The sequence below is a fragment of the Rhineura floridana genome, chromosome 1 (genome assembly GCF_030035675.1).
Source record: "Rhineura floridana isolate rRhiFlo1 chromosome 1, rRhiFlo1.hap2, whole genome shotgun sequence".
In the NCBI taxonomy this organism is placed as follows: domain Eukaryota; kingdom Metazoa; phylum Chordata; class Lepidosauria; order Squamata; family Rhineuridae; genus Rhineura; species Rhineura floridana.
Genome location: NC_084480.1, coordinates 128,875,121 through 128,937,203, shown reverse-complemented (window position 1 = coordinate 128,937,203; position 62,083 = coordinate 128,875,121). Strand labels below are relative to the sequence as shown.

General features: G+C 39.9%; 1 protein-coding gene across 3 annotated transcripts; it reads left to right on the top strand.

The window, feature by feature from the left end:
• The first annotated feature begins 11,396 nt into the window (after nucleotides 1-11,396).
• SMC2 (structural maintenance of chromosomes 2) lies at nucleotides 11,397-38,175 on the top strand. Of its 3 annotated transcripts, XM_061631748.1 has the most exons (26): nucleotides 11,397-11,531; nucleotides 13,369-13,532; nucleotides 14,841-15,052; nucleotides 16,763-16,912; nucleotides 17,114-17,236; nucleotides 18,686-18,724; nucleotides 18,829-18,939; nucleotides 19,227-19,271; nucleotides 20,232-20,465; nucleotides 21,019-21,168; nucleotides 21,623-21,856; nucleotides 23,237-23,396; nucleotides 24,374-24,491; nucleotides 24,783-24,921; nucleotides 25,363-25,482; nucleotides 26,044-26,248; nucleotides 26,624-26,759; nucleotides 27,223-27,347; nucleotides 28,244-28,437; nucleotides 29,351-29,494; nucleotides 29,951-30,145; nucleotides 31,473-31,673; nucleotides 33,038-33,154; nucleotides 33,421-33,581; nucleotides 34,361-34,508; nucleotides 37,707-38,175. In XM_061631748.1, the coding sequence occupies exons 3-26, from the start codon at nucleotides 14,885-14,887 to the stop codon at nucleotides 37,884-37,886; spliced, it is 3,597 nt and encodes a 1,198-aa protein (XP_061487732.1). In that variant the 5' UTR covers nucleotides 11,397-11,531; nucleotides 13,369-13,532; nucleotides 14,841-14,884; the 3' UTR covers nucleotides 37,887-38,175. The 3 variants fall into 3 exon arrangements, with proteins under 3 accessions (XP_061487732.1, XP_061487725.1, XP_061487741.1); XM_061631741.1 differs by lacking the exon at nucleotides 13,369-13,532; XM_061631757.1 differs by lacking the exons at nucleotides 11,397-11,531; nucleotides 13,369-13,532 and adding an exon at nucleotides 11,541-11,648.
• The last annotated feature ends 23,908 nt before the right edge of the window (nucleotides 38,176-62,083 follow it).

The following is a 62,083-nucleotide window of genomic DNA, read 5'->3' as shown; positions in this document are numbered from 1 at the left end:
TTTACTTTTTGGCCTATAAATAATCAAGGCAGATAAAGAAGGAACTGAAGGATAAAGTGCAAGATAAAAGGAAGAAATGCTGATAAATATAATGGATTGTTAAACCTACGTAATAAATTGCTAAATGTTAATTTTATTTATTTAAAATTTCTTTGCCACCTTTCTGTCCTATACAATCACACACATACATAATAAAATTGTACACAGTGAAAAACACACAAAAAAGTAAATTAAAATACATAAAATACAATTAAAATACACACATAAAATTGTTTAACAAGCTTGAGAAAGTGGCACATAAATATTAATGAAGATCATTTAGTATCTAATTTCAGTATCTAACTCCACTGGGATCAAACTTCAACAACGGATAGGTGGCTGAAAACAGGCAGCAAACTTAGGTGACATTTAGAAACCAAACACTAATTGTGCAGGAAAACCAGTGGAATTTTTGAAAGGAAACTCATAGATCAAAATAAAAGTTCCAAAGTGCTGCTGCATACAGGGGCAAGGTATGATAATTCAAATGCAGTGGAAGTCTCTTATCAAGCAGCTTTTCTGATAGCAAAGGCTGGAAAGCCACATATAATTGGAGAACAAGTCATGTTACTAGCAGCAAAGAAAATAGTGAGTACAATGTTGGGAAAAGGCTTGCAAAGAATTGAATGCTGTTGTGCTGTTTCATTGTCAAATAATACAGTTCAATGCAGAATTGGGGAGATGGCTGAGAACGTCAAGGAACAGTTGATTTAAAAAATACGTAATAGTCGCTTCTACGCTCTTCAACTTGTTGAATCCACAGACATTTCAAACCTAGCCAATGTTCTGACATTTGTTAGATATGAATGCAGTGGAAGTATGAATGAGGGCCTTCTCTTTTGCAGATCATTGCAAACACGGGCAACCTCAGATGCCATTTTTAGAATTTTGAATGACTCTATAAAGGAGAGCAATATTGACTGGTCAAAATGTGTTGGAATTAGTAGTGACGGGGCTTGTGCTATGACAGGCCGGTATAGTGGTGTTGTCCGTCATGTAAACGCTGTGTCACCACATGTAAAATTTATTCACTGCCGCATTCACAGGGAATCACTAGCAACAAAGAAAATGCCCTCTGAGCTCAAGACTGTTTTAGATGACTCCGTGAAAACTCTTAATTTTAATGGGGTAAAATTGCCCCTGAAGAATCAGGTCCGCAGCCTCGGGGTTGTTCTTGATTCCAAGCTGTCCATGGAGGCTCAGATTTCGGCAGTGAGCCGGGCAGCTTGGTATCAACTACACCTTATACGGAGGTTGAAACCCTACCTTCCTATTCATCAGCTCCCACTGGTGGTACATGCCCTGGTTACCTCTCGTTTAGACTACTGCAATGCGCTCTACGTGGGGTTACCCTTGAAAACGGTCCGGAAACTACAACTGGTGCAGAATGCGGCAGCACGCCTGGTTACAAACAGCTGCCGCCGTGATCACATCACGCCGGTGTTATTTCATCTACATTGGCTTCCAGTTGTTTTCCGGGCCCAATTCAAGGTGTTGGTCTTAACCTTTAAATCCCTATACGGTCTCGGCCCAGTCTACCTGAAGGAGCACCTCCAGTACCACCAATTAAGCCGCCCGACCAGATCAGCCACACAGGGCCTTCTCTCCGTCCCACCAACGAAAACAGCTAGGTTGGTGGGGACTAGAGAGAGGGCATTCTCAGTGGCGGCCCCCACTCTCTGGAACTCCCTCCCGTTCAATCTTTGCCATGCCCCTTCCCTAGATACATTTCGCCGAGCCTTAAAAACATGGCTCTTTGGACAGGCCTTTGGGGTCCCCGGGGTGGGCTAATTTCTTTATATTGTTTTAAAATTGTCTATTGATGGCCCTGTACTGCCGCTTTTTAAAATGGTTATTGCTGACTGCGTATTTTACTATGTATTGTATTATTATGTATTGTTAAATTTAATGTTGTACGTCGCCTAGAGTGGTTTCGGCCAGATAGGCGACTCAAAAATTAAATTTATTATTTATTATTATTAAGGCCCGCCCTCTAAATTCAAGAATTTTTGCAGCTCTGTGTGAGATGGGCAGTGATCGCTGTCAACTACTCATACAGAAATCCGTTGGCTTTCCTCGAGGGAAGGTTCTGACTCGCCTATTTTAGTTGCAAAATAAAGTAAGGTTTTTCCTGCTTGAATCAAAACCTCAGTTTTCACATCACTTCAATGACTTTTCATTGGCATATTTAGCTGATATAATTGGAACTTAAGTCTTCAAGGAAATGATGTAAATATGTTCAATCTTCAGGATAAAATAGAAGCTATGATCCCAATATTGTCAACTGAATCAATCCAAGAACGAATGATTTCCATGTCTTTCAGATTTCTTAATCACATCATAAATGCAGTGATCGCGACTTCCCAGGAGGAATCACTCCGCCTGTGCAGCCTTTGAGACGAGCTCCCGTCTCAGAGGAAGCTTTTTCAGTTATAAAACCAGTCAGAAGACTTTTTGACTGCACTTCCGGGAAGTGGTGCTGGCTGGTGGTTGTCTCTGAGGGAGCTCTGCCTCAGAGGAAGCTTTTTTCAGGTTAAAAGCCAGCCAAGAGGAATCTTGGACTGGCTTAAATGTTCTCCAAGGTATAGGAGAACCGATCAGATTTTCCACAAGACTTCGTTGAGCTGTCGGCGGCTGGAATTGATCAGGAAATTCCTGAGATAAGAAGGCAAGCCGATCGGCTGAAGACGGAGTCAGGAATTCCACGCAAGCTGAACTGGAATAAAGCGAAGCGTTTTTTCTTCTCTCAAAAAAAAACGTTCTTAACCAGCGAGCCCACTTCTGCCTAAACCTTATCATTCGGCTTAAATTACTGCAATAAAAGGGATTTGTTTATGAATCAGCAATTGAGAAACCTGGGTGAGTCATACTTTTTCTCTTTTAAATATAATTAAGGAAGAAAGAAAATATAAACAACTTATATACTTTTTTTACGACAAAAAGCTGGCTTGAATTTGGACTTTTAAAGTTTAAAAACGGATGAGAGGTGGGACGTTCCAGAAGGAGTGATTTTTACATTCAGACAACAGAAAAGCTTCAAAAGATATGGAAGAAGATAAACTCAAAGATATGGATATAGTTCCTGGGAAACAAAGTCAACAAGGATATGCAGAGGAGGGGAAGGAAGATGATGGATCAAAAGGAGCATCAGGCAAATTTTAAAATACACGCTTAATGATGGATTACAAATACCTAACTTGGAATATAAATGGAGCCAACACGGCGCAGAAGAGAAAGAAAGTGTTTCATTATTTGAAAAAATTAAAATTGGATATAATTTGTCTACAAGAAACTCATATTCAGAAGAAAGATTCCAAATATTTGATTTGTAAAAATTTGGGTGAAGAATTTATTTCAGCTGGACCAAAAAAAAAAAATGGAGTTGTTCTCTATATTAACCCACAATTGCTTCCTAAATTGGTATTATTGGACGATAGTGGTAGATTTGTGGGGGTTGAAATTACTTTACAAGGTACAAACATTTTGATAGTGGGTATTTATGCCCCCAATGAAGATAAAACAAGGTTTTATACAGGACTTATGGAAAAATTGTCAGAGTTTTCATATGAGCATTGGTGTGTCATGGGTGACTGGAATGGGGTAATCTCACCAAAAATTGATAGGCTTTCTGAAAAAAATATCAAAGAGACACAAGGTAAATTACCGAAGATTTGTTTTGAACTCATGGAACATTTAGAATTGGTGGATACCTGGAGATATATAAATGATAATGCAAAGGAATTTACTTATTTTTCAGAAAGACATAAAACATTTTCGAGGATTGATATGATTTGGATGTCAAAAATTTTAGCGAAGGATATTTTTAAAATGGATATATTACCAAAAACTTTTTCGGACCACAATCCTGTGATATTAACTTTAAAAAAAAAAAATCTTGGATTTAGATGGAGATTAAATGAATCTTTATTACAGAATGATAAAGTAGTACAAGAATGTAAGAAGAAATTAAAGGAGTTCTTTGAATATAATTTATATAAAGGAACAAGTGAAAATATTGTTTGGGATACTAGTAAGGCATTTATGAGGGGATACTTTATTAAATGTAATTCTGAATTAAAAAAAAAGAAACAACAGAAAATGCAATTAATTTTGGAAGAAATAAAACAAAAAGAGGAAGAATTGAAAAAGAATCCAGCTAAAGTTTCTATTGTAAATCAAATTAAAATGTTACAGAAGCAAGTATCAATGTTGACAGTTAGAGAAATTGAAAGGAAATTAAATTTTGCTAAACAAAGGACTTTTGAATTTGCAAATAAACCTGGGAAATGGTTAGCATATAAATTAAGAAAAGAACGTCAAAAAAATATTATTTTAAAGATACAAGAAGGAGATGAGACGCTGACAGATAATGTAAAAATCAAAAAGATTTTTCATCAATATTACTCAACATTGTATAAGTGTCAAGAAATTCCATCTGAAAAAATAGAAGAGTATTTATCTAAACAGAATTTGCCGAAAATTACAGATTTTCAGAGACAAGTTATTAATGGCCCTATTACGTCAAGAGAGATATCTGAAGCTATAAATAAAATTAAATTAGGAAAGGCGCCAGGACCAGATGGGCTATCTGCAATGTATTATAAATGTTTGGAGGAAGAACTCTTGCTACCCTTACAGTCTACAATGAATTCTATTTTGCAAGAGGGAAAGATACCGGATAGTTGGAAAAATGCTAATATAACATTAATACCTAAAGAGGACCAAGATTTAACTAAAACAAAAAATTATCGGCCAATATCTCTACTGAATAATGACTATAAAATTTTTACAATGATTTTGGCTGAAAGATTGAAAATAATATTGCAACAATTTATTCAGGAAGATCAATCAGGGTTTTTACCTAAAAGACAATTACGTGACAATGTCAGGAATGTTTTGAATGTGTTGGAATATTTAGAACAACGAAATGATAAACAAGCAGCTTTGATTTTTTTAGATGCTGAAAAAGCATTTGATAATTTGAATTGGAAATTTATGTTCCAGGTTTTAGAGCAAATGGACTTTGGAGACAACTTTATAAAATGGATCAGATCGATTTATACATCACAGAAGGCCCAGATAATTGTTAATGGAGACTTAACGGATTCATGTGAAATACAAAAGGGTACAAGACAGGGATGTCCATTATCTCCCCTTTTATTTATTCTGGTTTTAGAAGTGCTGCTTAGAGATATAAGGCAAGATAAAAGGATTTCGGGATTAAAAATAAAAAAAGAAGAATATAAATTGAGAGCATTTGCTGATGATTTGATAATTGTACTAGAAAACCCTTTGGAAGGAATTCATATATTGATGGACAAATTAAAAGAATTTGGACCGTTAGCAGGATTTAAGATCAACAATCAAAAAACAAAGATGTTGGTGAAAAATTTAACTTTAAGGGAACAGAAAGAGTTAATGGACAAGACAGATTTTACAATAGAAAAAAAGTTGAAATATCTAGGCATCATCATGACAAATAAAAACTCAAAGCTGTTTCATAATAATTACGAAAAATTATGGACAGAGATTAAGAAAGACTTGCTAAGATGGGATAAACTACAACTGTCATTAATGGGTAGAATATCTGTGATAAAAATGAATGTATTACCGAGAATGATGTTTTTGTTTCAAACAATACCTGTAATATCCTCTGATTTACCTTTTAAACAATGGCAAAAAGATATTTCTAAATTTGTATGGCAAGGAAAAAAACCAAGAGTTAAATTTAAATTACTTCAAGACGCTAAAGAAAGAGGAGGACTGGGATTACCAAATTTGAGACTTTATTTTGCTGCCTGCTGTTTAGTCTGGATAAAGGAATGGATCTTATTGAGGAATAAAAGACTATTGGATTTGGAGGGCCACAATCTGAAGTGGGGATGGCATGGATATCTATGGTATGACAAAGTAAAAGTAAACGTAGACTTTAACAATCATTTTATAAGACGTTCTCTGTTGAAAATATGGAATAGATACAAACCAAGGTTCTATTCGAAAATACCATTATGTGTCTCAAGTCAAGAAGCGTTTTATAGAAGAGAAATGTCTGGAAAAGAGAAATGGTTAACTTATCAAGAACTATTAGAAAATGTACATGGAGAATACACAATGAAAGAGAGAGAACAATTGATAAAGGAAGGATATAGTTTTCATTGGTTTGCCTATTTACAATTGTTAGAAAGATATAAAATGGACAAGAAAATGTATGGGTTTGAAATAAGTAAATCTGATTTTGAAATAGGTTTGTATACAAATGATGAAAACATAATTGCAAAAATGTATAAACTTTTATTGAAAATGGATATGGAGGAAGAACAAGTAAAAGAGTGCATGGTAAAGTGGGCAAAAAATTTTGGTCATAACATACAAATGGATCAATGGGAAAATATGTGGAAAAAAGGCTTGAAATTTACATTATGTTATAATCTTAAAGAAAATTTTTATAAAATGATGTACCGTTGGTACATGACTCCAGAAAAGCTGTCAAAAATGTATAGTAATGTCTCTAATGTTTGTTGGAAATGTAAACAACAAGAAGGATCTTTTTATCATATGTGGTGGTCATGTAAAAAGGCGAAATTATTCTGGGCACAGATAGGTAGGAAGATGCAAAAAATTTTAAAGATAAATATTCAGTCAAAACCAGAATTTTTTTTACTGGGTTTTATGGATAAACAAATAGAAAAGAAATATGGAAGAATATTATTATATATGATTACGGCAGCAAGATTATTATATGCACAAAAGTGGAAAATGGAATCAATACCAACAATGGAAGAATGGCTACTGAAATTAATGGACTTAGTAGAAATGGATAAATTGACGTGTTTACTTAGAGAAAAATCGACAGATACATTCCTTAAGGATTGGAAGCCTCTCTTAGACTTTTTGTCGAAAGATCAAAATAAAATGATGATACTGGGATTTGATGATTAATTAAGACAGCTTATGGAGAAAAGGGATTCTGTATGTACATATTAAGGGACAGGTTTGATGTATATTATATACTTATAGCTGATCTGTGACAAATCGGAAGTCAACCATTTTATTTTTATTTTTTGTTGTAGTATTGTTATGTTTTTTCTTACTTGGTTTTGTTTGTTTTTTGGAAAAATTTGAATAAAAACTATATAAAAAAAAAAAAAGAAGACTTTTTGACTGGAAAAGATTTTCTCCCAGGCAAGGGAGAAACGAAGAGATTATCCACAGAAAGCTTCGTTTTGTTTGTTGGACTGGAATTCATTGGAATTGCCCATGAAGGAAGGTAGCCAGCAGCGTCGGACCGAGCCAGGGATTACAAACAGGCGAGACTTTTTTTTTTCTTCAAAGAAAAACGGAAATTAACAGGCAAGCATCCTCCTGTCTATTATCATTATTTTGTTATCGTTACTGCAAAAGAGATTTGTCAAAGAATCAGCAACAAAGAAGCCCTGGGTGAGTTATAACTTTCTCTTTTACATACGGAACTAAGGAGGAAGAAAATCGAAATAGCTTATCTTTGTTTTTCATTGCAAAAAGCTGGCATGGAATTGAGCATTTTAAAGATATAAACGGATGAGAGGCATCTAATTTGAAGAGAAGATTTGATTTATCTGATATTTGAGTATTATATATCTGGGACTATTTTTTCTGGTCTACTTTTTTTTTTGGCGAATCTGCTTATTCCTTATGCCACTAATCATTTGGACGCTGTGAACTAAATTTGTTTTGGACATATAAGAGATAAGGCAGTTCATGCTGTCTAGAGGGTGATGTCATCTGGCTTGGAAGATTAACTCATTTGTGACTGGAAAAAGAAATAAACTGTTCTTTGCTTGAGAATAATGACTATATTGGAATTGAAGGGGTTTTGTTCTTTTGGTTTTAAGAATGACAATCAAGGAGGTGGCTGAGACCCTGGATGTTCAGGAAGGGGTTCTCTCTCTAAATATGTTTCAGAAAATAATGAATGAGATTAAGCTAACAAAACAAGAGCTGGGACAGAACAGACAAGAGACGAAAATTGGATTTGGCAAAATGAGACAGGAGCTGAAAGAAATTAAGGATTCTATAACTGGACAAGAAAAAGAAGATGAAAGAAAGATCAACGGGAAGGTTCAAGCCCTGGAGATTGGAATAGATTTATCAAATATGGACCTGGAAAAAGATTTGGATTTTATGGTTGTGATGGATCCTAAAGACAAATATTACTATTTGGAATTCAATGCTGTCCCTGAAGGAATTGGTGAAGAGATTAGAGATAAAGATATCAACGACTTGAAAAAATTCCTGGATTGGAAGGATTTGATGGAACTTGAAATAGAGAAAGTTTATAGAATAAATTCCAGATATGTGACAATGGAAAAACTCTCAAGAGATGTGTTAGTGCATTCTGTAAAAAAGAGGAACAGAGATACAACTTTACAACATTTCAGTAATACATTCAGAATTGATGGCAAGAAAATATCTGTGATGAAAGAAATCCCTATCAGACTCTTATTATATGACTATGGCAGCAAGACCAAGATTATTGGGTGTGTAAAGATGGAAGATGGAATCAATACTGAGAATGGGAGAATGGGAGAAGAGCTATTGAAATTACTGGACTTAGTAGACCTGAAGAGATGGATTAATTGACATGTCTATTTGGAGAAAAATTGATGGATATATATCTCAAGGATTAGAAACTTCTCTTTGACTTTTTGTGGAAAGAATAAAATGATGTTAATGAGATTTGATACCAATTAAGATAACCACTGGAGGAAGGTGATTGTATAATTTTATTAAGAGACAGGTTTGTTATATATTATAGACTTATAGCTAATCTACGACAAATCGGAAGTCAATAGTTTTTATTGTAATAGTTATTAATTTGTTTTGTTTGTTTTTGAAAATTTGAATAAAAATTAATGATAAAAATAAAAAATAAATGCAGTGATCGCCGTCAACTACTCATACAGAAATCTATTGGCTTTCCCCAAGGGAAGGTTCTGACTCGCCTATTTGAGTTGCAAGACGGAGTGAGGATTTTTCTGCTTGAATCAAAATCTGAGTTTTCGTATCACTTTAATGACTTTTCTTGGTTAGCAAAATTGGCAAATTTAGCTGATATATTCAGCCATTTAAATGGAACTTAAGTCTTCAAGGAAATGATGTAAATATGTTCAAAGTTCAGGATAAAATAGAAGCTATGATCCAGAGATTAAGCCTGCGGTCTTGTCAATTGAATCAATCCAATTACGAATCATTTCCATGTTTTTCAATTTCTTAATCACATCACAAATGCGATTATCTGATAAAGTAGAATGTGATATAAGCGAATGATAAGGATGATAGCTCTTCTGCTATCATGGAGAACAATGGTCTCAGGGAAGGAGAGCATTCAGCTGAGGAAGAGGGAAACGATCCCTTAGAAGGGACCCATTCCTTAGGGGATGAGCAGCTATCCTCTCGTGCCGAGGATATATCTGCAGGGGGTGGAGGGATCCTTGTAGTGGGTGATTCGATCATCAGGAACATAGACAGTGGGGTGTGTGATGGGCGTGCAGACCGCAAGGTGATTTGCCTGCCTGGTGCGAAAGTTGCGGATATTGCCTGTTTAGATAGTTTGGTAGACAGTGCTGGGGAAGAGTCAGTGGTCGTGGTGCACGTTGGCACCAATGACATGGGGAAATGCAGCCATGAGGTCCTGGAAGCCAAATTTAGGTTGCTCGGTAGGATGCTGAAAGCCAGGACCTCTAAGGTGGCTTTCTCTGAAATGCTACTGGTTCCACGTGCAGGACCAGCTAGACAGGCACAGCTTTGCAGTCTCAATGCGTGGATGAGACGATGGTGGCGGGTCAGAGGAGACATGATAGAAGTGTATAAAATTATGCATGGCATTGAGAAAGTGGATAGAGAAAAGTTTTTCTCCCTCTCTCACAATACTAGAACTCGTGGACATTCAAAGAAGCTGAATGTTGGAAGACTCAGTTCTTTACTCAGCCCATAGTTAAACTATGGAATTTGCTCCCACAAGATGCAGTAATGGCCACCAGCTTGGATGGCTTTAAAAGATTAGACAAATTCATGGAGGACAGGGCTATCAATGGCTACTAGCCATGATGGCTGTGCTCTGCCACCCTAGTCAGAGGCAGCATGCTTCTGAAAACCAGTTGCCGGAAGCCTCAGGAGGGGAGAGTGTTCTTGCACTCAGGTCCTGCTTGTGGGCTTCCCCCAGGCACCTGGTTGGCCACTGTGAGAAGAGGACACTGGACTAGATGGGCCACTGGCCTGATCCAGCAGGCTCTTCTTATGTTCCTATGTTACCTGCAAAGCCTCCAAGTACAGCTGCATGACTACTTTCCCATTCCTGAGCCAACATACAACTGGATTAGAAACCCCTTTGAGTCCTAATAATGCTATACTCTCAGACCTGACACCAAAAGAACAAAACAGCTTAATAGAACTTGCATGTGACAAATCTTTAAAGTGACTCATCACACAAGCACCTGACTTCTGGCTATTTGTTGCTGACATAAATAAAAGAAATGACATTCTTAACACTTCATTGTTTTTTTCCCCAGTTAACAGAGACTAAAATTACAACAATTAGCATGTGGGGGGGGGTCACAAATTTTTTTGAGTTTACAAAGGGGGTCCCGTACTCATAAAGATTGGGAACCACTGGTTTAGACTTTGGCAAAGCAATGTATATGCTTGCGTATTGCTGTACCTGTGTTTCCAAATGGAAGGATGATCGCTGCATTTTGCAAGGGGCAGGAGACATGATGGGGCAGACACACTGTTGCATACATTACAGCTTGGTCAGATCAGAAAGATGGCACACTGGCAGAGGCAACAACGTTTATAAAGCCAAGCATCATGCCATTTTGCAATGGCTTCCAGTGCCAGCAAGTTAACAAGCATTTAAGAGAGCTCTGCTTTCTGCAATGTCAAACAATATGACACCCCTACCCAGAGTGTGAAAACCATTTTCACAATGATTCTGACCTTGATGTTCTTTGATACCGGTTTGCACAAGTTAACCTTTGTTAGTTTTCTCATAGCCGCCCTCCACAGCCTTAGGCTTGTTATAGTCTCTTCAATATGGTCTCTAGGTTTGATAGCAGGAAAATAGCCTACGCTGAATAGTGTTTAGGGTTATGAATAATGTTTAGATCATTTAGTATCTAATTTCAGTCAAACCTACAAAGCTATTGCACTGCCTATAAGCTTCTAGCTCTTAACCACAACTCCCCTTTCCCACAAGTAAAAAACGCCTGTTTCCGAGCCACACCATTTTATAGGAAACGCGGCACGCTGATGACGTCAGAGGCCTTAGTCTCCGCCCCGTTACTCCTCTCGATCTCTTTCTTCAAACACAAAAATAATCAGGCAATGAGCAGGGCAGCTTTGAATGAAGCGTTGCGAGAGAGGAAAGGAAGGACCCCTTTGCTCGCGCCGAAATTTAAGTAAAGGACCGAGAAGAAGGAAGTTGCAAAACGGTGGCTGGTCATTCAGGAATTCGGGTAGGATTCCGCTGGATAGGCGGAGGTTTCTTTTTTCACCATGAGGGCTTTCCCCGTCCTTTCGTCCAAATCTTTGTTGCCAATAGTTTCTGTGACATCAGTGGGGCATACTTTTGAGTAAGCATATAGATGTTGGGAGGCTGCAATCTTATGCACGCTTACCTAAACCGCTTGGTTAAAATGGGGTTTGTTTCTGAATAAACAAACGCCTGGCACTGTGCTGTTATTGGGATGAACGTTTTCGTGGGCTAATCCAGTGTCATTCAAACACACTGAGTGCTCATTCTCTATCATTATCAGTTTCATCAGGGAATTGTTTGTGAGAGTACCTTATGTTGTGAAGTTAGAACAAGTTTACTTTTTAATGATTTGAAAAGTATCACTTATGCTGTGTCTGCATGCTGCTTTTCCTTTCAGGTGTACAGATAGAATTAGCCTATTTTGTTTTCACAATAATCCTGTGAGATTTCATCTGTGTGTTTTTGTTTTCTTTTTAATATTTTTTTAAAAGCATTTATATGTCATTCTTCAATTCGAAACATCACTGGAAATATATATTGGATGTTAAAAGCTTGGGAAAACAAAAAGGCCTTTGCCCAGGTGACAAGTAAGCTTCTCTGGGGAGAAGACGCTGTGAGTGCCACAACTGAAAATGACATGACCGAGTAGGGATTTGAAACTGAGTTTTTTCCCCACATTCAAAGCTATCTTGCTCCTATCCCAGTGTTGGACTCTGTGCTTTGTGCCTTAGGACAGAGGTGGTGAACCTGTGGCCGTCTGAGTGTTAAGAACATAAGAAGAGCCTGCTGGATCAGGCCAGTGGCCCATCTAGTCCAGCATCCTGTTCTCACAGTGGCTAACCAGGTGCCTGGGGGAAGCCCGCAAGCAGGACCCGAGTGCAAGAACACTCTCCCCTCCTGAGGCTTCTGGCAACTGGTTTTCAGAAGCATGCTGCCTCTGACTAGGGTGGCACAGCACAGCCATCACAGCTAATAGCCATTGATAGCCCTGTCCTCCATGAATTTGTCTAATCTTCTTTTAAAGCCGTCCAAGCTGGTGGCCATTACTGCATCTTGTGGGAGCAAATTCCATAGTTTAACTATGCGCTGAGTAAAGAAGTACTTCCTTTTGTCTGTCCTGAATCTTCCAACATTCAGCTTCTTTGAATGTCCACGAGTTCTAGTATTATGAGAGAGGGAGAAGAACTTTTCTCTCCACTTTCTCAATGCCATGCATAATTTTATACACTTCTATCATGTCTCCTCTGACCCGCCTTTTCTCTAAACTAAAAAGCCCCAAATGCTGCAACCTTTCCTCGTAAGGGAGTCGCTCCATCCCCCTGATCATTCTGGTTGCCCTCCTCTGAACATTTTCCAACTCTATAATATCCTTTTTGAGATGAGGCGACCAGAACTGTACACAGTATTCCAAATGCGGCCGCACCATAGATTTATACAACGGCATTATGATATTGGCTGTTTTATTTTCAATACCTTTCCTAATTATCGCTAGCATGGAATTTGCCTTTTTCACAGCTGCCGCACACTGGGTCGACATTTTCATCGTGCTGTCCACTACAACCCCGAGGTCTCTCTCCTGGTCGGTCACCGCCAGTTCAGACCCCATGAGCGTATATGTGAAATTCAGATTTTTTTGCTCCAATATGCATAATTTTACACTTGTTTATATTGAATTGTATTTGCCATTTTTCCGCCCATTCACTCAGTTTGGAGAGATCTTTTTGGAGCTCTTCACAATCCCTTTTTGTTTTAACAACCCTGAACAATTTAGTGTCGTCAGCAAACTTGGCCACTTCACTGCTCACTCCTAATTCTAGGTGTTGCAATCCCATTGGTGTGCAATCCCATCAACCCTGAACATTGGCTTTGCTGGTAGGAACTGATGAGAGCTGTGGTCCAACAACAGCTCAAGGGTCATAGGTTGGACATAGTATTGTTTCCTGCTTAAGGATCCAGCATTGCCAGTCACAGATGCTTAAAAGTAAGATTCTTTTCAAAGCATGCAACTTATTGTGTGTGTATGTATGTGTGTGTGTGAGTTTTTTTGCTAATGTCCCTTGGGGTGTAGTCTTACCTGGGAGTAAGTTCCAGTGAATTAAATGAGATATGCATAAGACACTGTTAATTTCTGACCTTGTTTACCTAACTGAATCCTTTTTGCATTATTTTAATAATTAAAGTTATACCACTTTAATTAAAAATACAAAATAATATGTTAGCTCCCCAGTGTGCTGATTCTTATAATGAATTATATTCATTCCAATTCTAATTTAATTACTGTCAAAATTAACATACTTCTCTTTAATAACAATGTGACAAGTACTCACTATAACAGGAATATGAAAGTTTAAATCTACTGCCTTGATCAGGTTCTCTATCAAAGTGAATTATAGTTCTAACACATATGATACCTAAAGTTAAAATGGCAGCAACATTAATAAATACTACAAAACCATTCCCAATTAACTAGCTATCTCTCAGTTGATTCTTTGATTCATCTTCAAGCTCCTGATTTCTTGGTTCATCTTCTATCAGTTTATAAAAGCCCTAAAAGTGACACAATTCTTACCTGTCTTCTAAAAACAGGAGAACAGGCATATTAATTGGCTAAAAGCTTCTAGAGGGTTATAGAATTGTCATTATTACTGTTGGGAGTATAATCCTGAGTAATTGTAATAGTGTTGCATTCTGCACGATTGTGCATTTCTTATAGCATGTCTTTGGGAAATGTATACTTTTGACTTCACATTTAATGACATATGTTCTCTCTAGTTACAATCCAGCAAATGTTAGTTGCAATTAGGATGCAGTGCAGAGGCAACATTCCCAGTCTCCTAACCATAAAATCAATGGGGACTTGAATTGTGATTGTTATAGTGACTAGATGCAAAAGAGGAAAGAGCTCCTGCACTTTTAATAGTTGTGCAGAAGAGATAAGTTCCCTCTTCTACACAACTGTTAAAAGTGCATGAGTCCTGCCCTGTTGCATCTAGCCACCGTGCTGTGATTGACAGTGCAATCCTGTGCATGACTACTCTGAAATAAGGCACATTGAGCTTGATGGTGCTTGCTTCCAGGTAAGTGCTTATAAGATTGCAACCTAAATCTCATTTTGTTGCTATCAGTCGTAGGTGTTGATCTCTCACGCAACATTATTGTCAAGTAAGTCCCAGGGACGTGATTGCAATATTTGTGAGGTCTATCATTTGCTGGATTGCGCCCAATGAGTTTTGGGAAGTATATATGCTTGTAGCCCACAGAATTATGAATCAAACATATTATTTCACAGGTTGCAAGTAGGCTTACTTGGAATTTCCAGGAACATCAATTGAAATGTATATCAAATCAATTGTCCTTGAGGGGTTTAAGTCTTATGCTCAAAGGACAGAAGTTAATGACTTTGATCCACTATTCAATGCCATTACTGGCTTAAATGGGAGTGGCAAGTCAAACATCCTGGACTCCATCTGTTTCTTATTGGGCATCACCAATCTATCACAGGTGAGTATATGCCTCAGACATGTAGTACAAGCAGCACTTCCCTCTGTTAGTAGTCAGGTCTTGTTTTATGGTTAGCCTAACGTGTTCTATAGTGAAATCGAAAACAAATGCTAGACTATCTTAGTCATTCTTCTGATTAGATACAGAATTCTCAACGCTAATATGTGATTAGTATAAAGCGATTAGTCCCATTGATAGCATTGAGGAAGGAAGGCTTCCTTATATAAATAAGGATGTTATATGTTCACATACCACATAGAAATATATAACTTACACCATGTCAGATCATTGGTCCATTTAGTTCAGTATTTTCTACACTAACTGGCAGTGGCTTGCTAGGATTTCAGGCAGGGAGTCTCTCCCAACCCTACATGGATAGGCTGGAGATTGAACCTGAGACTTGCTGCATGCAAAGCAGATGCTCTACCGTGACAGTCAGGGCTGTGGAGTTGGAGTCGGAAGCAATTTTGGGTGGAGTCGGAGACGGTAGAAATGTACCGACTCCGACTTCAAAATAAATTTTGATTGACAAAATGTTTAAAATATAAATTCACAGTGTCAAAGAAGCTTCCCATGAAGTTAGCTGTATTTGAGCATTTCACCATAACTCAAGATGGAAAACATTTTGTGTGTCAGTGTATGACACAGAACCCCGATGAAGTCAAATGCTGTGATGCCAAGATCAGCGCATATTCAGGCAGCGATAAAAATGCTCCTACAAGAGCTTCCAATTTAAAAAGACATTTACAGTGCTTTCCAGGGCTGTGGAGTTGGAAGCAATTTTGGGTGGAGTCAGAGTCGGACAGTAGAAAAATAGAGGAGTCGGAGTCGAGGGTTTGGCGTACCGACTCCACAGCCCTGGTGACAGTGCAGTCTGTTAAAAGGCGAGCAAAATGACAAGGGTGTTGTGTTCTAAAGACAGATTAAGGACCCAACTAAAAATAGATTTTTTTACTGGTTATAATTATAATTATGGCTACAAGTCTGTTCTGGCAGGTCATATGCTGCTGCAGCACCACCTATTGAACCTTGTCCTGAATGTTTGCCTATGAGCTGGCTGACAGAACCTAAAACTCAATTCTAATTTGGCCTTAGGGCAATTCAGATTGTTTATAGACCTCTCAAAACTGTACAAATATAGGCTGAATTCTTTTCTCTAGTAAAACTACGGTTGCAGCACAGGGAGAAGTAATTTCCTGCTGCATCTAATTTTTGGAATTCCGACTCATTGTGGTAGTGGAGACAAATCTTTTTATTGAAATTATGTGATTGCAGTGACTTCACAATGCTAAGCAATTTTAGCGAAGTTCTTTTGAGCTATACATTAAGCTTCCCACAAACTGCATCTTGAGAATGACCCTTTAAAAATTTAATGTTTATTGTCATCCATCTCAACTACATCTTAAAAATGTGTTTTTCTCATCATACTTGTAAATCATGGTGACTGATGGGCAAAACATTCAACTCCCAACTGAAGCTGCAATCCAGTTCATGTCTACTCAGACGTAAGCTCCACTGGGTTCAATGGTACTTACTTCCAGGTAAGCGTGTACTGTATTGAAGCCTAAATGTATGAAGAATCATAGCATGTTAATAAAGTTAAAACTGCTAGCTGAAGTTACTGTTAGACACAGCCCTAAAGCTTAAGCATGCCCATTTGTTTTCCACTGCAATAAATAGGAAATTTATTGGTCTTTTAATATCTTTCAGGTGCGAGCTTCCAACCTGCAAGATCTTGTTTACAAAAATGGCCAGGCTGGGATTACTAAGGCTACAGTATCAATCACCTTTGATAATTTTGACAAGAAGCAGAGTCCCCTAGGATTTGAGAATCATGATGAGATAACAGTCACAAGGCAGGTGAGCTACTGATGGATTCTATGAGTTTCTAAGTATTTTATATATTTTAACAGAACTGTAAATAGACCAGTATATTCTGAAATCCTTTATTTTGGCGCATCTAGCTGCACATGCCAAGTACTTTACTTGCCTAAGTACTGTAACATCAGACTACAAAAAAAGCTATGATATATAATGGGCCCTTGTTTCTTCCTTCTCAAGGTGGTGATTGGAGGCAGGAATAAGTATCTAATCAATGGTGTGAACGCAAACAATACTAGAGTACAGGATCTCTTCTGCTCTGTTGGACTGAACGTCAATAATCCTCACTTTCTTATTATGCAGGTAGGTATATATCTTTATAAATCTGATATGCTTTTTCTCTTTTTCTCCACTTATTGTATTGGTTATTTTAGACAATAAGTTTGCAGGCAGGGACATTTTTAAACTGTGTACTGCACCTATTCACCTTTTAGTTTACTATTAAAAATGCAGTGAATCTAAGCTTTGAATGCTGTCAAAGAGCAGCCTTTGTTCTGTAAGAATACTTTGCTCTTTAAGCCACGGCCTTCAGATCTTAATATATTTAGCTATTGGAATTAGCTGGACTTGCAAATAAATATGCATGAAGCTGAGCTATTTGAATAAGCAGTAGTTCTGAATGTGCACCTACTATAGTATCATAGTAGCTGTAACTGCACATAAAACTACTTATTGTCTTGAAACAAGGCTTTGTGCCGAGAGAATTGAGCATTATTGACTAGAAGATATTTGAAAAGCATGTTGTTTGTAGATGGCTGGTATTCTGTTTATTGCCAGATAAACAAGAAAAACTATCAAATGTAGCTTGGTTGACAATTTTGAGATCAAGTTTATTTCAGAAATGAATGCAAGGATTTGACAACAAAGATACTAAACTCAAATCCTTAATATTTTATTTGAGATTAAACCTCTATTTAATACAAATGCTTCTTTGCTGTTTGTCCTCTCATTCGAAACTCATTCTAGCTTTTGCCCCCATTCAATCCAGGATCCAGCCAGTCAACTGTTTCATGAGTAGTGCAGTAATTCTTGTTCATGGTTGATTCATGCTTGTTCAAAGATATGTGAATGGGGATCTAATCCCAACTCTACATTAGAAGAAAAAGAACAGATCACTCTGACCCTCTTCAAAAGCTGCAGAAGAAACACAAGAACAAAGAGTGGGTCTCTTTGAGATCATGAGGCAGCGAGAGTTAGGTCACCTCCACAAACCTTTTAGTAGAAATACCCAACCTGTTTGGGCATACAGGTATTTGCAACCCAGAGAAACTCTTGTGGGACCACTTGGATCCCCCCCCCCAATCATTCCTACATGGCAAATTAAGCTTCGGGAAAGCCTTAGCTAAGGAAAGCTTCTTTTAAGCCTAATTTCAGCAGGGCATGTGAACCTGAGGATGCCAAGGAAGGACTACATGCGCCCACAGGAACTACATAGGTGACCCGTGCATTAATGGTTCAATGGAGGTCCTCTACCAGGGATATTTGGTCCACCCAGATCTCGACTCTAGTGAGGACAGGTGACAACACTACTTGGTTCAGAATCCTATTTTTGCCTATATCTTTGCACATCCTCTCCCCCCACACCCCAGAGATCTGCCCTAGTGTTTGCTAGTTTCAAGTCAGTGGCTGTCTGACACAACTTGAGTACAATTGATAAAAGTCTGCTGTATATTTAGATGGTACTAAATAAGTAATAAAAACAATATTTAAAAGTATATCAAATATTAATGACTGGTTTTGCTTCTCCTTTAGGGACGAATTACCAAAGTTCTCAATATGAAGCCTCCAGAGGTAAATATGTTAGAAGTGTTTTTTCCCTTATTTGTTATATCCTTTATACTTTTTGGAATTGCTTCTTTATATTGGCTGAGGTTGCAATTTTTTTTTTGTTCTAGATTTTGGCTATGATTGAGGAAGCTGCTGGCACTAGGATGTATGAATGCAAGAAAATAGCTGCCCAGAAAACCATTGAGAAAAAAGAGGCGAAGCTTAAAGAAATTTGCACGGTACATGATTTTTATAATTAATCAATTTTCTTTGGTTCTGTATTAGTTATACTTTTGCTTTTCAGAACTGGATAGCTGTTGATTAAGAGGAATAAATGTACTTTAGTGCTGGTGCTTTCCACCTCACCCCTTATCTTAGTGACTTACTTGTTCCTTGTTTTATTTACCCTTCCATTTTTAATTGAATTTTTCCTCAATGTCCATCACAGTTAAGTCGTCTGCTGAAAGTAGGATGGAGACACATTTGGGAAATTCAAAATTAACTTTATTCTTTATTTTGTTTACAGATTTTAGAGGAAGAAATCACACCCACATTGCAGAAGCTGAAAGAGGTACTTCCTATTTAAACTAAAAAAAAAGTTTTACATTGCAATCCTAGGCATGTTTACTCAAAAGTAAGATCCACTTTGTTCAGTTACTCTCAGGCACATGTGTTTAGAACTGCAGCCCGAAGTTTTTTTGCTTCATTTCAGAACGTGAAGTGAAGTTAAGCTGTACTTTGCTGAGAAAACTGACTAGTTAATTTGGATGAGAATTTCACTATAGGTGTGTTAAGTTGTTTGTCAGAACATGCACAGTCTTAAGCCATAGATGGGAGCAGGGGTGTGGGCTTCTCTTTAGATTGTCACACAATTAGCGTGGAGGTCTGTGAATGGTTTCTAAGAGCATTTGGTGTCCCCATCCACAGTTTAAGAGTTTCTGTATTCAGGTGAATGCATAAGAATACCTTATGTTAAAAAAGAATTCTTCATATGTTTTAATTGCTATAGGCATGGATGTGTTGAGTGCCTTTGTGCAGAGAGCAGGGCAGTGCAGCAGATTCACTGGAGTAAAACTGCAGGTGGGCATGTGGAGATGATGTGGAAAACCTCTTTTTGCAGTGAACACTGGTTGTGATAAGAGAATGCAGAGAAAGTTGCAAAGATGTGATTTTATTGTTTTGATATTTTGTGTAAACCTCACAAGAACCAATTTTGGTGAAGAGTGGCATTCATATATATATTTTTAAAAATAGCTTGCAAATATCTTTTTAACCCAGACATTGAATCACTTATGTTTCTTCCTGTACAAAACGGTTTCTGTGTATGTGTTTCATTACTCTTGCTTTCCCCTGGAATTCTGATATACCCAACTTAGACTGGAGGAATATATTCTGAGGGTCTAGTAATTTTCATTGAAAAGTACAAATTCATTAGTTTTGTTTAAGTATTGTTGCCCATGCTTTATAGTCTTATCACATTGTTTTATCACAGCTCTGAATGATAGCCTATTTTACCGGTTATCCTGTGCAGGAGCGATCTTCATATTTGGAATACCAAAAGGTCATGCGAGAGATAGATCATCTGAGTCGCCTGTATGTTGCGTATCAATTTGTGCTAGCTGAAGAAACCAAGACACATGCTGCTGATGTGCTAAAGGAAATGGAAGGCGATATTGCAAAACTTCAGGAGGAGATGACTGAGAATGAGAAGAAAGTGAAGGAACTTGGCATAGAAATAGCCGAAATGGAAAAGAAAAGGGATAAAGTAAGACCAGTTGAACTGTGTTTTTTTGAAATGAGCCCAATACAAGAAATAAGAATCATTTTTGTCTTTCAATTAAACACAGAGTTCCTTTGTGTGAAGTACATAATATTCAGTGTTCATTCTGTATAATTTGAAAGTTGCCTTAGTTCATTAGAAGGGATAACAGTTAACCACATGGTGCAGGTTTCTTTTAACTGTATAACTCCTCTGTTATAGGTCAGTATACAGTAGTGACTGCAAAATAAAAACTTCCAGAGGGATCTTAGTTATATAGCTGGCACAGAGACAAAGGCAATGCTGCTATTAACAAATAAGACACTTCTTTTTTAATTTCATTTCCTAGGGGGATGGGCATTTGGTGACTCTTGCATAACAAAAGTTAGCTATTTTTCCCAAACTGTTATTTTCCCATTCCTTTCCACTTTCTGGCAGTATCTCTTCTCTCCACACTAGTGAAACGTTTTAGAAAGAGGTGGGCATAACACTTCTCCAGGCACACTTGCAAATAACACAAAACACTTTTATTAAAGATGGATCTTAAAAATATTTGCAGGAATTTGGTGGGGTTCTTCATTCGCTAGAAGACGCTTTTGCGGAAGCTCAGAGAAAGCATACCAAAGGGCAAAGTACCCTTGACATCAAAAAGCAAAACTTGCGAAGTGAAGAAAAAAAGCATAAAGAGCTGGTTAAATGCATGGAAGAGGTAAGCAAAGAAAACCTTTTCCCTCCTATTCCCATGTGTGTTCCTGATATGTTTATACCTGAAGAGTTATGTAATACATACAAAATACTTCTCTTGTAGAAATACAACATTTGTAAAGGGAACTTTAGGGAGCTAGGACTGCTCCACAATTACAGGTACCATGTTTTACCGAGGGAGACCACAAGGTTGGAAATCAAACAGTGCAGTCTTAGGCATGTTCAGTGGTACTTTCCTTTTAAGGCTCTTGTTCTGTGAACACTCACAATGTTGCATTTAAACTGGTGGGACTGACTTCTGAGTATACATGCGTAGGTGCTTTGAAAAAGAGGGGCAGTGCTATGGATTTGGTAGGGGAAATGCTGTTAAAAATGTTTGCTGGACTTGTTTTGCTGGAGTCAGTTTTGTGGGCTTCTGTCTGCATACAATTTGTATTTAAAAGTGTATTTTCTTGTAGGACTGTAAAGCTTTAGTCTCAAAGGAAGAGGAGGTAAAGAAGATAACTGATGCACTGAGTACTCTTCAGGAAGCAAATAAGAAAGAGACGGAGGCTTTGGCTGCTGCACAGCAGCACTTCAGTGCTGTGTCTGCTGGTCTGTCCAGTAGTGAAGATGGGGAAGATGCTACTCTTGTTGGACAAATGATTGCTTGCAAGAATGATATAAGCAAAGCAGAAACAGAAGCTAAACAAGTAAGAATCTCTTCTTTGAAGAAGATGCAAATACAAAATCCTTTGTCATTTTAAAGGCTAATATATTTCTAGCAGCATGTGCAACTTACAAAGGATTATAACTTACAAAGGCAGAGACTTGTGTATTTGTGAGAGCCAACTTTTTCTTTTTCGTTCATGCATACAGCTCCTGGCAGAGCTAATGTTCCGCAGGCCCGGCAGCTCCCAAACGGGAAATGGACGCTGCGGAGCTTTCCGCTAGGTCCTCTTCTGCTGGCACCCCTTCGGCCAGCTTCCTATGATTGCTCTGTAACAAATTTCTTGCAGCATGTGCAACTTAACAAAGGATTGCAGCTTAGGAAGGCAGAGACTTGTCCATAAAAGCACAAGAGACAATAGAGAGAAGCATTCCAGGCTGAAGAAGCAAAGGAAGAGCTCCCTTTGGAAATATATCCGCTAGTGTGTTAGTAACATATGTGGGCAATAGCTTAGTGGCAGAGCATCTGCTTTGCATGCAGAAAATCACATGTTCAACTCTTGGCATCTCCAGATAAGGCTGATAGAGAATACTGTCTGAAATCCTGGAGAGGCACTGCCAGTCAATGTAGACAATACTGAGCAAGATGGGCCAATGGTCTGATTCTATATAAGGCATTTTCCTATTCCTATGACATTTTCCTCAAAGTTTAACTCGCTTCGAAAAATACCCTTTTCCGTTTTGGAAAGCAATGTCAGTGCTGAATTTCTTCTTAAAAGAACTAGATGGGCACGCTGTTGCAGAAGGCAGAAATACTCATCAGACTTCCTTCATGTGCTGTTACAATAGTGTTAAATTTTTCAAATGTTTCATATTCCACTGTAAAGAAAGTTGCCTTATTGAACAAATATATTGTCTTATCTCTATTCTTCATTCACTCTAGGCCTATGATTGCATTTTATCATTATCCTTTGTAATAATACAATGAAACAATTGCTTGTTCAGTGGATTATAATGCCAATGGAATGCTTTTCTTCTGATGCTTACTTCTGAATAAAGTGTGTACAGTAGGGCCCCACTCATACGGCAGGTTAGGTTCCAGACTCCCCCGAAAAGCGAAAATCACTGAAAAGTAGAACACCGACAATAAAATGGCACCGGACGCCCTTCTCAGAGCATGTCATGCTGAAAAACACCAAAAAAAGTGGAACAAGTGCCGTATGAGTGGGGCCCTACTGTAATTGAAAACCTCCATATTAGCGAAATGCCGACAAGCAGGGCCCTACTGTATATGATTGCAGCCTATGTTTACTGATTCCAGTGTAAGAGAGTCTGAATAATAAATTTATGCTAATTGTGTGTGGCGTGGGGAGATGAGTACACACAAATCAGTTTCCTAGACTTGTCCTGAATTTTCTTTGCAGGCTCAGATGAAGCTGAAACATGCTCAACAAGAGCTAAAGACCAAACAAGCTGAAGTAAAAAAAATGGATACTAGCTACAAGAAGGATCAAGATGCTTTTGAAGCTGTTAAAAAGCAGAAAGTAAAACTAGAAAATGAAATGAAGATGCTCAACTATGAAGGTGTGCTTAGTTGTTTGAATGTTGAAAACAGTTGGGAGTGCTGTATGAGGAAAGAACTTACAAAGGTGTGAAAGTAGTAGTCCATGTGTAGAAGACTCTTGAGAAAGGGGATAGCACAGAATAACTTGTAAAATTCAACATGGGAAGGGGGGGCTTTTTCTTCTCATGCATATTTGAGGTACATTAACCACACAGATAGCAGTTTATTTGTGAATGATATGGCCCAAGCTGAACAAGGCATGAACCAAAAGTAGAGTGCAGGCACGATAATGCTGCATGCATATGAATTGGCACATACATTTAAAATGAGACTGAAGTCATGGGGGACATGGGTGAATGCTCTACCTATGTCTTGTGTCCATGTTTAAATTGCATCCTAGTAATTTGTGACACTTAAATCAATGTTGCTACCAGTTTCACACATTTTGGCTGCTATATATTACATGGGTTCTATAGGAGTTGTGTATTTCATGGAAAGCTGGCAAAAAATACACACAAATTTTGTGTATTTGGGGAATATTTGTGCCCCAATGAGATTTCCAATGGAAGGATGGGGTAACTTTATTCCACAGAGAAGATTGTTTTCTGTGTTGTCAGCACAAGTGTGCTTGACAATATCAAAGAATGTTGAGCCAAAAAACACATTCAGAGGAACTGGCCCCTTCCCCATGCACATTGAGTAAACAACACAATTTGCTCCCAGGGCCTTTTGCTGGGGTATATTTGGATACTAGTGTTTTTTGTTTGTTTCCAGAAGGAAAATTTTAAATGCTAACTGGTAAAATTTGGGGAATTGGTAAGGGTGATAGTTTGTGACAATGTCCTAGAAGGACATCCCGGTAGGTCTAATGTGTAAATTACACAGTGAAAAGTGCACCTGGGGTCAAAATGGACCCCAAAAGTCAGCATGAGGGTTTTAACAGCTTCGTTCTGAGTTTGTTTTTAAACAATGGGTTCTTATTTATTGGTGGTTCTAGACAAAAAAGAAGAAACCCTTTTAGAAAAACAAAGGGAATTGTCTCGTATGGTTAACCACTTGAGGGAGTCCTATGAAGTTTTAATGAGCAAGTTCCCCAATCTACGCTTTGAATACAGGTAAAGCTACAGAATAGTCTGTTCCATTAAAATGTCTTATTCTGAAACACTGAAGGTGAGAAGAAATATTCTGACCTTGGGTAGGATTTTTGTGCTTCGGTTTGGAAGCTGTTACTGTGGCAAGGTACTATATTTATGCTTAATTCTTTTTATTTCTAATCACAGTTGTTGTATTATGTCTGTTTCCTCTTCTGTTGTCTTATATTGTGTGGTTTTAAGCAATACACATGAATTGATTGATATTATTTAGCAGCAGCTGAATTACTACTGACGAGTGTCATTTATTTTAAGGGATCCAGAAAAAAAGTGGAATCCAGACCATGTGAAAGGGCTCGTGGCGTCTCTAATTACTGTGAAAGATGTCTCTACCGCAACTGCACTAGAAGTAGTTGCTGGGGGTCGGCTCTACAACGTTGTGGTAGATACAGAGGTATGTTTTCTCAATAGGATTTTATTAAAAGTTAAATATGCAGCCTGTTAGGACCTTTCCATGCATAATGTAGCAGGAACCCCTAATTTGGACAGAAAGCTGTAGCCAGTCCTACCTCTCATAAGTGTTCTTGCATGATGCCCGTTTGAAATGGGTCTGTCTCATTCACACACTCCAATTTTAGTTGTACACCCTAAAAATGTAATGTGCCTTCTGTTTATTCCTTGTTAAGTCTGACACGCATAGCTAAAGCTAACATGTAATCTTCATACAGATGGATACATAGGCCACGTGTTGCTTAGCCCTTAGGAATTTAAACTATGAAGCTTTTAACTGTTCAGAAGTTATAATATTACTGCTACATTCTGTCATTAGCAACACCAGCTGTGAGCTAAATGGATGAGCATGTAGATACGATTTTTTTCCTCCCCCCTATATTAGGTTACTGGGAAAAAACTGCTAGAAAAGGGTGAACTGAGGCGTCGCTACACCATTATTCCATTGAACAAAATCTCTGCGAGGTGTGTTGGTAAAGAACCTATCGAAGTGGCCAAAACGTTGGTATGCTTTATTCTTAACATAATTTTGCTTTTTTTAAAAAAAAAAAGTATACTTGTTGGGCTCAATCATTCTCGCGCACACGCATACACACAAACGCTATCTACATCCTCATTTATTTTCTTATTATATATTTTGCAGTTCCGTTTTCTGCATATACCCAATCCTTCTCTTACAGGCTGTGCAAGTGTCTTACAACAGTTAATCTTGAGTATGGGTTACTCATCATTACTGGTCATTCATCAACTATACTTCATAGATCTGAACAGTGGGTTGGTGAGAAATCATGGGACAGGTGCCCTAATTCTCCTAACGTATCTGTTCCTTTATAGTGATTTAAACAGAAGCACCAGTAGGAATGCTAGATGAACACCACCGGTGCATTTGCACCATACAGAACTCCCCTTTCCCTCCTAAGTGACCCACCTGCCAGGATGCTAGAGTAGCAGCTCTGTTCCACCTAGTGTGAATGATGAAGAGCGAGTCCTTGAATCTGGCTCTTCCTAGTGCCATTTTCTCTCCTTCTGTTTGTGCAGTGTTAATTCTTTTTCTTTTGAACATGAGGTTGGTGAAGACAATGTCCATCTGGCTCTTAGTCTGGTGGGATATGAATCTGAAATTCAAAAGGCTATGGAATATGTCTTTGGCGGCACGCTGGTTTGCAATAACATGGACAATGCCAAGAGAGTTACATTTGATAAAAGGATAATGACAAAAACGGTCACACTTGGTGGAGATACCTTTGATCCTCAGGGTACATTGAGTGGAGGTAATTGTAATCCATTGTTTCATATTGTACATGTTATGCCTTTCTATTATATTTAAGACAAATCACTGACATTTTTTGCTATCCTGAACTTGGTGTCATCTATCTGCTTGCTGAAGGTCACATTTCTGGTTGAAACCCTCTGTTATAGTCTACAAGCATGTTCATACATGTAGATCACTCAGGGACATATGTGACACAGCCATAACAGATCTGACCCTACAAAAGTGACCTTGCATGTCACCTAGCGTTGTTCCAAAGACGATGCTTTTCAAGCAATCAGATTCACATACATAGCTGTGGAGTCACTGAATAGTATTTGTATTAATTGGTCCTCATTCAAGCACCTATTTCAGTCTTTCTTCTTTCATTTGCCAGGTGCACGGTCACAATCTGAGTCAGTTTTGTCCAAGCTTCAAGAAGTGAAAAATGTTCAGGAGCAACTGAAAGCAAAGGAGGCTGAACTACAACTTATAGGAAAAGAACTAGCAAGTCTACAGGGGACTGTTGAAAAGTAAGCATTGGCACTGATTTGCTTTGTATATAAACTTGGAGTAGATGGGAAATTCACCTTATTTAAAGCAGTATGAATATTTCATAATGTAGTAATTTGCAGGAAGAGCTGGGTGTTCTTTTTTAGATTTAATAGAAAAGATGTGTTAAAGCTTATATTCCTATAGATTTTTTTTTCTTGAAGATGTCTCCACATCAACTAAAGAACACAGTTGGCTAACTTTGTGTAGCACCTGAAACACAAAATTATCACCAGACACTTGTTATGCTTATTTTTTTTTAATCTAAATTTGATATATGGGGAGAGGTAGGGTTTTGTACACCACAGGATGCAAATGCAATTTTTAAAAAGCACGATTAGAAAATAGTACTGATATCCAGTCCAACTGCTTTTAAAGGTACCTATATATAAAATGTTTGAGAGAAACACTGAAAAATATTTGTACGTGTTTATATCTGTTAAGGTATCGTCAGCTGAAGCAGCAATGGGAAATTAAATCTGAAGAAGCTGAGCTATTGCAAACCAAGCTGCAGCAAAGTTCCTATTACAGACACCAGGAAGAACTGAATACACTGAAAAGTACAATTGGTGAGAAGACAACCATAGCAGATTTTAACTGGCTTTGTGTACTGTTATTTTGGGTTGAAGTTTGCAAACCAGTTGCTTAGGGAGGGCAATAACAGAACATGTTTAAAATGATAGTTAATTAGACAATTAAATCAAATCCAAGTGTTAGTTTGGTAACTTTGTCTCTCTTTGCTGACTGTGATTAAATTTTGGGGTTTTTACATACTATTTCTCTCCCCCACTCCCCAGAGGAGAATCATCCTCCTGAATCTCCTGTAGCTTTCTGCAAAGGGAATTCTACTTTGAGTCACTTGTGATTGCCATGCACAGTAGCAGTGCATGGGCTGAAGATAGTACATGGTCATGAAACCTGGGCAGGATGAGCATGAGTCCTTGTCAGCAGGCATTGTAAGGCTGTTACAGCCCAAACTGCACATTTCAGGCACATGGCTTTTGAATATGTAGTGCAGGCTAATAATACCTACCTGTGCAGGGTGATACTGATCACTGAAGAGCCACACATCTGTATTATACATTTCCACCTGCTGGCAAGTGTCTCACAACTGAAGATATGGGCTTCTCCCACTATTGCCCTGATTGCCATACAGCAGGAGCTGGATACTACTTTAAAAAGACACATGTGAATGTAAATAGCAAAATTATATACACTATGTCATCTTTTGAAAATGATTTCAAGAATACTGATTGTTGTACAGTATTAATTGGTTTATCGTTCTAAAGATAATAGAACCTAACTTTCCTTTCCAAATATATTGTCCTTTTACAAAATGAACATTTCATTCCAGCCACAAGCTTTTGTGTGTGTTTTTTTGGGGGGGGGATATTTTGCTTAGAGTAGAATTGCTGTAGACTCTTTCTGCATACAAATCTGTGATTAGTAGTCTGTTCCTTTTCAGAGGAAAGTGAGGAGACCTTGAAGAAAACAAAAGAAGTTCAGAAGAAAGCAGAGGAAAAACTCAAAGTCTTGGAAAACAAAATGAAAAATGCTGACGCAGAAAGGGAAAAAGAATTGAAAAGTGCCCAGCAGAAGCTAGATGGGGCCAAAAAAAAGGCTGATGCTTCCAGCAAAAAGATGAAAGAAAAGGAGCAGGTTAAACTTCTAATAGCAATGTAAAAAGATTGAAATAGGGTCATCAGTAAAGTTAGTTGAAATTCATGATTGTCCCTAAACTACATAATTTGAGAAAGTACTTAGCTGTTTATGGTTGAAGAGGCACACTAGCTTTACCTCAGTGCTTCTGTTGTCTCTTGAGGAATTTACTAGTTAAAGATAAAGCAATCTTCAGATGATAACTTATTTAGCTGACTTGGGTATCATAAACTATGATTTATCATGATGGAAACAAGCTGCAGTGAGCCTTGGGCTTGTGTGCTCCCTCTTTTCCCTTTTTCTGACATGGCAGCAAGGAGGAGATGAGAAGCTTTCACTTCTGTTTTTGATTATCCATAGGTAGCTGTTTTTGTTCAAACCTGACAAACTGGTTAAGAGTTTATCTATGGCTTGTTTAAAATAAACCAGCTTAAAACCAGCGTATGAAGCTGGCTTGTTTCAACAAACCTTAGCTGAGATTCTTAACTCAGATATTACTACTACTAATTATTATTATTAAAATGTTTATGTTGATATTTTTTTTTCCTGGTTAAATCTGCAATATATATATATATATTCTTAATCACATAGGATTCAGATGTAATGCTAAGCTGGGATTAATCAAAAATGGAAAGCTTCTGATCTTCCCCTTGCAGCTGTTCCAGAGAAGGAACGTGTGAGCCCAAGGCTCCCTGTGGCTTGTTCCCATTGCTATGAACTGTGGTTTTATGGTGAAGTCTGAACTGGACCATTCCATTAGAGTAAATCCAAATAAATATCACCCATGCAGCACAATCCTGTGAACGCTTTCTCGGAAGCACGTTCCACTAAGTTCAAAAGGGCATACTCCCAGGTAACTGCATAGGATTTCAACCTGAATAGGTGTGTGGGTTCTTTTTCTTGTTTTGTTCAGGAGGCTGAAGCACTAGTGTTGGAACTTGAAGTGCTAAAACAGGAACAAAATTCTTATAAACAACAGACTGAGGCTGTGAATGAAGCTATAAAATCATTCCAAGAGCAGATTGAGGTTATTTCAGCCGAGGTAGCAAAGAACAAGGTAAGTCTGAATTATTAAAAAGTACTTGTTTCTTTTTTATCCAAAATGTCATCTTGTCTTGAACTTTCAACTAACAGTTTTTTAGGATGTTAGATACTGTTGGCTGGCAACTTGTTTTTTTTTTTCTGGAGTGCTGCTTTAATAAAAGAGGGGATGATGAGCCAATGCCCAAACATCATCTCCTAAAGTACCTTGCCAGCAAGTCTCATTTTTGCCATTTGAAGTCACACACCATTCAGTTTTGATTCTTGGTCCACACCTGAGGGGGACTTGCCTAGCAAGGGACTAGATTTTGCCCAGAAGCTGCTGGTTGCTGATCCATATTCTATAGCTACGTTATATGTGGATACATTTTGTTTTACTTTTTTAAAATATTAAAACTTAACATTTGAAATATTCCCCATCCCTCATTTAATCGCAATGTGTGGAAAGACAATTGTCTTATTTGCTGTTCAGGAATCTGTAAAGAACGCTCAAGAGGAACTGACTAAGCAAAAAGCAGTGGTGATGGCCCAAGATAAAGAAATTAAAGCCAAATCTGCAGAGGCTGTAAAACATAAAGAACAAAATAACAAATCACAACTTAAAATTAAAGAGCTAGAACACAATATCAGCAAACACAAGCGGGAGGCTTCTGATGCTTCTGCAAAGGTATGCTAACATTATATCTGCTTCCTCAACAGTGATTAAGATTCCTACTTCTGATATTTTTAACTGAACAGCATTGTGTTTGGATTAAAAATACGCATATCGTGGACAGAGATGCTTTCTAAGGGATTACCACAGTTAGTCTTTATCTATTAAAGTTGGTACTACTGTAATTCAACATGCAAATGCAAGATTAATACCCCCAAAATAAATGTCTCTAACATAGATTGCCTCTTCTTTTGCCTTGCAAGATAAACTTGCATTTTCATACTAAATATGTGATACAGTCTTAATGATGAGCTTTAATTATGCTTTTCCAGTGTTCTCCACAACTTTTAAAAATCTGGAGTACATTTTTTAAATCTAGATTGTAATTAGGGAGCTAGTGTGGTATAGTGGTCAGACGAACAGCCTAGGACCCACTCATTAATGAAGCTCACTGGGTGACATAGGAGGGTGCCTTGTACTGAGTCAGAATCATTGGCCCATCTAGCCCGATATTATCCATGCTGACGGGCAGCAGCTCTCCAGTGTTTCAGGCAGGGAGTCTCTCCCAGCCCTACCTAGAGATGCCTGAGATTGAACCTGGGACTTTCTTCATGCAACGCAGAGCTCTACCACTGAGCTACGGCCCTTCCCTTCCCTTCCGACAGTCACAGACTCTCAGAGTAACCTACCTCACAGGGTTGTTATGAGGATAAAATGGGGAGTGGAAAACTCTGTAAACCACCTTGAACTCCTTGGAGGAAAGAAGGGATATAAAAGTAATAATAAATTTCACACAATTTGCACACACACTCTTAATGTTTTTTCAGCTGTCCTGTCCTTCCTTCAGACTACACAGTCAGGACCCATGGATGGGGCTTTGCTTTCTGTGCAGTGATGATGCCTCAGGGATTCACCTACTCCTGTTTTGCTCTCATGCACACCTCATGAAGGAATTCTCTGCATCTCTTTGCTCCCTCCCTTGGGATGGTGCTATCGTCCATCCAATGAGCGTGCTTGATTTTTATTTGATATCATACTTCAGATCTTCTTGTGCACCCCAGAAAACAGAAGAGCAGCAACATCACATAAATGAGCAAAAAAGAGGACGGGGGCAATGCCAAGATATCAAAAGCTGAGGGCGTTTTGAAACTTGTTCATTTTCTAGAGGAAGCTGTAATGGAAATTCACTTGGTATTTGTTATCCCTGATTAAAGTTTTCAGATTCCTCAGTAGACCTCCACAATAGTGTGCCCCAGTTTGGAATTGTGCATGGCTACGACTTTACAAATGTTCTCAACTGGTTTCTTTCTTCCTTTTTTGTTTTATTTTAACCAAAATACAGGTTGCCAAAATGCTGAATGACTATGAATGGATAGCTTCAGAGAAGCACCTTTTTGGCCAGCCAAACACAGCTTATGATTTCAAAACTAACAGTCCAAAAGAAGCAGGCCAAAGGCTGAAGATACTGCAGGAAAAGAAAGAGAAGCTGGGCAGGAATGTCAATATGAGAGCTATGAACATGCTTTCAGAGGCTGAAGAAAGAGTTAAGTTGCTCTTACTCCACTCCTCAACTGTGGACGCAGCCACACCACATCCTGCATTGCACTGCTCTAATGTGGAAGCTGCATGTTTGAATAGCGAACAGCAAACTAAATGGCTTTAGATGCATATGCAGGCGAAAGTACTTCACTTTTCTTCTTGATCATGGGGTATAACAGTTATAAGGCTTTTACCCAGCTGCCCAAAGCCCTCAGGTGCCAGAATGACCAGCCCATATGATATGAAAAAGTGAAATCAATGGCATTTAGGGAGGCTATGACACCACTGCCAAGGAAGGGCTTCTATGATATTCAGCAAGTGACATCAAGAAAGGCAGCACAGACAGAGGGGTACTTAGCTTTTACATAGGTGTGCTTTTTAAAAAAAACTTAAAAATCCCCCCTTTTTTCTGAACCATCAGTCTAGCATTAAAACTGCTGTAGCATTGGTTCAAGTATTAGTTCCCCTCTATTCAGCACAGGTTAGGCCTCATGTTGAGTACTGCATCCAGTTCTGGTCTCCGCACTGTAAGAAAGATGCAGACAAACTGGAACAGGTTCAGAGGAGGGCAACAAGAATGATCAGGGGACTGGAAACAAAGCCCTATGTGGAGAGACTGAAAGAACTGGGCATGTTTAGCTTGGAGAAGAGAAGACTGAGGGGAGGTATGATAGCACTGTTCAAGTACATGAAAGGTTGTCACACAGAGGAGGGCCGGGATCTCTTCTCGATCGTCCCAGAGTGCAGGACACCGAATAATGGGCTCAAGTTGCAGGAAGCCAGATTTCGACTGGGCATCAGGAAAAACTTCCTAACTGTTAGAGCCATACGACAATGGAACCAATTACCTAGAGAGGTAGTGGGCTCTCTGACACTGGAGGCATTCAAGAGGCAGCTGGACAGCCATCTGTCAGGAATGCTTTGATTTGGATTCCTGCATTGAGCAGGGGGTTGGACTTGATGGCCTTATAGGCCCCTTCCAACTCTACTATGATTCTTCCACACCACCAAATATGTTCTACCTCCACTGTTATCAGTTGCTTGGAGTCACAAGTGGAGAGAGTGCTGTTGCACATGGACCCTGCTTGTGGGTGTCCTATAGGCATTTGGCTGGTCACTGAGTTCAGGCTGCTGAACTAGATGGGCTTTTGGCCTGATCCAGCAAGATATTCCTTATGTTATTAAATAAATGCAAACAACTCCATAAAATACTAGAGTTCCTGACTTTGCAAGCATCTTCTTCTTTACCTTGCTTTGATGTAATTATTCACACACACACCCCCCCCAAAAAATAAAGCAAAACTGCCATCTCTGAAGCCTAACCTGCCTCATGCCAGGTCACATGATTTTCAACTTGTCTCTTTCTAGTACAATGATTTGATGAAGAAGAAAAGAATTGTTGAGAATGACAAGTGTAAAATTCTTGCAACAATTGTGGAGCTTGACCAAAAGAAAAATGAAGCTTTAAATATTGCCTGGCAAAAGGTAGGTTTCCTTAGCTTTGGAAACTTGTACATGGACTCAAGAATACACTTAATTTCAGCAGCCTTTTTTGATGAATTGACCAGAATACACCACTTTTGTTCATTTAAATATATCCCATGAAACAAAATAAATGGCAAAAAACCCCTTTGTCACCTATTGAATTGCTTTATATGTTTGAAATGAAGTAATCATTCAGGTCAAAATCCATTATTCAAAAGTCTTATTCAAAAGAACTGGAAATATGACAGGTATGTTCAATTTTCTAGGTAAACAAAGACTTTGGCTCAATTTTCTCAATGCTTCTGCCAGGGGCCAATGCTATGCTGTCTCCTCCGGAAGGTCAAACTGTCCTAGATGGTCTGGAGTTCAAAGTTGCACTGGGAAACACCTGGAAGGAAAACTTAACTGAATTAAGTGGGGGCCAAAGGTTAGTGAATATTTAAAGGTTAACAAGTCCAGATGTAGTACAAAATCAAAGACAAAGCACTGTTAAACTTGCTTTCTGTTCCCCCCTTCTCATTTCCCCCCCACTTGCAGGGAGATCCATGGTTTTTGCTATGTATTATTCTATGTAATAATCTGAATACTGACCTTCTCTAGGTAAATGAGCTCCCGATCCATACTTCCTGAACTAATATATGGATCCACTTTGAAATCTACACTCTTACTGGAGTCTGTGATTAGGTGATCTCAGGGCTGCTGACTCTTCTTTTTTTCTTTTTCCATCCCTAATTTGGAGAAGTAGAGAGAGGATGTACATATTTGCTAACAGCATACATTCCAGGTTGAAACCTTAGCTCATACTCACTGGGTAGCTGTGGGGAACTGGACTTGTACCACTTTCTTTTTTAAATTGTAGTAAAAAAAATTTTTAAAGGCGCTGCTCTGGTTACCAGGATCACTGAAAGCATGTGCACAGTCTGCACCTGTATTAAAATCATAATCCATCCTCCATCCAAACTGATCTTTTATATACCCAAGAGAGGTCTTGGGGTTTACATGAGGATGTTGTTTCAACTTAAAATGATCAAGGCCTAGCTGTGTCACTTATATTAATCTTGAACTATTGTGATTGTTCCCCTCAAGAAATATTTCTTTTTCAGAAAACTAGAAACTTTGTCCAATTATTTAAGATAGGAGTACAAATATCCACCTCTAAAACTTGTGTGTGTCAGGTCCTTTCTGTTTTTTGTTCTTGCATTTTAGGTCTCTTGTGGCTTTGTCTTTGATCTTAGCCATGCTTCTCTTCAAGCCTGCTCCAATTTACATCCTGGATGAGGTAGATGCAGCCCTTGATCTATCACACACCCAGAATATTGGGCAGATGCTTCGGACGCACTTCAGACATTCCCAAGTAAGATGCTAGCAACAATGAATATAATTCATAGAGAGAATCTCCTGCCAGCATTTCTAAATCTTGGCAGTGTTCCAGTCCTACCTCTTGCCATGTGTCAGTTTAGATGTTTGGGGGCATGTCATCTCTGCTTCAGTTGCTCATTCTTTTTAAAGTAGGAGTAATAAGTGGGGCTTCCCACCGTGTTATTGTGTATCAGCAAGAGGTCTCGTACAGGAGCCTTGTAGTGGATGCTGTTCTGGCTTCTTTGGGGGAAGTAGGTTCAGGAAGTGGAAAGGAGAAAAAGACACTTTTTAAAATAGTGCTAGAGAGCTCAGGTTTAGGAGTGGCCTCAAGCCCTGAATCTGAGCATTTTATAGCTCAGGGGGGTGCAGGAAGAGGAGGGTTTTTTTAAATCTTGCAGCACACGTCCACTCCCTTTTTGCTTTCCAGGAGGCTTCATACTAGGCGTCAAGGACTTGAGATGGACAATGCCTCCTACTCCCCCCCCCCTTGTGCAATTAACACCACAACATTTCTTAAATTTACAAACATATATCTGGCCTCTAAACATGTAGAAACCACTACCTTACTTTTGGGTTGTCATGTTTTCACTTCCAAACTAAGAGGCACTTTACCATCCAAGTTTGCTATTTAGAGGGAATGACATGACAGAAAAACTTTAGGTGGTTATTTACACAATCATCCTAGCTGAGCTATATTATCGCAAATTGTTTTTGTTTGAATCAAATTGGACAAACTATACTTTTTTGATGACTGACCCTACTGTTTACATTTTTTTCCTCAATATCCATATTTTATATATTCATTCTTGAGAGAGAGTGCATCTGAGCAAGTGAAAATACCCCAAGACTCTTTGATGCTTAGTTTTGACTGCATCTGTAGCCTTAAATGCATCCCATTGTCCTGGACCACCTGGTGGCCACAGATACAGAGAAGTTGGCATTTTGGAAAGAAAGCACCGAAAATGAGTTCCCATATCTGCCTCCTAGCAATCTTTATCAGATTTGCAGATGATACAAAATTGGGGGGGGAGCATAGCTAATACCATGGAAGACAAACAAAATTCAAAGGGACCTTGATAGGCTGGAGCATTGGGCTGAAAACAACAGAATGAAATTCAACAGGGATAAATGCAAAGTTCTACACTTAGGAAAAAGAAACCAAATGCACAGTTATAAGGTGGGGGATAATTGGCTCAACAGTACGACAGGTGAGAAGGATCTTGGAATTGTCGTTGATCACAAGCTGAATATGAGCCAACAGTGTGATGTGGCTGCAAAAAAGGCAAATGCTATATTAGGCTGCATTAACAAGTATAGTTTCTAAATCGCGTGAAGTACTAGTTCCCCTCTATTCAGCACTGGTTAGGCCTCATCTTGAATACTGTGTCCAGTTCTGGTCTCCGCACTTCAAGAAGGATGCAGACAAACTGGAACGGGTTCAGAGGAGGGCAACAAAGATGATCAGGGGACTGGAAACAAAGCCCTATGTGGAGAGACTGAAAAAACTGGGCATGTTTAGCTTGGAGAAGAGAAGACTGAGGGGACATATGATAGCACTGTTCAAGTACATAAAAGGTTGTCTCATAGAGGAGGGCCGGGATCTCTTCTCAATCGTCCCAGAGTGTAGGACACGGAATAATGGGTTCAAGATGCAGGAAGCCAGATTTCAACTGGACATCAGGAAAAACTTCCTAACTGTTAGAGCCATACGACAATGGAACCAATTACCTAGAGAGGTAGTGGGCTCTCCGACACTGGAGGCATTCAAGAGGCAGCTGGACAGCCATCTGTCAGGAATGCTTTGATTTGGATTCCTGCATTGAGCAGGGGGTTGGACTCGATGGCCTTACAGGCCCCTTCCAACTCTACTATTCTATGATCTCATCTCTTCACCCAATCCACCACCCTGTCACTTTGTAATAGGACAGCTTGAGACAGCCAGTGTTGTGTAATGGTTGGACTAGGACCTGGGAGACCAGGGTTCAAATCCCCATTCAGCCATGAAGCTCACTGGGTGACCTTGGGCCACTGTCACTGTCTCTCAGCCTAACCTACCTCACAAGGGTTGTTTTAAGGATAAAATCAGGAGTGGGAAAACCATGTACATCACTTTGAGCTCCTTGTAGGAAAGGTGGCATGTAAATGCAATAAATACTAAATAAAACTTGTTTTGTTCACAGGCTGGTCAAGACAGGTGTTCCTTCATTTGTTAGAAGTTTAAATTCCTTTTCTCATCTTGTCACTCCACTGAGTTCTGGTTACTAGACAGCATAATTACAACATTTCACATCTGATGTCCTTAGCAGATGTCTTTATTTCAAGGAGAATGGCCCCATATCTTTTTTCAAACAGCTAAATCCCTTGTTGCATAATTCCAGTGATGCTTCCAGTCAGAGTAGTTCATTTTATTAATGAAACACAAACAAGAAAACTCATTTTTAGTTGAGATCAGGGCTGTGGAGTCGGTACGCCAAACCTTCGACTCTATTTTTCTACTGTCCAACTCGGACTCCACCCAAAATGGCTTCCGACTCTACAGCCCTGGTTGAGATTCAGTAGTGTAAGGGCAAATTCAGAAGTGCAGGATCCCTTCATAATAGTGACACCATGTTCCCTCACAGCCCTTCTAAGATTATCCAATAAAATGAGCTCTTAGTATTTCACATTGTTTGGAGTACTTCCCCTTAGTGATGCGCTGCAATGATCAATGCAGATTTCCATGTGTTGCCTTTCAGCAAGATCTACTGTTTTCTGGGCACGTACTAAGATGCTGGAAAGAACTTCCTTTGCTGAGTTTCCCTTCTTGGTTGTCATACTAAGGGGAGTGTGTTAGTTATTGTGAAGAGTCTTCTTTCACTCTGATTGCTTCCAGTCAGCAGGAAAGGACACAAACCATAGAGACCTTGCTCCCAAAAAAATAAAGAGTCTAAGACCCCTTGGGGCTCTGGATGACTAACACCCCTGGGCACAATGCCATTTTAAAGCAATCTGTGTTCTTATCTAATAAGTCTAAATTAAAATCATCTGTTAGTTGTGTTTGCTTCTCCCAATTTTTTTTAGCAACCTCAAAACTGATAGCCAGGTAAAATGATTTTTCAGTTAACTGTTTTTACATTTCATCTGCTTATGAGGGGACAGCAGTTAGGATGGTGTTTCACATGTATGCTTAACATTGTGTTTTTTCTGTTTCTAGTTCATTGTGGTATCACTGAAGGATGGCATGTTCAACAATGCAAATGTGCTGTACAAAACTAAGTTTGTAGATGGTGTTTCTACTGTGGCACGATATACTCAGGCTCAGAATGGAAACAGTGGGGCAGCACAGCCAAGAGCTGAAAAAACTAAAATGAAGGAAAAGAGGCAAAGAACATAGGTAGATGCTTGAAAAGCATACTTCTACTGCACCCACAATAGTCTGGATAATCTTTTTAAATTTGAAACTATAGACCATTATATGCCTTACACTAAGTAGTGATATTTCATATTTCTTCTTAGATGACGATTAGGCTACTTAAACTTTCTGCAGCTCTCAGACTGAGTCTTGTTCCATTTTATTGATATATACACACATACATTATCCTGGCAGTCCATCAAGGCAGCTAAAAATTCAGTAAAATAAAACTTGTAATACATAATTAGATTAAAAATACTTTACATTCAAAGGCTTTGTAAATATTTCTTCTTGCTTTTCTCTCGTTGACTAGCATGTGCCATTTTAGCACTGAGTAATTGGTTTGCATTTAAGATAAGCAAAGTAACTTCTGTGACTTGCCTGCCTCTGTTTGATGACTAAAATGTTCCTATCAGGATATTTATTCCTACCATGATTTTGAAATCATGTACCAGTGTTTTGAAAAGTCAACATGCCAGGCAGGGCTTTGCTCTAGCAGAAATATATGGCACAATAGATACAGCAGAGAACAAAAGTAGGCATCTAAAAAGGAGTGAGAAAGAGGATAAGAATGTAAAGTCTCACAAATGATGGTATGCAACACTTAAGTAAGCGTAGCTCTTCATATGCTTTTTTTGTATAGTTAAGTGACGCTGTCCTGAAATGTTACCGACCTTTTATTAATAAACCACTTGAAACACGGTGGCCTATTTTTTGCCCTTTGTTTCTGACTTAACCACAGACAGCTCAGTGATGTTGAAAACTGGCAAGTGAATGCAGCTGCTTGAAGGTCTGGGTTCCTGAGCCAAACCCCTATGGATGGCGAAGATGGATGGTTGGCCACTGTGAGAACAGGATGCTGGACTAGATGGGCCACTGGCCTGATCCAGCAGGCTCTTCTTATGTTCTTATGAAGATACTGCTTTCATCAAAATGGAATGTGGCAGAGAAAAGGGGCCACAAGGTTTTTCTTGGAAGGAGTGTCAAATGGTTTTAGTGGCTCCTACTGGTCATAAAAGAAAAGTGAAGGTAGTGATTTCAAGCCTGGACTCTTCTAGGAAAATCTTACTACTGGTATCAGCACACAGTGTGAGAAGACGTAAACAGATTTCTTGCCTTTTATGTCTCAACCTTGAACTAAAGCTCTCCATTCAATCAGAGGTGCTGGTTCACAATCATTAATGTGAGCACAACTTCTCACATGTAACCCATAGCCAGATATGGCATCTTGTCACCAGCAGCAACAGCATCCCAGGCACTAGCCAATAGCTACCTGTTGTCATTTTGAAAGTCATGTACAGTATATGCAGTAGCTCTAGAGCAGCCTTTCCCAACCAGTGTGCCTCCAGATGTTGTTGGACCACAATTCCCATCTTTCCTGACCATTGGCAGTGCTGGCTGAGGCTGATGGGAGTTGTGGTCCAACAACATCTGGAGGCTCACTGGTTGGGAAAGGCTGCTCTAGAGCAATAGCGGTGCTAGGATAAGGGGAGAATCTTGCTTTACCAGCTACCTCTGATTTTAAAGTGAGTGAATGCTGGGTTCCCAACAATGGTAACATATAAACTGGTGGAAACGTGTACGCATCCTACAACTACCCACTGAAAGATAGAGCACAGATCTAGGCAAACATTCTCCCATTTGCTAGGTTTTTATAGCTCTTCATACCTTAAATACTTACATGGCATTTTTCAGAGTTCCTGAATGTATGTACGCAGGCAGGGTGCATACAAGTTGTACTTGTGTAGCCTCTGTTCTGCTCAATGCATAGAAGGTGGGGGCATGAACAGCAGGGAGTAATCCATGTGTTGAGTCTTTATGGATCTGAAAGGGTCAACAGGCCTCATGTGCATGGAGTTTCTAATGTGATACCTTGTTTTGCATTCTTGAAGTAGGACATCACCAAGAAAACTGCTCCACCTGCATTTTCTGGAAGGGTATGTTAGAAGTTAATTTTAATCAGAATGAAGTCAAAATGTTTATATGCCCCTCCTTTGCAAGTTGGCTGGTATTATCATCCAAGACCCACTGAATACAACAGACATGATTCTAGCATTTTGGGAATAAGCTGAAATCCATTATTATTATTATTCATTAATATATATGCTGCTCAATGGCAAAATAGGCTTCTAAGCAGTTTAACAGGTTACTAAGTAGTTTATTGCGACAAGTGCTGTTCCTAAAATGCTTCTTCCTAGCTGTTCTCATCAACTGTGAGTATAGCAGCAAAGGAGGGTAAAGGAGCTCCCACAATCAGGGCAACTGATTCATCCCAGGGAAGATGAAGCTGCCATGGGCAAACAACACTCTCACCCTCGCAACCTTTGCTAAAAGCAAATGTTTAGTTGATCAATCCCTAAAACCAATCCCTGAGAAACATTTTGATCAACTAAAATTTTGCTGCTGATTAATCTACAGGAAGTTATGTTGTAATCATTTTTGATGCAACAACATACAAAAAGCGACAGATGGCAAGCACAACCTCAGAAGCTGGGAAGGATCAGTCCATTTTTGGTTCATGTCAGTTTTGCAGCTGCTCACTCAAGACCACTCCATCCCATTCCCTCATTAATCTGTGATTATTATATTTTAACTGCATGAAAAGTCACATTTAAATATGGATTTTTGTATGTTCCTTCCAAATACACAATCTGAAATGGATTTTATCTCAAATTCTACACTTTGATACAATTGTTGAGCCAGAAACAGTTTTGCACCATCAGGAGAAATGCAAAATCCAATTGACAGCTACGTTCCAATTTGCACAACAGTCCAGGCATGGGGATTAGTCAGTCAGTGTTTTGTTGTTGTTGTTTTGTATATATGCGCACTTAACACTTTTTATTACTTCAGTATGAGTCAAGATACAGAATACATATTAATTAATCAGTTAGTATTAACATTCATAAAAACAATTTACGATTCCGAAGCATCCCTAATTAGAACAATGATTTCTTCCAACACGAGAGAAGGGGCAGAATTGCTGCTGCTGCTGCACCGACTTGCATCATCTCAAAACAAAGGTTGTTTTTGTCCAGCAGACCTTATTGCCTCGTATACAAATTTGTATTGCGCAACTTCTGGGTCGTGTTCAGGTCTGGTGCCAGATCCCATGGAGAAGGAAGGCAAGACGTTGCAAGAGCTATAAAGCATCTGCTTTACATCCAGAAGGTCCCAGTTTCAATCCCTGGCACCTCCAGGTCAGGCTAAGAGAGACTGCTTGTCTGAAATCCCAGCCAGCTCCTTCCAGGCTGTGTATACAGTACTGAGCTAGAATGGTTTGACTCAGTGTATGACATGTCTTAATGTTCCTCTGTTCACAGATACCTGCAAGCGAGCAACTTGCTCCAACAACACTTGAGAGCAGACGAAGCCCTTTTAAGCTCCTGCTTTCAGACAGCCTCTCCCAGGCTCTGCCCTTTTGTGGCTAACGCTAGATTCTTAAAGGGCCACCCCTCTGGCCTAAAGATGGGGACTGCTTCTCCATTCCCTACCTTCGCGCCTGGTGTGCTCCCTACACCACTGGACCAGTGAGGTCCTGGGGGAGCATTTGGTGGCTCAGGGGACGGTGCTTGGGAAGGTCCAGGCTCTGCCCCTACAGATATAGGAGGTTCTTCCACGGAGCCATGTTCCTCCACCTCAGGCTCAGTGATGACTTGATCTCCAGCAGCAGCCTCAGCTCCCTGGCACCTGGTCTGGCTCCTTAGCTAGAAGACTGCTGCCTCTGAGTCTTGATTGCTGCTGGACTCGTTTTTGCCTATTTGTCTGAAAAATGTACATATGTATTTATAGTTTTTGCTCTATGTTGCTTCATGTCACACAGGCCTCAAAGCCGTTTGCTAACAAAACCATCAAAATATAACATACCAAACAAAATCATTCATTACAATTTCACACCATTTAAACACAGCATGTGTGAGAGCCAAGCGGGAGAAAAAACAGTCAGCCTTCAAACACTTTAAAGGACAAATAGGTCTTCACCAATTCTGGCCCACTTGCATTGGCTGCCTGTATGTTTCTGAGCTCAATTCAAGGTGCTGATTTTGACCTATAAAGCCTTACACGGCTTGGGACCACAATACCTGATGGAACGCCTCTCCCGATATGAACCCACCCGTACACTATGTTCAAGATCAAAGGCCCTCCTCCGGATGCCTACTCTGAGGAAAGCTCAGAGGGTGGCAACAAGGGAGAGGGTCCTCTCAGTGGTGGCCCTCAAATTATGGAATGATTTCTTTGATGAGGTGCGCCTGGCGCCAACACTGGTATCTTTTCAGAGCCAGGTCAAGACTTTCCTCTTCTCCCAGACATTTTAGCATGTGTTTTAAATTGTTTTTATATTGTTTTAAATTTTAAAATTGTGTTTTAAATTGTTTTTAAAATATGTGTTTTAAATTGTATATTTGTTTTAATGTTTTTGATTGCTGTAAACTGCCCAGAGAGCTTCGGCTATGGGTATACAGGTGCAATAAATAAATAATAAAATAAATAAATTATGAAATACTATTCATGTTGCAGCCATTCATGCTTCCAAGGAAATGGAATTGCTGCATAACTGGAGAGCCATTACAGAAAAGGCCTTCTGGATCCCTGCACAATAGTGGGGCCTATACTAATCCCTGCACTAATAGGGCACCCAAAATAATGTATGTTTAATTGACAAAGGCTGCAATCCTAAACCCACTTACCTTCAGAGCTTGGAAAAGTTACTTTTTGAACTACAGCTCCCATCAGCCCAATCCAGTGGCCATGCTGGCTGGGGCTGATGGGAGTTGTAGTTTAAAAAGTTAACTTTTCCAAGCTCTGCTTACCTTGGAGTAAGCCCCACTGAATTTGATAAGATTGACTTCTGAGTAGATATGGTTAGGACTGCACAATAAAACTAACCGGGTGACAGCCCTGCTTGATTTCTAATCCTCAATTAATGGGCCCTCCCTCCACACACTTCTGCACCCATCATGTCAACAGCCATTTCACACACATTAAAATATTTAAGAGATTTGGAACACTGAAATCCGGTTAGTGGATATTCTGTAGACTTATTCCCCCTTGAAATGATAACTGTTTTGTATGAGCTTATATAAGAAACTAAGTGTGGAATAAACACTGCACTAGCCAGTCTGAGGCACAATTCATTTTAGACCAATAGATAAGCCTGAACAGGGAATCACAACACAAGTAGAGGTTATGTGGAGGTATGCATGCTGCCCTCGCCCCCAGCATGCTCCCCCCAGTTGTTCCATCCCAGACCTTCCTGTGTTGAGTGTAATAGTTTGAAGGGGGCTTCTAAATACATCTGTCCAAATGTGCTTAGAGGCCCCCTTCAGACCGCCCCGCTCCATGTGGAAATGTTAAGAGTGGAGCATGCAAAGCTGGCATGCATTTAAACTTTGGGGATGGTGTTAGACATGTACGTGTAAAGCCCCACATGCATGTATACCTGCTAGGAACTCAAATGCCACCCCTGAGAGTGTAGCAGACCCTTTTGCTTGAATGAAACCCGCATGTCACTCTTACATGTATAATGTATATAACCTTGCCCTTAACCCCAATAAGCACACAAAGAATAAAATACTGTATAGGTTGGTTTATTGAAAGAGGAAACAAGAAAAAGATAGCATTTTCAATTACAATTAACACAAGCAGCATCTAGCTTAACCCAATCATTCATTCTCTAGCACAGTGTTTCTCATCCGGTGTGCCTCCAGATGTTGTTGGACCACAGTTCCCATCTTTCCTGACCATTGGAAATGCTGGTTGAGGCTGATGGGAGTTGTGGTCCAACAACATCTGGAGGCACACTGGTTGAGAAACACTGTGAGTCTAGCATTATACATAGCATAAGACAGAGACCCTAATTCAAAGTGTACCAAGTCATACAGAGAAAAAGAGAGAGAAACTCAAGAGTTTAGGGTGAATATACTTTTCCTGAAGAATGCAACAAGATTCTAGGTCAGAACGGAACTTCTGTATCTAGCTTGTGAGCCAAAGCTCTGCCTTTATTGTAACCATCACCAGATACAAAAGATCCTACCCTTCCTTAGTTTTCGTGTTTCTGTGTAGCCCCGATGTTGTTTCTAGGGTGTGTTGTGTAGAGTGAGGAAGTTGGAGTCCCGAGAAGTGTTGCTGACTCCCCAAAAATATTAGGTTTGAATATATGTTGAACCTTCATTGGACTGAATGTAAATGTGTGTGTGTGTGTGTGCTAGTGAGTGATTTGGTACATGAAAGAGTTTCCTGACTGTTGATCGTTCTACCTGTCCAAAGTTAAACCTTTACTTGCAGCCTCTGGAGAAACTGTACGTGTAAATTAAAATGAAACCTCTTATGTGGGTTTCGATGACTCTTGCTTTACCCTGGGCATAGACCATTGTTTAGTTCAAGGGATTATTCCTGAGCAAATCTGGAATTGTGAACTTTCCTTATTACGTGTTGGTATGTGTTTTCCTGAGATCATCAAGCCAGTTCTGGCCATCCTGAAACTTGGAGTCAATGTAAGGCCCATATTATAGAGCTCACCCAAACCATTGTTGTGCACCACCCCAATCTTCAAGCAGTGAGAGGTCTCCAGGGGTCCCTGCACTTACCCAGGGTTTGGTTTCATTGGAAAGAAGGTCAGTGGAGTCTGTGGTGTCTTTATGAAATATGGTTAACTTATTTACACACATTCCAACCTGAGCTTAAGATGGAGGAGTTCAAAGCATCAACAATCCAACAGATCTTTCTTTTCCATCAGGCTTACAGGAGGCACGCTAAAGCCATTGTGCAGAGAGCCAGCCTCTGCCTGCCTCCAGCTCCCAGCCTTTCCTCTGACTCAACTCAAAACTCAAGCCCCTCTTAGGCCCAGTAGGGCAGGGGCTCTCCTGAAGAGTTTCAATAACAATCTCCCTGGGCTAGTTAATGGGCATTTGATAGGCCCATTAACTCACCTGGCCACTCTGTCAGACTAACAAAGGGAACTCATCTGACCAGCAGAGTGGGTTTCTCACCTGCAGGTGCAGAGTTCCAAATCAGAGGCTGGAAAGGGACTTACAGAAATCATCTATCTCAACCCTAAACCCATAACACTACACACTCTTATGCTCTGATCCACTGAGATGAATTTGAGAGTAAAAACCCTGTTTTATGCACACCTCCTTACAATGGGGTCAGCATGCACTTGCCACACTCTCTACTTACGTTGGGATTTCCTGTGCAGTGCAGTGTAGAGGTTAGTGGGGGGCTGGGAATGCTGTGGCACTCCAGATGTTGGACTCTAATATCCACCATCCCCAGACAGAATGGTCAATAATCAGGGATGATGGGAGTTGTAGTTCAACAACATCTGGAGGGCCCCAGGGTCCCCCAGCCTTGGGTTAGTGTGTTGGTCTAGGACCTAGGAGACCAGGGTTCAGATCCCTTGCTTGGCAATGAACTTCCCTAGGTAGCCTTGAGCCAGTCATGATCTGTCAGCCTAATCTACCTCATAGGGTTTACTGTGAGGATAAACAGGGCAAGGGGACAAACCATGCATGCCACCTTGCACTATTAGGAGGAAAGGTGGGATATAAATGTTATAATGGGGCGGGAGCCCCCAAAGTGCTGTAGTGTCCGTCATATGCTGCTTGTTTTGATTTTAAATCTATTGTAGCAGTTTGGTTTCCATTTTAGAGCATGTCTCAGCCTATTTTTAGGACAGTGTTAAAGTCAGGCAGTGTGTAATGTTAAATATACACAATTTCATTAAACGAACATAGCAGGAAAACGTTTTCCCATACGAAGGACGGCAGCCCCATGTGTCTGCTGCTAGCTCCTGCAGGCATTCAACAAAACACCTTTGTTGCACAGTTGACTTGCTTAATTGTGCAAAACAAAATCTGGTCAGAAACCTGTTCAAAAATGGTCAGTAAAAATTACAGAGCGCGCCAGTGTGTTGGGGCTGCAGAGATGCCAAGCTGCAATATCCTCTTTAATCTATAGGTGGGGCTGTTGTTGCATTATTTGCGGCCAAGGCTGGCAGCATGATAATAGAGCATGCAAGTTTATAGGAGAGCTGGAAATGAATTTACCTAATAAAAATAATATGGGAAAGGAAACAAATGTAGTCAGAGCCTTTTTACAGAAAAGTGTATGAAATTATGGGGGTGGGGGGGGAACACAGGCAATACCATCTTCTTGTATCATTATCTCTGCAATATCCTTCCATGCACCATGTGGCTGCTTCGGAAATGGTCTGGAAAGTTACTCTCTCGGGAAAGGTGTGTTAGAGTAACTAAGCAAGGGCTCCTCCAGACAACACTGAACCTTCATCCTGAATTGCTTCCACAAAGGTTACATGGAGGTTAAGTTCCCTCTGGTCTTTTTTGAGCTTTCCTCCTGATTTGTTTTAAGTTATACGAAAATAAGCATTCATCTGGGTTTGCTTCCCCACTGTTTAAACATCTTCCCGTTACTCATTTATTCATCCCATTCTTTTCTATCCATGTCCCTGTCACTTTCCTAACTACAAAAGGTCCAGTTCTTCTTCTTTCTTTTTAAGGTGGATGAGTTGTGCTAGGCTGACAGAGTATTTTAATAACACAAACCAAACTTTTATGGTATGCCCTTGAATCCCTCCCACAAAACACTGTCAGTCACCCCAATAGAGTCGCTGCTTTTTTCAAAGGCCCAGCTGGGGATTCTTCATTTATAATGTCCGGGTCACAATGAATGAATGAATAAAACTTTATTTTTATCCCGCCCTTTTTCCAAACTGGAACTCAGTGTGGCTTACAAATAAAACTACATGTAGTTAAAAACATACAAAAATATACAATTAAGATACCATTAAACTATATGCAACCTAGGGTCACAACTAGCATTTACAGTGTAACGGGCAAAGTTCTGGGGCTATTGAGTTAGAGAAGGCTGTGTCGACCACCCTATATGGCAAGCTTTGCATCTAAAACCATCCTGTATTGAACAATTCCTTAAAAAAAGAAAAAGCACAGAGCGAGGAGGAGAGAAACAGGCTTTCTGATTACAAGGTTATTTTAACATCTACTTACAATTCACATTTCAGCATCTATTTGCTTTCTGTCTGATTTCAACATCATCTGTCCCTTTGGTGCATGATGATTGAATGTATAGCTAGGAAACATGCTGTGTCATTAGCAGAATTTTTGTTCCCTGATTTGTCAGCAGGAAGATTATTCTACTTACCCATCCCACCACATGCACACACGCACACACGCAACCTTTAAGCAAACCAGGCTCCTTGTATTTACTACACATTAGCATAAAAAGCTGCCAAATACTAAGTCAGATCATTGTCTATCTTGCCCAGAACTCTCAACTCCAGCCTTTCCCACCCTGGTGTCTCTAGGTGACTTTAAGGCTTGTTCCAGGGATGAAAGGATCTGTCAATTTCAGTTCTCTCCCTCTCTCATTTTTCCAATCTTAAATTCAGTTCTCCATATTTCTGCAATAGTTTGAGATTTTTTTTAAACTCCTCTGGAAAATTCTGCAGCATTTTAGTGGATTTCTCCACGCTAATTTTTGCAGAGCTTGGCAAAGTTACTTTTTTGAACTACAACTCCCATCAGCCCAATCCAGTGGCCATGCTGGCTGGGGCTGATTGTAGTTCAAAAAAGCAACTTTTCCAAGCTCTGGATTTTTGTATGCCATTTTGACTAACGTACACATTTTTGCAAAAAACTCCTAATATAATGCATTTTTATATGTTAGTTTTACTAATATATTCATTTTTATATACATTTTCCTCTAATAGATGCATTTTTATAAACATTGGTTGGAGAACTGCATTGCAAAATCTGGATAAGTTCAGGTTTTGAAGGATGATTGTGTTTCAGTTCTCATATTGTTTTGGAAATTCAGCTTGAAATGCAAACTGAATTGAATTTCTCCCCCATCCCCAGCTTGTCCACACTTTACAACGAGCACAGGTGCAAAATGTCTCTACACTTGTACAAGTGTTTGTGTGAAAGAGTGTACACTTGTTGATTTGTACAGCTCAACTGTGATGTACCCAGGTACCCTGACTGTACTCTCATCGAACGTTTCCTGTGAATAACTGCATGAGCGTACAGTTAAACTATTTGTGTATGTGGGTGCACAGCTTGAACACTCAAATGTAACATGTGAACACCCCTCAAACTGGGTTCAATCCAGCATTTTCATAACAATACATTCCTCTTTCAATGATTTCACCCTTCATCACAGACTCTCTCCACCACCTGTCTATATCACATCCATGCAACACCTTCACTTCACGCAACTGACAAAGCAGGCTGTTGTCTGTGCAAACTTAAGTCACACTAACTTTACTGGCTTTCTTTCTTTCTTTCTTTCTTTCTTTCTTTCTTTCTTTCTTTCTTTCTTTCTTTCTTTCTTTCTTTACTTATTTATTTATATCCTGCCCTTCTTCCTAGAAGGAACCCAGGGCAGCATCACAAGAATCTTTTGTTGCTGATTTTCTCTAAAATTGTCTAAAAGTCTTTCTCTAAAATTAAGATAATTTCACCAGTCAATTCTCCTTTCAATTCCCCTTTCTCCTCCTTTCCTTTGACCTGAGATCCCCACACCCTGAGATTGGGACTAACCCTAGTGAAGTTCATCAGGCACACGACTTCATTTCAGGCACAGAAGGAACTCGGGGTAGGGGGTGACGTCAGCCCCAGTGACTGGCAGGCAGTGTGGAGCCTCTGGCTTGGCCAGGCCTGGTTTATATACTTAGAGTCCAGTCACTTGCTCTTGCTTGGTCGAGCAGACAGCGTCGTCTGCCACATTCCAGGTTCGGAAAGTGATGGGGAAATGCACTGAAAAGTGTGGAATTAACAAATGGTTCATGGGACGTTATAAATACCTCACAAGGAAATCAGGATGGATGCAGGAGGAATGCTCAGTGAGGGCTCAATATAATCTAAGCTCTGCATCAGCTTTGTGCAAGCAAATCAGGATTTATGATCAAGAAGCAGGTTGTCTGAAGTCCGAAGTCTGAGGATGATTTTCCAGAGCCCTAGCCTGGTCCTCACAGTGTGCTTGAACTCAAGCTCAGCCATGTCTTCCCCAAAGTTTCTCCTTACTTTGAAAAATCCCTTTGATTTCAGTAACAAACACCTCAGCCTTACACAGGAATTCCCGCCCTCCTCCATCCACACAAGTACCCTGGTACTGCTGGTGTGGTCATGCAAATCCGCCTCACACAGTAAGTGAAAGCCTAGCAGGAAACAGCCACACACCACTATCATTCACTCTGAAGCTGGAGTTTGCTGCTGAGAACAGGCATCAAAGCTGTTTTAAGTCAGTTTGTTCAAATGTTATCCTCTGTGTGATGTCCATAGCACACAAAAAGACGAAGCCACCCTGCTGCACTGGCAGAAGGAGAGCGAGTGTCTAAGGTTACAGTTGAAAGGAAAACTCCGAGGTTGTCAGGAGCTTGAAGCCCGTGGTTCATCTGTTCATTGCCAGTTAACCCTCCCAGTGCTGTCTGATCATTTCAATCGATCAGGTGCCATTAGAGATTTTGGTGAGGGTGGGGACAAGATTCTAGGCAGAGTTAAAAAGCCCATATATTTTGTAGAAGAGAAGGGAATGTCAAGCGCTTTCTTTTTTTGGACATTTGGTCTCAACTTGGGTCTGCTCTTAAATGTTGGTGCCTAGACAAGGATGTGGTCAAACTGGCAAGGCCAAGGTTTCATTGAGAAGGCAAAGCAAGGCAAGGCACCAGGTATTGTTTGCTACTACTTATAATGCTGCGTTGCTCAGAGCGATACGTTAGTCCTGAGGCCAGGGCTTTATAAGCCTAGGTGAGCCAGGATTGGCCTGCCGGATCAGCTGATAATTACCACAGCCTAAGTGGTGCCCTTGTACTGCAGTACAAAAGTCATCCAGGCTGGCAGCAGGAGAGGCAGAGTGCTGGTGGTGCAGGAGGTAAGGCACTGATCCTGCCTGCAGAGTACCCCGATTCGAGGCACCCCTCCCTCTGCACCTTATACCCTTGCAATAACTACAGTATCACTTGCTCAAGCTTGAAGATCTGCAGCTCAGACATTTGCTCCTCTTCCATCAGGGCTGCTGGGACATTATCACCCCAGTCCAGATTCCTCATGGTTGTGGGGGAATATGTGATTCCAAAGAATGAATAACTTTCTACATCCTCTAGAGTGGCCATCGGCCAGATAGGCGATGAAGAAATTAAATTTATTTATTAATTTATTATTATTTTAAAGACCCGAGGTCCACTTCTTTCCTACAGTCTAGGCAAGTTGTCGAGGGCACTAGGACACCCTTCTGTGCTACTTGCCAGCCCTTCACTGTCATCTTCACTTTACAGCAAAGCTATTTGTGCTTTTGGCATAGTATTTTGTTGTTGTTACATGCCTTCAAGTCAATTTCGACTTATGGCAACCGTATGAATCAGCGACCTACAATAGCATCTGTTTTAAACCACCCTGTTCAGATCTTGTAAGTTCAGGTCTGTGGCTTCCTTTATGGAATCAATCCATCTCTTGTTTGGTATTGCTCTTTTTCTACTCCCTTCTGTTTTTCCCAGCATTATTGTCTTCATATGTTACATTTCTTGCTTGACAATTTCTAACTTTCCCTGGTTCGTGCTTCTCACATTCCATGTTCCTACTGTATACAGAGAGCCAGTGTGGTGTAGTGGTGCTGGACTATGACCTGGGAGACCAGGGTTCGAATCCCCACAGCCATGAAGCTCACTGGGTAGCCTTGGGCCAGTCACTGCCTCTCAGCCTCAGAGGGAGGCAATGGTAAACCCCCTCTGAACACCACTTACCATGAAAACCCTATTCATAGGGGTGCCATAAGTCAGGATCGACTTGAAGGCAGTCCATTGTATACAGGGCCATTAAACTGTTTACAGCAATTGTTATTTTATGCGTAGAATCTGTGAGTTGGTCTGAAAAACAGATGCTCTTGAGGAGCAATCATCACATGTGCTTTGAACCATGTGAAGGGAGTGGGCAGAGGAAAGGGTTGGCCTCTTTGCATACCCTACATGATGGCCCCAAAGTTTTTTTAAGATGACACTTTTACTTCTCTGTTTTCTGCAGAGCTATCATCACAGCCTGGAAGTTACACCATGTACAACATCCTCCCTGATCTGAAACTTGGCTTTTAAATAGCTGTTTGCTAGGTCACATTTAGCAAGTAAGATTCTCCTCCAGGTATTCAGACAGAGAAGCTGTTGTAAACTGGAAAAGAGCTCTTTCTCTCTTTATCTCCCCTTTCCCACTTTGCAGACAAATGCCAAACATAAATATGTGTAGTAGGCCAATAAACATCTTTTTATAGGCTGGTAACTTTTGTGAGCTTCTCTGTAAGACTGCCCTAAACTCTCAGTTCCAGACCAAAAAAAAAAAAAAGGCAAACAAAGAAGTACTTTTAAAGCTCTCCAGAAATTTTTAAAGAAAATACCCCCTTTAAAAAAAAAGTCCGCAGATTAATGTGTGTGTGTTTTCTTTTTGTTCTATTTCTCATGGTTTCAAAGCTGAAATCAAAACAGTATTGTGACACCTCTGGTGATTTATGTGAAGGAAAAAGTCCATTGCTGATTTGTAAACATAATTTTAAAAAAATGTAGATATGTATTCTGCAAACTTAACAACAGTAACGTGGCCTAGTTAAACTAAAACTAGCTCTGTTTCATCATTGCTAGTTCATGCATGACCTCCTTTATGAAGGACATTGCACATGAAGAACCTGGTTCCAATACTGGATTGCTAATAAACATTTATTTATTTATATATTTCCTTAACCATTAACAACTTACTCTGGCCAGCTTATAGTACTGATAAGATATTAAAATTCAAAAAGCAACCATGAAACTGACAACACATTTAAACTAATTTGATTTAAGACATCTTACAACGAAGACCTTAAAAGGCCTGGGAATTTTTTTTTAAAAAGGTCTCTGCCGAGTGTCGAACTGATCCCAAAGCAGGCACCAGATGAGCTTTTCTGTGAAAGATCACATCATGAGTTCACTTTAGTCCACTTTAAAATCCACAGTCTGGCAGATCTCTTCACATGGTGGTCCGAGGGCTGTACCGCTGCCTCTGTCTATTTATTATCCCCCCCCTTTAAACAGCTCCAGGAGTCATCCAACTAACATAGCCTAGAGTTACTAGCCCAAACGACGTCTTAATACTGAGTGCTTTGAACAGAATAGAGCGAGTGACCCGGGAGCAGCAAGGCTTGATTACATTCATCACTCTCAGAGGCAGTTGCATGGGGGGAAATCATAACTTCCACATGTAACAACTGGGGCCATGTTTTGTCCCCATACAATTCCCTTTCAGAGCACTGGAATGCCATCAAGTCCCATCGCACGGGGGGGGGGCTTGCTATATTCTATGACATACATGGCATCAAGAAGCCCCACACGGTGGCTGGATCACTGTGCTGTCATTTTTTTTAAAAAAAAGGATGTTAAACACATACAAAACAGACAGAGGCAGAGTTGCAGCCCTCAGACAGGCTCATAACTATTTTTATTTTTAAAAATTCTTTTATTTATTTATTTATGCATTTATTTATGCATTTATTTGTGGATTTTAAAAGAATGTCCTCTTAAAATCCTCATAGAATCATAGAGTTGGAAAGGGCCTATAAGGCCATTGAGTCCAACACCCTACTCTATGCAAGAATCCAAATTAAGCATACCTGACAGGTGGCTATCCAGGTGGAAGCAGAATGGGCACAGTTCTGTCCCCATTTAGAACAAGGATAGGCAGGGTGTTAATGGGCCCACCTGTCCCAACTCACATCTCTTTGGTCCTCCAGCTGTTTTTGAGATGCTCTGCTATCTTTTTTCTACAACAAAGGGGGTCAAATTATTCCTGCTGCTATTAAAGTTTTTGTGGCAAAAGTAATCCCTCAGTTGACATATGGTATGCAAGCTAATACCTGTCTAAATTTTGCACCACTTGAGACAGTCCAAAATTTCTTTTTAAGGTCGATTTTGGCAGTTTCTCGTTGTATCCCAAATTTTATTATTAGATTAGAATTAGGACTACCCTCAGTAGAATCACGTATTTGGAGTTATAGAATCACATTTTGGCTGAAACTTCTATTTAATCCAGTAGGTCTGGCACCTCACACATTAATTGATAATCACCAGTCTTCTTGGAAACAGATGATATTAAATAAAATATCGTCTTTAGGTTTTTCTACTCAAATAATTCTAGACCTAGGCTATGAAAGGGCCAAAACAATTATTATCCAATGGATCAAAGATATTGACTACCAACAGCATTTGATGCTGATAAGACATCATAGATATAATTTAAAACCTTTGAGTCCGATGGCCTATATATCAAACTTGACAATACCTAAATGGCGTAGAGCCTTTACTCTAGCAAGATTTAATATTTTACCATCTGCATTGCTAGAGGGTAAGTACAAAAAAATCCCTTTAACTGAAAGAAAATGCCCATGTGGCATTGATGAAATAGAAACAGTTGCACACGTCTTGCTATATTGTCCGTTTTATAATACTCTTAGAACTCAATTAATTACCCCTATTTTGAATTCGATTTCCGGAAAAAATGACAGTTTCTATGTGGAATTTTTATTATCTGATTGACTTTTTAAAATCACTGAAAAAATTGCTAAATTCTGTGCCTCAGCTATTCAGATTAGGAAAAATATGATATTCTGAATGTGATAATATTTTAATTTGTATTGAATTGTTTTTAAAATAGTTGTTTTAACTATTTCTATGTTGGAATGTTTCTATGATATGTCTGGTCTGTGACCGCAATAAACTTATCGTATCGTATCGTATCGTTTTTGAGATGTACTCAGGGGACCTGGCATGGTCTGTTTCCATGTATGGGGCCATTTGGGTGGTGACCAATGGTAGTTAAACAGGCTTTCCCATAGTGATGCAAGTTTAGAGTTTCTCACCCTCTTGGTCTCAGGGGCAGGTTACTTAGTAGTTTTCAAGTGGGAACAAAAAATGAGAGTGGAGTGTGCCACTGAATTATTTTCTTAGCTCTGAGGGTGTAATAACTCAATTTCCTGTGTCCTCAAATCTGCAAATCTCATCCAATAAAATTAAAATTAAAAAGTTATAAATGGTTCTTTTTTTAAAAAAAAAACTTTTTTAAAGGATGTCCAGTACAAAATCCCCAGACCTATTTTCTACCCTGCTTGCAAATTTTATCCAATTCTATCTGGACCAAAATAAAAATAAAAAAGCCAGACTTTAAACCCCCCCCCCCTATAATACGGAAGGGGGAGACACAAAGTTTACTTTTTCTGAATTGGGATTTGGCTTTGGACTCTGAGTCAAATTGAACAGCCTCCAAATTGTTTTTTTAAAAAAACAAAAACAAGAAACAGGCTCTTTTCCAAAGCATCTACCTAAAACCCCTCTCTTCGACATATAGGCAGGGTCGATAACCCAGGTTGATGATATCATCAACCCATGTCACCATGCCAAACCTTGGCTTGATCTTCATAAGGCCTACCACAGTCCCATTACCAATTACATACAATTACAGAATCATAGAGTTGGAAGGGGCCTATACGGCCATCGGGTCCAACCCCTTGCTCAATGCAGGAATCCAACTTAAAACACAGAGGAAGGGAAAGTCTCTCTTCCATCATGACAATGTTGGGATGTCAGGTAGGCCTTGATAGCTCTAGGCCAAGACCTGTTCTACCAGCTGAGTTTGATGTCATCATTGACCTAGTTGGCATCCCAGCCTGCACTCAGCATTGCAGTACAGACATTATGTGGACCCAGGGTTGGACTCAGGTTTTTACTTTTATGGATATCTAGCAGGTATCTGAACAGCTGGTATAACACAGTGGGGAGGAGAACCAGGCTGGGAGGCCAGAGTCTGTGAGTTCAAATCCCTGCTCATGTCTCCAGGGTGTAAAGGGCCAGCTAAAGATCACCCCCACAGTGAGTGGCTCAGGGGTTACGTGCCCTGCCACCTGTGCAGCCGTGGGCAAGCTGCATAGTCCCAAGGAGCCCAGTTACCCCCCAGCTGGCAGTTGCGGACAAGGAAGGGGCTGGCTTGTGCTGCTGTGGCAAGCTGAGCAGGCCCTAGCCAGCTGGGGAGGACTAGTCTCAGAGGGAGGCAATGATAAACCCCCTCTGAATACCGCTTACCATGAAAACCCTATTCATAGGGTAGCCATAAGTTGGGATCGACTTGAAGGGAGTTCAGCAAGTATCCAGAAGAATAATCTGGTAGGCTCAGATAATTCATAGCCCTTAGATGAGCTCACTCATCCCTACCACAATGGTCAAAAATGGCCAAAACCTTTTGGCTGTGGGACCATCAAATTAAACCAACGAAGGGTGTGATCCTAACCCTGGCCACTACCTGGTGAGGCTTTGTAGAGTAGCATGCATTTACAGCCCTGCCACAGCCCAGCTGACACAGAAATCAGGTCCAGATCACAATTGATGCCGTCACATGATTATAGTAGAGCTGGCTTGGGATCCAGTGGATCTCAGACTGACTCAGTCCCTCCAACCCCCCAAGAAACCCCATTTTGGGACTTTCTGCTGGCTGCTGCAGAAAAGGGAAGCTCTGTGTTGGTGGAATAAGACTGGCATCATTCCTCAGGCAGATGCTGGTGGGCTGGGTGGAGAGGCACTCCCACCCAATACACACACACACACACACACAGAGCTAGTGAATGAGCGAGCGTGATATCAGTTTTGGATTGTGCCCTAACTAATCAGCCAGCCAAGAAATCATCCAATCCACTAACAAAAATAAACCCCTTAGAACTATAAAACTAATGCAGTGGTAGACCTACTCTGCATGTTAGATCATCAATAAACTAATCTGTTTAGTTTAGTTTAGTTAATCTGTTGATTACAACTTATGGTGACCCTATGAATCCTTTTTTTGGATGCATTAGAAAGCAAGAAAACGTGAGCCAAGACTAGGGATGGGGGAGAAATTCGATCCTGTTTTTCATTTAAAGTCGAATTTCTCAAATTTGCACTTTCTGCAACAACATGAGAACTGAAACACAGCCATCCTTCAAAATTCACACGTATCTGAATTTTGCAATGCAGTTCTTCAACCAAGCAATGTTTTTTTTTAAAAAAAGGAATATATCAGGGGAAAGTGTGCACAAAATGAACATATTGGTGAAAATAACATACAAAAATGCATTATATTAGGATAAATTGTTTGCAAAAATGTGTACATTGGTCAAAACTGCACACAAACGTGTATTTATAAGGAGAAATTTGCACTAAAACTCTGAAGAATTTTTGTGAGGATTTTTATTTAAACATTTGCAAATTGCTGCAGAAATGTGGAGAATTGAATTTAAAATTAGAAAAATGAGAAACGGAGAGAACTGAAATTCTCTCAGATTTTGTTATGTGCCTCCAAGTCAATTACGACTTATGGCGACCCTATGAATCAGTGACCTCCAAGAGCATCTGTCGTGAACCACCCTGTTCAGATCTTGTAAGTTCAGGTCTGTGGCTTCCTTGATGGAATCAATCCATCTCTCGTTTGGCCTTCCCCTTTTTCTACTCCCTTCTGTTTCCCCCAGCGTTATTATCTTTTCTAATGAATCATGTCTTCTCATTATGTGTCCAAAGTATGATAACCTCAGTTTCATCATTTTAGCTTCTAGTGATAGTTCTGGTTTAATTTGATCTAACACCCAATTATTTGCCTTTTTCGCAGCCCATGGTATGCCCAAAGCTCTCCTCCAACACCACATTTCAAATGAGTTGATTTTCCTCTTATCTGCCTTTTTCACTGTCCAACTTTCACATCTATACATAGAAATCGTGAATACCATGGTCTGAATGATCCTGAGTTTAGTGTTCAGTGATACATCTTTGCATTTGAGGACCTTTTCTGGTTCTCTCATACCTGCCCTCCCCAGGCCTAGCCTTCTTGACTATTGTCTCCATGGAAAATAATTACAGATAATTCCATCCCTAGCCAAGTGGGACTAAATGTCAAGGACAAAATGTATCATTTTTCTCCTTCCCCTCTTAAAATGAGACCCGGACCTCTTTATGTCTTCACAAATAAAAATGTGAAAGAGCAATTTACAGCTAAATCCTTAACATATTTACTCAGGACTGAGTCTTACAAATTTCAACATGTTCTTAGAATTGCAGTTTTGCAGCACAGTTCCATCTGTGTTTACTCAGAAGTAAATCCCACCAAGTTCAAAGAGTGGGTTTAGGATTGCAGTTTTACAGTACAAGCCTATTCATATCTACTCAGAAGTAAATCCCATTGTTTCCAATAGAGCTTACTCCCAAGTAACTGTGTACCACATTGCAGCCTTGGGGATGTGAAACATACCTCCCAGTCATCCCTACTTGCAAAGGACAGTCTGTGTTTTATGTCCCCTTGTCCCTGTTTTGTCTCAGACGGAAGCCTTTTCACATTGACCTTATCCTAAAGCTTGATCACTGCATGATCCAGAGCTTGGAAAAGTTACTTTTTTAAACTACAACTCCCATCAGCCCCAGCCAGCTTGGCCACTGGATTGGGCTGATGGGAGTTGTAGTTCAAAAAAGTAACTTTTCCAACCTCTGGCATGATCACCATTGGTGATCATCCCAGGTGCCCGTGCTATGAGAATACTATTAATACCTTATGATGAGCTAATGAGATTTGCTTGTGGCAGGCAGTAGTGTAGTGGCAAATCCAGAAGTGCAGGGTCCCTTCATATTACTCCAGCCACGCCCCCTTATATCCATACTAGGGTTGCCAGGTCAGAAGCAGCCCAAAACCTGAGATTTTAGGCGCAGGCCCGAATGATGTCACGGGGCAGGCCCGAGTGATGTCATTAAGGATGATACATTAAGCATCAATCACAGTTGCTTGGAGCATACAATTAAAAAAAATCTGATTGGAAATTAACACAGAAATCTTAGCTAAAAGATGGAGCCTGGGTAGGGAACATTTAATCTAGCCTACTTGTACGTGGCTGCAACTATCATGAAGGGACTCTGCACTTCTGAATTTTCTACTAAACAACTGATAAATACCTATGTAACTTTGTGTCTGGAGACTTATTATTAAGAATCACTTTCCATAATTGTAAGGAGGTATGTCCACACGCAAGCATCCCAGGCACCTAAATGAGGGGCGAGAGCAGCATAGGGACATAAGCAGATGTCTTAGACCAGGGGTTCCCAAACTTTTCTTCTACATAGACTACTTGAAAATTGCTGAGGGTCTGAAAGTAGCTGAAAATTTACTATGGGCATATGCAAGATAATTAACTCCCATTAGTGATGAGAGCAAGAATGTATAATTATTATTTTGATTAAAACAAGAGGCTTATCAGTACTTTGAAGAGATGGTTGTTGTTATGTGCCTCCAAGTCGACTATGACTTATGGTGACCCTATGAATCAGCGACCTCCAAGAGCATCTGTCATGAACCACCCTGTTCAGATCTTGTAAGTTCAGGTCTGTGGCTTCCTTTATGGAATCAATCCATCTCTTGTTTGGCCTTCCTCTTTTTCTACTTCCTTCTGTTTTTCCCAGCATTGTTGTCTTTTCTAGTGAATCATGTCTTCTCATGATGTGTCCAAAGTATGATAACCTCAGTTTCATCATTTTAGCTTCTAGTGATAGTTCTGGTTTAATTTATTCTAACACCCAATTATTTGTCTTTTTCGCAGTCCATGGTATGCACAAAGCTTTCCTCCAACACCACATTTCAAATGAGTTGATTTTTCTCTTATCCGCTTTTTTCACTGTCCAACTTTCACATCCAGGACTGGGTCTTTCATGATGCCCGGTGGGGGGGGGGAAGCAGGAGAGTAGTCGATAAGACAGACATCCTGGCATTGGTAATCTAATTAGAAAGGTATGTGTGGGGTTGTTGCACACTTCCAGGCCCAGTTTCATTTTGAGTAGGGAGGTGGAACCTGTGTAGATGTGGTTGATCAAAGGGAGAAGAAATTTTGAGTTTAAGCAAAGCTCTGCTTTTATAAAACCTAAGAAACATACAGATACTTTGAATGTCTGAGTGCCTGCACCAGTGGAATACTGGAGGAACTTGTAAAATTTGCTGCTACAGTATTTAGAACTGAGCATGTGGTGTGAAAGACTCCTTTTTCTAACATTTTGGCTTCTTGTTTTTCTCCACCCACCACATCTCTGAAAAATATTGTATATGTAATGGTTAACTGGACTGGTGCCCTGACTAACTATGTTTGTTGCTATTTTGTGTTTTTATTGTGTTTTTATATTGATTTTGTATTTTTATTGTTTTTATTATATTTGTAAGCTGTCCTGAGCTCTGTTTTTAACAGCAGAAGGGCAGGATATAAATCCTCTTAATCAAGCAATAAATATTCCATAGTGTTGGAAACTAGAGTCTAGGCATTTAAGGCTGAAAATGTAACTTAAAAAAAAAGGTTTCTCACATCTTTCCCCAGTTTTTGGTGGTAATTCCTAGGCACAAAACAACTGGACAATCCACACATTAATATGCAAATATTTGCATAATATGCAAATTAGCCTGCCCGGATTTGTGGAACTGGAATATGGCAACCCTATGTGTAGGGCACCCTCATGTGGAAGCAGGAGTGAGCCTGTGCTGCTGGGCAATATATAAGAAGTCTGAGTGCTGCATTCGGAACCAATTGAAGCTTCCAAATAATCTTCAAAAGCAGCCTCATCGAACACATTACAGTAATTCAGGAGAGAAGTGAATAAAGTATGAATCTCCAAGGCCAGATTGGCAGGTTCCAGAAAGAACACAGTTCATGTACCAATCTTAATCATGCAAAGGCATTCTTGACCTTTGATTGAAATTGTCTGACTAGAACTACGCTATGGATAAGGTTCAAACTAGACAATCTGCCAAAGTCTAGATATGGATGAGAATGTCAATTTCTACCTTTCTCATTTTTCCAGTCTTAAATTCAGTTCATTCCACTTCTGCATCAGTCTGCAAATCTTTTTTTTAAAAAGTCAGCACAAAAATTCATCTGCATTGCTGTATGCATTGCTTCTAATGTACGCATTTTCCCCAATATACCAAATTTGGCAAGCAATTTCCCCTAATATAATGCAGTTTTGTTTGTTATTTTTACGTACAGATTTTTGTGTGCCCTTCCCCCTGATATATATACGTTTATACACATTTTTATGGTTAGATGACTGCATTGCAAAATCTGAATTAGTGTAAATGTTGAAGGGCAGCTGTGCTTTGGTTTCCATATTCAATATTCTGACTTAGTTCAGAAAGTGTGAATTAGGTAGGTTCACATTAAAATGAATTTCTCCCCCATATCTACTGAGATCCCGCCAAACATCTAAAACACAGCAGGGGAAACTGCTGGGATGGTGGGGAGGATGCTTTACCCTTGCAAGCTGCGGGGGGAGGGGGAGCAGAATCTGTGACTCTCCAGATATTGCTGGACTCCAACTCCCATCAGCCCCAGCCAGCACAGCTAATGGCCAGGGATGATGGGAGCTGTAGTCCAGTGATATCTGGAGGGCCACAGGTCCCCCCCTCCACCACAGAGTCATTGCATGATGAAATATTCTTAGGTCTCAACTTCCTTGAGTTGAACAAAAGGTATATGTAATGGTCAATTTACTAACAGGTCATAGGAACATAGGAATGCTGCCTTATTCCAGGTCAGACCATTGGTCTCCCTCACTTGGTACTGACTACATTATCTGGCCGTGGTGTGAAGGCACATAAAGCCAGCTCTTTACTGAAGCTAAGGAGGGTCAGGTCTGGTCAGTGATTGGATGGGAGACTGCCTGGGAACCATATGTATGTATTACATTTATATACCGTCCCATAGCCGAAGCTCTCTGGGCAGTTTATGTAAGCTGCCTTGGGTTTCTATCATGAAAAAGAAAAGCGGGGTATAAATGTAATAAATAAATAAATAAATAAATAATCTGGCAGTAGCTCTCCAGGATTTCAGACTGGGGATATTCCCCACCCTACTTGGCTGGTGATGCTGGGGCATGAACCTGGGGGCTTCAGCCTGCAAAGCAGATGCTACACCAGCTAATGACGGCCCTCTCCCAAGGTCTGCTTCAGAACTTCTAGCTGTGTAAAACAGCGGTGAGGATGGGTGCCTCGGGCCCAGAGGCAGAAAGCCTTAGTGTACGAACAAAGGTCTTACCGCTCTCTCAATATTCACTTGTAAAATGACAAAGGCTATGGCACGCAAGAGATGAAAGGAAGTTGAGGGAAATAAGTTCCTGGTTTGTCATCAGCTTTCCAACAGTTATTAATTTGGATTGCTCTACTGTGTTCAGCAGAGCTGGGCCTGTCTATATTAGCTGGGGACTGGACCTTCTATCTTTTCTACCAGTTACTGAGGGCAGTGTAGGAATTAATGAACTAATTCATCTATGTCTCTGCAGCTATCAACACCAGTGTCAGCTTTAACAGGGACAGCAGAATGGCCGGGACTGTTTTTAACCTTTAATGTCACTTTTCTCGTTGTGCCTCTTGCCTTGTATGCTTCACTGAAAGGGATACGTTTATTCTATGTCTCACGATACTGAACATTTTTCTTGAGGGCCAGTTTGGATGTTTCAGATGTATCAATGGCTTTCCTCTAAATACCCCTTTTATTTTTTATTTTTTTAAAAAAAAGGCTAGGTCTGCATGGTGGACTTTCAAAATTCACCCACCATGATATCTGTGAAATCCATATGGATTTCATGTGAGGAGATCTGTGGATTCATGATTTAAACATTACTGTGTTTAAATATCCTAGCTGTGTGGAAGTCCCTATTCTATGAGCAGTATGACTGGGGTAATGTTTAAATTAGCTAAGCATGTGGGTGGGGTTGATCCCATGGGCTACTATCCAAGATGGGTGTGTGTGTATTACCTCCAACAGCAGAGGTGATATGCCCCTGAATGTTAGTCACTGGCAATCACAAGTAAAGTGCTATTAATTTTAGCTCAGTTCCGGTAGTCATTCAGTGGCCTTGCACACGTTTACATTGGTCCTCTCTTTTCCAAAAGGGCCACTTAATTTTACATTTTAATCTTGCAATGTCACTCTAGAGCTGTTAGACATGTACCAATTTCATATTTTGTATCAATTTTAGTCTCCTCAGATGAGTTTCCTCATGTCTCCAGAGTGATTTAATATAAAGCTGACATACATCTGGCTGATCTAAAGTGATTTTGTCAAGGATTTTATGAGAAGTGCCTTAAGAC

Coding starts and splice junctions, on each gene's coding strand:
- SMC2 (XM_061631741.1), top strand. CDS start 14,885: ATGTATATCAAATCAATTGTCCTTGAGGGGTTTAAGTCTTATGCTCAA. Junction 25,483..26,043: donor TCGAAGTGGCCAAAACGTTG/GTATGCTTTATT, acceptor TTTGAACATGAG/GTTGGTGAAGACAATGTCCA. Junction 29,495..29,950: donor CCGAGGTAGCAAAGAACAAG/GTAAGTCTGAAT, acceptor TTTGCTGTTCAG/GAATCTGTAAAGAACGCTCA.